Source organism: Lactuca sativa, chromosome 6, assembly GCF_002870075.4.
Source record: "Lactuca sativa cultivar Salinas chromosome 6, Lsat_Salinas_v11, whole genome shotgun sequence".
Taxonomy (NCBI): domain Eukaryota; kingdom Viridiplantae; phylum Streptophyta; class Magnoliopsida; order Asterales; family Asteraceae; genus Lactuca; species Lactuca sativa.
In genome coordinates, this window is record NC_056628.2 from 155595748 (window position 1) to 155653217 (window position 57470).

Below are 57470 nucleotides of genomic sequence, written 5' to 3' on the forward strand. Positions count from 1 at the left end.
AGATGTGATGAGATACAATCGACATGAACTTGAAGTAGCATGTGAAGATTTTAGCAACATTATCGGTTCCTCATCAGATAGTTTGGTTTACAAAGGGACCATGAAAGGTGGGCCCGAAATTGCAGTGATATCACTTTGCATCAAAGAAGAGCATTGGACTGGCTATCTTGAGCTCTATTATCAGAAAGAGGTATAAAGCAGATAACAAGAACTAAAAATCCTTTATAGTTTGTTGCCTGTTTTTTGAAAGTTATAAATGATTAATGTATTAGATATATGATCACAAGAGCTATTAATATTATGGATAAAAAGTATAAGTACTTGCTATTATGGGTAAAAGATAAACTACATTGTTATTGTCAGTAAAAAATCAAGTTTACTTTTGCCCGTTTGATTGTTGGAAATAAAGTAAATCCGAAATTGAATCATTTTTGTGTAAATAGATAAATCTTTTTTATCCTAAATTTTTATCTCATTCTGTTTTGGTTAAATTCTTGAAAATTGTTCAGGTAGCAGATTTAGCAAGACTAAATCATGAGAACACAGGGAAACTGCTGGGCTATTGTATAGAAAGCACTCCATTTACAAGAATGTTAGTCTTTGAATATGCATCAAATGGGACGTTATATGAACACCTCCATTGTAAGTCCCCCCTTCCTCCTCTCTCCTTGGGGCAATATTATCTCATTAGCTAAAGCATTGTGCTGTTATTTACTTTAGATGAAGAAGGATGCCAACTAAGCTGGACTAGAAGAATGAAGATTGTTATAGGCATTGCAAAAGGTCTAAAGTATCTTCACACAGAAATTGAACCACCATTTACTATATCCGAGTTAAATTCTAGTGCAGTATATCTTACAGAAGATTTTTCACCTAAGGTATACACTAAATCTCTTGTGGGGTATTGTGTTTTTCTAGTATCATAAAAGTGCCCTTTTTGATGAATCTTGATACATGATATGTTTCTTTTTTAAGGGGTCGTTTTTCTAGTATCATAAAGTTTCAATCTTTAGAGGGTCTTATGTTTTTCTAGTATCATAGAGTGCCATTTTTTTATAAATCTTGATAAATGATGTGATTCTCTATCAAGAGGTCGGTATTTTCTAGTATCATATAGTTTCAATCTTTAGAGGGTCTTATGTTTTTCTAGTATCATAGAGTGCCATTTTTTTATAAATCTTGATAAATGATGTGATTCTCTATCAAGAGGTCGGTATTTTCTAGTATCATATAGTTTCAATCTTTAGAGGGTCTTATGTTTTTCTAGTATCATAGAGTGCCATTTTTTTATAAATCTTGATAAATGATGTGATTCTCTATCAAGAGGTCGGTATTTTCTAGTATCATAAAGTTTCAATCTTTAAGGGGTCTTATGTTTTTCTAGTATCATAAAGTGCCATTTTTTATAAATCTTGATATATGATGTGATTCTCTATCAAGAGGTCTGTATTTTCTAGTATCATAAAGTTTCAATCTTTAAAGGGTCTTATGTTTTTATATTATCATAAAGTTTATTTTTTACAAATCTTGATATACAATGTGATTCTTTGTTGAGGGGTCGGTTCTTCTAGTATCTTAAAGTTTCAATCTGTAAGGGGTCTTGTGTTTTTCTAGTTCTATAAAATGCCATTTTTATAAATCTTGATATACAATGTGATTCTTTATAAAGTGGTTGGTATTTCTAGTATCATAAAGTTTCAACCTTTAAGGGGTCTTATGTTTTTTTACAGTATCATAAAGTGCCAATTCTTTTTTTTTTTTTTTTATAAATCTTGATATATGATATGATTCTTTATTAAGGGGTCGTTTTTCTAGCATCTTAAAGTTTCAATCTTCAAAGGGTCTTATGTTTTTCTGTCATGTCCTGTGTAACAAATGAAGCCAAAAGGATTTTAAGAAAAGATATTGACTTCTGTTTTTCTTGAACTTTTGTAGCTTGTTGATTTTGAAAGTTGGAAATCGATTCTTACAAGATCTGAAAATAACTCGCGATGTATTAGCAATGAGGGTGCTATTTGTGTTCTTCCAAGTTCTTTGGAAGGAAGACAGTTAGATATCCAAGGAAACATTTATGCTTTTGGTGTTCTTTTGTTGGAAATAATCAGCGGGCGCCCACCACTTTGCAAGGATAAAGGATGCTTAGTAGATTGGGTAACAACACTCTTACTTGAAACTTTGTACTTTGTGCATACAATGTTGTACATATTTCTTGAACTAAAACTTGATAAGATGATAATGGGTAATCTTGTAATTTGGTTGACAGGCTAAAGATTATCTTGAAAGACCAGAAGAAATGGCTTCTGTTGTTGATCCTGCTCTGAAACATTTCAGAGATGAAGATTTAAAGGTGATATGTGAAGTGGTTTCAATTTGCATTCATTTAAGGCCTCGAGATCAAGTCTCAATGCAAGATTTGTGTGCAATCTTGGAAAGCAAAATCGACACTTCGGTTTCTTCAGAGCTCAAGGCATCTTCTTTAGCTTGGGCTGAGCTGGCACTTTCTTCATGATCCAAATTATATAATAAAACCTAACAAAATGTAAATTAAAGATGTATACGTATGTGATTAAAGATTGTTGCTTGATGAGTTTTATGTAAATTTTGGTGTAATGTAAGAGTATAATAGAGTGAGTTTTATTGCTGACAAAACTTCTTGTCTTTGTTGTATAACAGTTTTTAGTTTTGAAGTTCTGAGATGGATGAGGAGTTTATCAAGCTTATTCTTTATTTTAATTCATATTGAAACCTTGAAATCGTTAATTCTTAAAAAGTAATCAAGAATTAATTATTATTTGTTGAAGAAAATAAATGAAAGCGGTATGTTTTATTCCTGATCTTTATTGTTGTCACGAATCTGCCGATAAAAGTATAAATACCATACATGATCCGATATTCACGGGTAGTAAAACACAAGTGTGAATATAGTTGGTAGCGAGTCAAACTGAGTCGACTTGGTGAGTCTTGATGAGTTGACATATTGAAATTAACTTCTTTCAACCACTTTGTCATGCTCCTTTATATTAATAAAAGACTGATAATTCTTTAATATGCCTTGCATCATTCCCCCTTATTTTAGAATAACTCCACCACAAGTTCTCATTATAAACATCATCTTGTTGGTTGTACTTGTTAATATTGTATATGTGAAATGTCTTGAAGATGACCAAAGTGTTGAGAATGTCCATGATATAGACATTATCCTTATCTTTAGCCATGAATTTTGATATTAGGATATAACGTTGTCAAGATTCAAAACGGTATTTTCAAAGAGTTATTTAATATTTAAAGTCGTAAAGAGCACAAAAACATAATTAAAAAAAATGTTACAATTGTATCCGCTTCGTTGGGATGACAACATTAAGATGAATTTAATTTTAACAAATAGTGAAAGAAATATAATCATGAGTTATGCGGTTATCGTATCCACACATAAATATAGAACAATCCCTTTAGCTATGGGGTACAAGGACAAACAATGTAACATCCAAAAATACGACCCAAAATTTTTTGTTTTAATAATAATAAAAATCATATATTGATCGTCATATCATGAAACCATATGTTAAATATCTCAACTCATAATAAAATGTCATGAACATTTGTGCCAAATCAAACTATGAATCAAAACAAACTCCCAGGAATAAGACTGAAGTTGTGGTGTGTGCAATGTCATCATCCCGAGCTCTTCCCTTTACTTGCGGAAGTACCTGAAACCAAAACTAAAACTGTAAGCACAAAGCTTAATGAGCTCCCCCCCCCCCCCAACTACCACATACCATACAATAACATATAACACATATTGGGCCTTGCCCACTGTATCGGACCGAAGTCCGGAAACTGCATCGGACCGAAGTCCGGAACTAACCAGGGTCTTTCCCTCTGTATCGGACCGAAGCTCGGAAACTGCTTCGGACTGAAGTCCGGAACAGACTGGGACCTCGTCCCCTACATCGGACCGAAGTCTGGAACTAACCAGGGCCTTGCCCTCTGCATCGGACCGAAGTCCGGAAGCTGACTGAGCATAACATAGCATAGCATAAACATATCAACTAGCATGAACACATAAGATATAAATCATGTCTGAGCCACGAAGGCATCAAACATACTAACTACTGCATCGGACCGAAGTCCGGAAACTACTGCTAGCTAAACGGACCGGCATTGTGGCCTTAGACCCGTTCCTACTGAAAGGAAACTCACCTCGTAGCCTAGCTGCTGAAAGAACTGCTCCCGAATCTATCTGCTGCGGCTCTGGTTTCACCCAGACTACAATTTCCATAAGTACCCTCAATCAAAATACTGATAATAATACTGAGGGTAAAATGACTATCTTACCCTCGGTCAAAGTCAACATTCAGTTGACCTGACTCGTCGAGTTGGGTCACCAACTCGTCGAGTCCTTACTCCCACCTTCTTACTTCTACTCGCTACTACTAGTCGAGTTTGGCATAAACTCGGCGAGTTCCTCTTCGATACTAACACTCAGTCAATCTGTATCCGACTCGCCGAGTTGTATGAACAACTCGTCGAGTTCTCCTTCATCAGATGAACACTCTGGCTGTGAATCGCCGAGTTGTATGAACAACTCGCCGAGTCTATTCTTGAGGCATGATGTAACGTCCCAAAATTCAAGACTAAATTTTTTTAATAAAACATTACTTAAAGCAAATTCATCAATCCAAAACATAATCAGAGTATTAATTTCCAAAACACATGTTCGTTATCAGAGTAAAACATTCTCAGGCTGTCTAATTTATGGTGTGTGCCATACGATCACCTCGAGCTCTTCCCTCCGCTACCGGAAGTACCTGAAACCAAAACTGAAAACCGTAAGCACGAAGCTTAGTGAGTTCCCCACCCTACCACATACCATGCTTAACCACATATTGCACATACTGGGCCACGCCCGCTAACCTGGGCCTCGCCCGCTACAACGGCCCCGCCGCTCCAGGCCCCGCCTAGCTTCGAGCCCCGCTCGGATACAGATCTGTTTCACTTAGGCCTCGCCTGTCACTGGGCCCCGCCCGCTAACATATAATAGCACATAAACATATCGCAACTCATAAACTAAATTCATGCTAACAGATCCTGTCCTAAGGCCTCACCTATCCTGGGCCTCGCCCTTGTCCTGCTACTGATGAGCCATGGAACCCCGTCCATGCTCCTGCTGATGATGAGATATGGGCCCAGCCCACACTCACTCCTTCCCTAACTTGGGCCTCACCCCTGTTCTGCTGCTAATGAGATGTGGAACACCATCCACACTCTGCTATTGGTGAGGTACGGGGCCTCGCCCACACTCACCTCCCTACCAGGCACATACATGTATCACACAGACAACAAGTATAAACTATCATATAAACCATTCCTTGGGCACCCGCCCGCTATCATTGGACCTCGTCCTGAATATCATACTAGCATACTGTGCCTAGGGCTAACCCCCGGGTCTTCTACTCATAACTACATGGGCCGGCATTGTGGCTTTAGACCCATTCACACAAAGGGAAACTCACCTGCACTTGCTGATCTTGCTGATAACCCCTCTAGTTGCTGCCTGGAAACTCTCTGAACTCCTGCTCCACTAGCTCCCCGAGCTACCAATATCAATGCAACACTTAGTCTAACTGTCCCCCGAAAGTCAATTAAGTCAACTCTGGTCAACGTCAAAGTCCTGGTCAAGTTCAACCCTCCAGGTCAACCCTACTCGCCGAGTAAACCTACTGAATCACCGAGTTCATATGCTCAGAGTCCTTCCATTCGCGACTCGACTCGCCGAGTCAGTCCATGACTCGCCGAGTCTACCGATTTCTGAGTCCTGACCTGCCCAACTCACCGAGTCTCCACTCGACTCACAAATTCGAGTCTCAACTCGAAGGGTTTAGGGTTTAGTGACCTGACTCGCCGAGTCCAAGAATAGACTCGCTGAGTCCAAGGCAATCTTCATCCGACTCGACGAGTTGTTCATCCCACTCGTCGAGTTCCTCCTAATCTTTATGCTACTCGCCGAGTCTACTCAAAGGACCCGCCGAGTCCATTCAGATCTTCATACATGCAAAGGACTTTTGATTCATGCATGGACTCCAAACTGTAGATCTACCCTTCCCAAGCCTATTCCTAACGTAAAGTTGCAAACTTTACATGTAGAGAAGGAGATCTATGCTAAACACACCATAAACTAGGGTTTAAGGCAAGGAGGCTCTATAATCAACTCAAGGGCAGTCACTTTATGCTTCACAAGGCCAACATGTGTTTAAATCCGAAGTAGCAACTTCAGATCTGGATTCTAACTCAAAAGGATATCTAAATATGGCTTAAAAGCCCCAAAACTCATAACTATAATAGATCTAAATGAAGGAAACGACTTAGTACCTTCAATAACTCTGAAAGGTTCCACAAACTCTGGATCTAAGGCCAATCCTTGAAGCTTCAATGATTTCCCTTTTCCTTCTTCCTTCATATCACCCAAAAATGGCTTGGAAGCTTGAATGACCAACAATGGGGATTAGGGTTCGGTGTTATGGGTTAAAGAGGCAGTAAAGGAACCCTAGGGAGAGAATGAGACGTTTAAACAGGCTCCAAGTCCCGAATTTAGGGGTTTCCTCGTTCAGACCAGACTCGCCGAGTCTCCTTGGCCGACTCGCCGAGTCGGTCACTTACTCCTTGACCCGGATCCCGCTCGGACTCGCCGAGTTCCTCCTTGGACTCGACGAGTCATCCCTTAAACTTAGGGTTTCCTTTCCTTTCTTGGCCTTCCTGACTTTGGGTGTTACACATGAAGATTGCCTTAAACTCGTCGAGTCAGGGCATTGACTCGTGGAGCCCTTCCATGAATGATTCTAACCTCCAGCTCATTGAGTCCACTCTCACTCACTAGCTCCACTCGGCATAACTCGAAAAGGGGAAAATAGGGGACTCGTAACTCGACTCGTCGAGTCTGAAGAACGACTCGCCGAGTCGTATACATGCAACCACTATATACTCGATTCTGCTTGAATCCAGTTCATTCCATTCGCAGATCTGGGTTCTAAGGGCTTGTTTAACACGTAAAGTTTCCAACTTTACGTGTAAATAAACACCAAACGAAGGTTTAAGGCTCAAAACACACTATAAGAGTAGATCTAGGGCTTTCATGCAATATGGCCCCATAAAGGTATTAGATCTAGGCTTCTGGAACTCAAACATAGCTAGATCCGAAGGCTATTCATCTCAATGTGTCCTCTATGCTACTACCAAGCCAAGAAATGGTTCAAGAATAGCTTTAATGTTGTTCCAATGGGGATTAAAGCATAGAAACAGAAAAGGGTCGAGTTATACCTTACTATACTCTGAAATGCCACAAGGATCTTGGATCTCCTTCTTTTCCTCTTGATCTACCTTCCTTCTTCTCTCAAGATCATCAAAGAATCACACCAAATCACACAAAATGCTAATAGAGTTCTAGGGTTTCGAAAAGGATGCTCTGGGGGGTGATGGGGGCTGACTTGGGGTCCCAAAAGTTGATTAAATAGGGTGCAAACCCTTGAAATTAGGGTTTCGTCCAGGCTGGCGGACTTACCGAGTCCGGAATATGGACTCGTCGAGTCGCCAACTTACACGTGCTCAATATCCCGACTCAACTCGACGAGTCTGGCTACTAACTCGTCGAGTTCCTCATGAAAACTTGAAAAAAAATTATTTAAATAACATACCAAAATTGGGGTGTTACAACTCTCCCCCACTTTTCTTAGACTTCGTCCTCGAAGTTTGCTGCCGCTGATTCTGGAAACAACTCTGGGTAATGCTCCCGCATCTCCTCCTCGGACTCCCACGTCCACTCTGAACCCTTCCGGTGCTGCCACTGCACCTTCACTAACTGAATCACCTTGTTCCTCAAGGTCTTCACCTTCCGATCTAAGATCGCAACTGGTCTCTCGACATAATTCAGGTTGCTATCAACCTGAATATCCTCCATGGGTACTACTGCCGACTCGTCCACTAAACACTTCCTCAACTGAGAAACATGGAAAGTGTTGTGGATCTGGCTAAGCTCTGCTGGAAGATCTAATCGGTAGGCGACCCGACCCACCCGGGCCATAACCCTAAAAGGACCAATGAACCTGGGGCCCAGCTTGCCCCTCTTTCGGAATCTGATGACACCCTTCCAGGGTGATACCTTCAAGAGAACCATGTCACCCACCTGAAACTCCAAGTCTGAACGCCTCCTGTCGGCGTAACTCTTCTGCTGACTCTGCGCAGTCTGCAGTCTACTACGAACCTACTGGATCAACTCTGTCGTCTTGAGCACCAATTCGGTGCTCCCAATGACACGTTGACCGACCTCGCCCCAACAGATCGGGGTCCGACACTTCCTCCCGTATAGCATCTCAAAAGGAGGGCGGTCAATACTCGCATGGTAGCTGTTTTTATACAAAAACTCAGCTAACGGAAGATACGTATCCCAACTGCCACCGAAATCTAGAACACATGCCCGGAGCAGTGCTGAAATGGAGACGAGTCCCCATCTCGTCGTGAAACCGCTTCCAAAATCTGGAAGTAAAACGGACGTCTCGGTCTGACACCACCGAGACAGGCACTCCATGTCGTGTCACCACCTCTCGCACATAAATATCGGCTAGCTTCTCCGCTGATATACTCTCCTGGATCGGTATAAATGAGCAATCTTCGTCAACGGATCCACAACGACCCAAATCGAATCCACTCCACGTGCAATCCTGGGAAGCTTCGTGATGAAATCCATGGTGATGTCTTCCCACTTCCACACTGGAATGTCTAACGGCTGCATCTTTTCGTGAGGTCTCTGGTGTTCTGCCTTGACCTTCCTGCAGGTCAGGCACCTCTCCTCATACCAGGCGACATCCCACTTCATGCAGGGCCACCAATAATAGGGTCGAAGATCTCTATACATTTTCGTCGCCCATGGATGGATGGAAAATCGAGACTTGTGGGCCTCATCCATCAGTACCTGCCGTACACCTCCCCAGTACGGCACCCAAACTCTCCCATGAAGGGTCAACAATCCTCGACTGTCATAGTCGAAAGAAACTACTCGGCCCACGATCCTCTCACACTTCTACCTCTCCTCCTTGAGGCCCTCGACCTGAGCCTCTCTGATCTGCTCCAGTAATGGAGTAATCACTATCATTCTCAGACATATATCCCTGATCGGGGCTGCTGCCGTCTTGCGGCTCAGGGCGTCGGCCACCACATTGGCCTTCCCTGGGTGATAAAGGATCTCACAATCGTAATCCTTCAATACATCTAACCATCGCCTTTGCCTCATGTTCAGATTTGGCTGATCCATGAGGTACCTCAGACTCTTATGATCCGTGTAAATGGTATAACGGACCCCATAAAGGTAATGTCTCCAAATCTTGAGGGCAAACACAACTGCCCCCAACTCTAAATCATGTGTAGGATAGTTAGCCTCGTGAGGCTTCAACTGTCTCGATGCGTAAGCTATCACACAGCCTCGCTGCATCAACACCGCTCCCATACCTGTGATCGAGGCATCACAATAGACTACGAAATCCTCTACTCCCTCTGGCAGGGTAAGAATTGGTGCCTCGGACAATCTCTGTCTGAGGGTCTCAAATGCTACCTGCTGCTCAGGCCCCCAACGAAACGCTACCGACTTCTTGGTCAGTCGGGTGAGCGGTACTGCTATCTTGGAGAAATCCTGGATGAATCTCCTCTAATACCCTGCCAAACCTAGGAAGCTTCGAATCTCGGATGGAGACTTCGGGACCTCCCACTGCATCACGGCCTCTATCTTGGTCGGATCTACCAAAATACCCTTCTGGTTGACGAGGTGACCAAGGAATTGCACCTCGCGCAACCAGAACTCGCACTTGGAGAACTTTGCGAAAAGTCTCTCCTTCCTCAAAACCTCTAGCACCTCTCTCAGGTGCTCCCCATGCTGCTCCTGAGTCTTGTAATACACCAAGATATCATTTATGAATACTATCACAGACCGATCTAGCATCGGCATGCACACGCGATTCATGAGGTCCATGAACGCGGCTGGAGCGTTGGTGAGCCCAAACGGCATCACCACAAACTCATAATGACCATACCTGGTCCTGAAAGCAGTCTTCTACACATCCTTGCCTCTGACCCACATCTGATGATATCCGGAGCGTAAATCGATCTTGGAGAACCAAGACGCTCCCTGAAGCTGATCAAACAAATCATCTATCCTCGAAAGTGGGTAACGGTTCTTCACCGTTACCTTATTTAGCTCCCGGTAATCTATACACATACGGTGCGACCCCTCCTTTTTCTTTACAAACAAAATCAGTGCACCCCAGGGCGAACTGCTCGGCCTGATAAAGCCCTTGTCTAGCAGCTCTTTCAGTAGTACGGGCCCATACTACCTTCCACATCTATCCGTACTTTCCTCAAGTATTGCCTTGACTCCACCAAGTCACTTCTACTACTACTAATCTCTGCTACTCCCATCCTAGGCTTGCCCTAGGGAAATCTCTGACTCTACCCAATCCAGTCCTCAGCTATTGAAGGTCTCCTTGTAATGCCAATTAGCCATCACCTGAATACCATCACATGTGGCGAGGCTCAGATAATCCTTCAAGTAAAAGGCCCGTCCCTACAACGGTTAGACTCATACAAAAGCTGCGCAATAGGGCCAAATCTAGCACTCTGAGATTATTCAACCCTGTTCACATGTGACGTGACGTATTCACCTAATGGCTAACTCCCATCACTCAGAGCTCCACAAAGCACAAAGCAAGCAGCATTCAGACACATGAAAGTACTCAAGCAATTATATCCTCATAACAAGGAACTGTACTGGCATACAATGCTAAGCTCATACTATCAAGCATAACCTAAACATGATATCCTACTTCTGTCTACTCAACTAGCATGCAATTCTCATAAAGCTGAAACACATATAGCAGGCACATAAGGCATCCTCCTAGATCCTTAGTCCTATTCTAGCATGTTGTTCTACTGAGACTGAAACTCATAATCATAACATAAACTTGTATGGGTAATTTGGGAGTACTTACTTAAGCTCGGCTGACCGCATGCACCACACCCTTTTTCTTTTCTCAAAACTCTTTCTCCTTTTTAAGTTTTCTTTTTTCAAAAATTCTTTTGAAAAATACTTGTGAAAATCCTTCTACCATTTCCTTAGTTTGAGTCCAATCACACCCGAGAGTGTGCCCGAATCTCTCAAACTAAGGCTCTGATACCAACTTGTAACATCCAAAAATACGACCCAAAATTTTTTGTTTTAATAATAATAAAAATCATATACTTATCGTCATATCATGAAACCATATGTCAAATATCTCAACTCATAATAAAATGTCATGAACATTTGTGCCAAATCAAACTATGAATCAAAACAAACTCCCTGGAATAAGACTGAAGTTGTGGTGTGTGCAATGTCATCATCCCGGGCTCTTCCCTTTACTTGCGGAAGTACCTAAAACCAAAACTGAAACTGTAAGCACAAAGCTTAGTGAGCTCCTCCCCCCCCCCCCAAACTACCACATACCATACAATAACATATAACACATACTGGGCCTTGCCCACTACATCGGACCGAAGTCCGGAACTAAGCAGGGCCTTGCCCTTTGCATCGGACCGAAGCCCGTAAACTGCATCGGACCGAAGTCCGGAACTGACTGGGACCTTGTCCCCTGCATCAGATCGATGTCCGGAACTAACTGCATCGGACCGAAGTCCGGAACTAACCAGGGCCTTGCCCTCTGCATCGGACCGAAGTCCGGAAGCTGACTGAGCATAACATAGCATAGCATAAACATATCAACTAGCATGAATACATAACTGCATACTGTATCGGGCCGTAGCCCGGAACACATAACACATAAATCATGTCTGAGCCACGAAGGCATCAAACATACTAACTACTGCATCAGACCGAAGTCCGGAAACTACTGCTAGCTAAACGTACCGGCATTGTGGCCTTAGACCCGTTCCTACTGAAAGGAAACTCACCTCGTAGCCTAGCTGCTGAAAGAACTGCTCCCGAATCTATCTGTTGTGGCTCCGGTTTCACCCCGGCTACAATTTCCATAAAGTACCCTCAATCAAAATACTGATAATAATACTGAGGGTAAAATGACTATCTTACCCTCGGCCAAAGTCAACCTATCGGTCAAAGTCAACATTCAGTTGACCTGACTCGTCGAGTTGGGTCACCAACTCGTTGAGTCCTTACTCTCACCTTCTTACTTCTGCTCGCTACTACTCGTCGAGTTTGGCATAGACTCGGCGAGTTCCTCTTCGATACTAACACTCAGTCAATCTGTATCCGACTCGCCGAGTTGTATGAACAACTCGTCGAGTTCTCCTTCATCAGATGAACACTCTGACTGTGACTCGCCGAGTTGTATTAACTACTCGTCGAGTCTGTTCTTGAGGCATGAAGATTGCCTTGAACTCGCCGAGTCAGGGCATTGACTCGCCGAGCCCTTTTATGAATGAGTCTAACCTCCAGCTCACTGAGTCCACTCTCACTTACTAGCTCCACTCGACATAACTCGAAAAGGGGAAAACAGGGGACTCGCGACTCGACTCGTCGAGTCTGAAGAACGACTCGCCGAGTCGTATACATGCAACCACTATATACTCGATTATGCTTGAATCCAGTTCATTCCATTCGCAGATCTGGGTTCTAAGGGCTTGTTTAACACGTAAAGTTTCCAACTTTACGTGTAAATAAACACCAAACGAAGGTTTAAGGCTCAAAACACACTATAAGAGTAGATCTAGGGCTTTCATGCAATATGGCCCCATAAAGGTATTAGATCTAGGCTTCTGGAACTCAAACATAACTAGATCCGAAGGCTATTCATCTCAATGTGTCCTCTATGCTACTACCAAGCCAAGAAATGGTTCAAGAATAGCTTTAATGGTGTTCCAATGGGGATTAAAGCATAGAAACAGAAAAGGGTCGAGTTATACCTTACTATACTCTGAAATGCCACAAGGATCTTGGATCTCCTTCTTCTCCTCTTGATCTACCTTCCTTCTTCTCTCAAGATCTTCAAAGAATCACACCAAATCACACAAAATGCTAAGAGAGTTCTAAGGTTTTCGAGAAGGATGCTCTGGGGGGTGATGGGGGCTGACTTGGGGTCCCAAAAGTTGATTAAATATGGTGCAAACCCTTGAAATTAAGGTTTCATCCAGGCTGGCGGACTCGCCGAGTCCGGAATATGGACTCGTCGAGTCGCCAACTTACACGTGCTCAATATCCCGACTCAACTCGACGAGTCTGGTTACTGACTCGTCGAGTTCCTCATGAAAACTTGAAAAAATAATTATTTAAATAACATACCAGAATTGGGTGTTACAAACAACTTGTTTACAAATAATTTTTTTATATATATATAAAAAGCAAAAGAAAAGAAATTTTTGGGATACTAAAATACCCCGACAGCCCTTTATAGTTCCGATAGTGCTCCAGTGTTCAAATATTGAGGTATGCATTATGCAATATACTTTGGTGTCTTAACATATCATCAAAATGCTGAACATTCTCATCTATCCTTGCAAAAACAAAAAGTTGCAATACATGACTGAGAACCTATTTTTAAATGGTCTAATTTTGTTGTATTTACCGAAATAACCACCGATTTCGACTTAGCATTTAGGATGTAATATGAAGAAGAATTTCGGATACCAAAATGTATATTTTTTCTCAAATGTTGAATGTATTCATGAAAAATATTTTTTATTTGAAATGTTAAAGCATAAAATTAATACGAAATAATGTTAAAATTTAATCCGCAACAAATTTTTGGATATAATAGTCGTTCTCATAATTTTGTTTTTTAAAAAGTAATTTATTTACTTTAAAATTTTAATCATCCTACGGTCACTATAATGTCTCAAAGTTTAAATTTAAAGTAATCATTAAATTACTTAACAACCTTGCGTAGTGTAATTACATAAATACCCCTGAATTCAAACACCCCTTGGATTTGGATCAACGCACAATTTTTCTACCGACTTTCCCGATCTAAATTCATTCACCTTTCGATTTCACTGTAAAATTAGCAACACAAACCACCGTCAACAGTCGGAAACACCACAAAACTCCTGCGAAATGAGCTCAATTGAGCGCCCGGAGGGGCTTCCTTCCAGCTGGACCATAGAAGTCAAAGGTTCAGAGGAAGAGAAACGTGAGGTAATTGTTCTTACCAGTCTTCGATTTTTCCGGAGTTGGAATTAGGGTTTCCTTTGTCGAATCTTCGGTTTCATATATTCTGTGTGCTCTGATTACATGTTCGCTTTAATTGCACAAATGCGGAGAGCAAAGTAGCTGCATGTGATTGCGAGTGGAATTATGAAAGTAGGTTGATGCTGTTGAGTTAGTGAGAGTATTGCAAGTTGAGATTTCATGTGTCTTTGTAGATTTTCCGTATCAAATATAAGATTATTATATTTCTGGAGAGAATACACTTCAATTTTGATGTCATACCTTGTAATTCTTGCATCTAATTGTGAAATTTATGTGGAATGTAGCTGGCATATTTTTGGAAGTATTCAGGTTAACATATAATTTTGTAAGTTGAAAACTACCTTGTATGACATTCAAAGCCAATAATTCATAATTATTCTGGTGTGAACTTAAGGAGAATATGTTAATATTATGTAGTATTTGTTAATGTATTTGAACTTTGGTCTAGAGATTTGAAGATTCATACCAATTTGAAGTTGAAAAGTTGTCCATTTGATCTCAAGTATCAAAGTATCCTTTCTATAACAGAGCTAGTAGACACAGCATCTAAACATGCATGGAACCTTGATAGGAATCCTGATTAATGAACAAAACTGATAACTTACTGTTAAAACTTAAAACTATTAACCAAAAATATTAAAAACGCCTTATAGACAAACTTTTCAAGATAACTAACTGTTGGAATATATGGAATTTAGTAGAAGAGAAGTTGATATTGCTATCTGCTATTGAAAAGGCCAAAAGAAATATTCGCAAATGAACAACACCAAAGCCTGCATCTAATACCTGTAAATATATAGCCATAGTACATGTCCCAAAAAAATTGGACTCCGAAAAGATTAAATTTTTTTTTTAACTTTAAAGTAACCCAATGATGCCAATCTATTTCTGAAAGTGTTTTAACCTATAATATCATCTTTTGTTATTTTTCTTGAATTCTTTCTGAAATATTATGATCTGTAGTGTTACATTGATCCTGAAACTGGACGCGAGTTTCATTCAATGTCGGAGGTTTCTGACTATCTTAACACCATCAACAGCAGCAAAGCCACTGAGAAAACAGTAATTTTCTTATTTCTGTTCTTCCTTCTAACTCTATTTCTTGAAATTTCTAATAATAATGTATAACTCTTGAAGCTATAATTTATTCATATGTGTGTTGCTTCTTTTTAAGGGAGATAAATCCTCTTCAGAAACAGTTATTCCCGAGAAGTCTGAAGCTGCTGATGTGGCAGCAGAAGACATCTCTGAAAAGAAGCAAGAAACCAGCGAGAAGAGCAATGAGAAGAATGTTTGTTTTGTTTCATCTCCCATTTTTTTTCTTTTATTTTTTTAAATAAAAAATAATATGATATAATGTGTAGGCTGTCTCGGGGACTCAAGTGGATGGATTGCCTCCAGGTTGGATAAAAGAAGTCGTAGTTAGGAGTGCTAAAGGCCGCACCACAAGAAAGGATCCGGTAAGCACATTTCCACCTTCCTTTCCTGTCCCATTGACATCAGTCTCAGTCCCAGTCCTAGTCAAACACAGTACAACCTGTTATGTTATGTGTTGTACTGTTCTGTCTTATCTTGTCTTGTCATGTATAAAAAGTGGGGCCATGGTGTGGATTTATGTTTGTTATCATATTTAATGCTTAATGATTAAAGAAATTGTTTTTTTTTTTTTTTTAAATTATATAAAAAGTCTTATGGAGAGTGTATCTATCTATGTAGTACTACCTAGACCCTTCAAGTGACTACGCCTTTATGTCCAAATTGGATGCTTTACGCTATCTGGAAACTGGAGACATAGAGAAATGTGCAATGAAACCAAGGAAAAAGAGTGATATTATGATGGTAAGTCCTCTACTTTGAACTTTAAAAAAAAAAAAAAATTATAGTAGTTGAAATTACTTTTTTTATAGGGATACCATTTTTACAGCTTGGTCCTTTTTTTTGTCTAAAGCTTAAACCAAACATGAAAAATCGGTTTCTTTAAAAATTACTGTTGTGTGGTTGATGGACAGAAATTAGCGAATACACCAACCAAGACACAAAGTGCAAATAAAAAGTCAACAAAGAGAAGCAACGAGACAAAAAAGTCAAACAAGTCAACATCCACTCCATCTTCTCGTGCATCAAAAAGGCTCAAAACAAGTGAAACTGTCGAACCTCAGTCTGAGGAGCAACCAGAAAAAGAGAAAAATGATGGTGTAGAAGATGATACTGAACAAGTCAAAGGTAAAGAGCCAAATGTTGAAAAGTCAACTAACGATGAAAAGACGGAAATACCCCTGGTCCCGGAACCGGTGAAAACTGTTAATGGTGATGTACCGATTGAAGTTCCGGAAATACACATGACTGCTGAGGAACAAAGTGTTGGAATTGAGGAAAGGAAGAATGAAGGTGGTAATGAGGTAACTAATATTTAAAGCTAATAATGTTTCTATTATGGTAAGTACTTAAGAACATTGGGACACAAGGTAAGGTGTTATGTGTTTCTGACCAATTAGTGTCGATGTACTTTTGTTTCTTTAGGTTTGTTTTGTGGAGTAATATGTGTAAGGAACCTTCACTTTTAACTATGTTGATACCTTTTATTGCTTCTAACTCTTTTTTTGAATGAGAAATTAAGTATACTCCTCCAATTTCTTCTTACCTATCCTCCTATCCGTGTTAAATGGTGACAAGCGGATTGAAATACTATTAATTTCATTAAATGTGATAGATGTCACCATTTGACAAAAGTAAGAGGATGAGTAGGAAGAAATTTTAGGAGCATATTTAATTTCTCTTTCTGAAGTTAAAGAAACGACCACCATATGAATTGAAGGCCGTGAAATTGCAATAACTAGTTTTTTCTGACACAGAACAAACACTTGCAATTAAACGCTCGCAATTAGAAGTATTCTTCGTAATAAAACCTTTTTTTTTTATCATATTCACTTAAGATTGTTTGGTTAATTGGAGGGGTGTGACTGTGGTCGTTGGTTATTTGACTTGGTCAAAAATAAGCTTAAACATCAAATAGCTAGGGCAAGTAATAGTGGAATACACAAACAGCTTATGGTTAACAAGTAGTTCATAAGTGATTAAAAAACTTAGGCTTTGATGTAAACAATATTGAAACTAATGAACCGCCAAATGATTGAATTCAATAATTAAAAGAGGTGATCACTTGTAGTTTTAGTTATTCAATAGTTCTTAGGTGATTAAAAAACTTAGACTTTGATGAAAACAATGTTGAAACTAATGAACCCACAAATGATTGAATGCAATAATTAAAAGAGGTGATCACTTGTAGTTTTAATTATTCAATTAGGCATCCAATTAGGGATTGATAGGTCTTGTCATTGTTCAAGTTACATAAACGTAACCGTAATCAATTATCCGGATATTGTAATTAAAGAAACATTTTAGATCACGAGACTTTATAAAACATTTCATAAATATTAAATAACATTGTGTAACATTCTATTTTTGTCTTACAGTATAAACAACCATTTATGTAAATAGATGTTTTTTACAGAGGACTATTTAGGATAAATAGTCTTAACGACTTTAGTAATCGTAAAATCGAGAGTGTGCATATAGAGAACGTCAATGACTTCATACGAGGAAGTTATGATTTTTAGAAATTTCAACGTAGCAGTGTGTGGTACAAAAATCGAAATAGATATCGGGTGATAGCTGAACTAATTTAAACGAGGGTTGAAGATCTCGTAGATACAATTTTGTCGATATAAAGATAGTCTGTAACATCCCAAAAATTAAGACTAAAAATTTCGTTTTTAAATTAATAAAACCATAATCCAACATCATCATAAAACCAAGATAGCACAAAGTGTATCAAATACATCATGAAACATCAGAGTAATCACAAAAATGCGGAACGAGGTGGTGTGTGCACTACATCATCCCGGTTTCTTCCCTTTCGAACTAGAAGTAACTGAAACATAAACTTAAAACCGTAAGCACAAAGCTTAGTTAGTTTCCCAAAATACCACATACCATACATAATAAACACATAGTGGGCCCCGCCCGTCATCGGGGCAGGGACAGCATCAAGCCCCACTCGGTATACAAATTTGCTCGTCTGGCATCGGGCCCCGCCTGGTATACATATAAACATATAATCATATCAACACATGCGATAATCACAAAGATACTAGCTTATAGGATAGTCATTGGGCCTTGCTTGGTAAGCATACAAGCACATAGCACATGCAAGAGTCACGTAGACATCTAGCTGTTGGATTAGGTGTCTAACCCATAACTATAATTGGTATGTACTTGAATTGATAGTGACATTTTCCTTTTAGGTTGCCTCCACACTTTCAACTAGACATGATGATTTATTAAGGAAGATGAACAATTTATTAATTTGATTAAAAAATTAGAATAAATGATTTATTAATATGTTATGGAAATAATATATTAATTAGTAATCATATTGTTAATTAATATTTAATCAAAAAATAATTTGGAATTAATTTTAGGATTAAAGGAATCAATTAAAATTGTAGAGACTAAAAATGCAATTGTTTAATAGTCGAACAAAAGGGTCTAGAACCTTCCTAGGGGAAGGGTGGACGATTTCAATGTATATATGTAAGATTATTCTATAGTTTCTATAATATCTTATCATATATGGATAATCAAAGGAGCTGGATAATTACTATATTTGAGATTAGGGTTATCCATAGCATCCTTGGTGCACTATAAATAAATTCCTTAACCAGAATTTCAGCCACTCCTTGGAAGAAGCAAGAACCAAGAATTTGATCTCCTCCTCCTCTCTCATATCATTCTATTGCATTGTGTGTTTGAGAGTCATTAGAGGTGTTACACGTGTGACAATAAGCTCTCAAGTTTCAAGATCTACAAGGGAATCATTGTTATTGTAACACTCAAAATCAGGTATTACTTTTGGAACCCTTGAAATTATAAATATTGCATAATGGTCCCTTAAGTACGTTGGGCGTACTTCAGGAGTACGCTTAGCGTACCATGCATGGATGATCGCGGAGGGCCAATACGTATGTTGGGCGTACGTGACGAATGTTCCAACCCTAATTTTCGGACTTAAGACCTATATAATCATCCTTATCTCATTTGAGCCTCACCCTAACTGGCCTCCTTCACCCTCAAACGTCCCTGAAAACTCTACAATCATTAGAGTGTGTGTTCTTGAGCTTGTGAGTGTTTAAATACCATCCTTTTGGTGTGTTAGCTACAAGGAAGGGGAGGAAACATGCTTGAACATGGAAGAGCTCCTGGGTCTTACATTTTGAGCAGCCTGGGAAGCTTGAGGAGGTAAAAAGCTTTCACCTTGGTCATTATTTTCATTTCTAGAGCTAGGGTTTTCTCTTTAGTCCCTTTTTGTGTTCTTGGTCCACCTCTTGAGGGTTTGAGCAACTCCAGAGCTTAGGGAGGATAGATCTGAAGTCCTTTGTTCCATTCATAGCATAAAAATGGAGTCTTGATGGGTGTTTTGACCTCATGAATGGATTAAGACTCTTGGAAAGGTCTTAATGGGTTGTTGGGAGCATATGGAACATGCAAATACATAAAGTTGCCAACTTTACGCCTAAGGACATCTTAATGAACTCAGATTCAAATATTGGACGTTGGAACATCAAGTAATAAGCACTTCATGGAAAAAGTGCTTAATTTGTTTGTACGTTGGGTGTAGATAGTGTACGCAGCGCGTACATCTCAGGGACTCGGTACTCTAAGTGTACAGGAGTGGTACGTAGGGTGTACGCACTCAGATGGACTTGGACTTGTTTTGGGCTTGAAAGCCATTTGGGCCTTAATCAGTCATTGGGCCTGGACATGTTTTGAGTTAGTGGGTCAATTTATCTATTTTGGTCATGGTTGCTAAAGTTGGGCCATAATGGGCTATGAGACCCATTAATGATTTTGGACATGGACTTTAGGCCCATTAGCAAAGGAAGAATTTTGGGCTATTGTGAAGGGACTTGGGGTTTGGGTTCTTTAATTAGATTATGTTCAACCCTATCCTTGGGTTAATGGTATTATTGTTCAACACGAGTGCTCACGGACTGTTAGGAGAGCAACTTTCAGATTCAGCAGATACAGGTGAGTCTCCTCACCATACTAATGGGTCGACGGCACCAAGGGCGACCCATTTTGTGATATGTGGTACACTAGTTGGTTACATGCTAGTTGGTATGTAACATCCCAAAAATACTGTAACATCCCAAAAATACAGTCTGAAAATTTCGTTTTAAATTAGTAATAAAACCATATTCGTCAAACGTCATATAAGAATAATAAAGAATGTATCTCAAAATATCTTAACAACTGTCGAATATATCAGAGTATAAACATCCCAGGCTGAACAAATGGTGTGCGCACTGCAATCTTCCCGAGCTCCTCTTTTAAAAACTGAGTACCTGAAACCAAAACTGAAAACCGTAAGCACAAAGCTTAGTGAGCTCCCCCAAACTACCACATACCATACAATAACATAATAAGCATCTACTGGGCATTGCCCACTGCATCGAACCGAAGTCCGGAAACTAACCAAGGCCATGCCCTCTACATCGGACTGAAGTCCGGAAACTGCATTGGACCGGAGTCCGGAACTAACCAGGGCCTTGCCCTCTGCATCGGACCGAAGTCCGGAACTAACTGCATCGGACCGAAGTCCGGAACTGAATGGGACCTTGTCCCCTACACTAGACCGAAGTCTGGAACTGACTGAACATAACATAGCATAAACATATCAACTAGCATGAATACATATATTGCATACTACATCATAACAGAGTTCAAAACATATAACACAAAACATGCTTGAATCACAAAGACATCGAGCACTCTAACTACTGCATCGGACCGAGGTCCGGAACTAACTGAACATAGCATAACATAATCATAACATATAATATACACACATATACTGCATACTGCATCGGACCATAGTCCGGAACACATAACTCATATGTATCACAAAGACACCAAGCATAATGAACTACTGCATCGGACTGTAGTCCGGAACTACTGCATCGGACTGTAGTCCGGAACTACTGCTAACTAAACGGGTCGGCATTGTGGCTGTAGACTCGTTCCTACTGGAAGGAAACTCACCTCACACTGCTGAAGTCCCGTAGACACAATCCCACACTACTGAAGTCCCACAGACTCCACCCCAGCTGCTGGCTGACAGATTCCCGAATTGTCAACACCAAATAACACCCAATTAATAATTGGGTTCTAACACATAACTAAAAATACATGCTTTGGATAATTACTACATTACCTCTAGCTTGGCTTACCCAAGCCCAAGGCCCAATCCATAGGCCCAAAGTCAACTAGGGATCAAAGCCCAACATATGGCCTAATTTTCCAAATTGGGCCCAAACCTCTACATGGACTTCCCTTAAGGCCCAATTGATAAGTCCAGTCCAACATGTATCATTCTTGGGCCCAACATCATACAACCATCTAAGCCCCAACTATGGCCCAATTTTCCAAATTGGGCCCAATCCTTCATATGGGCCTCACCCTAAAGCCCAACTAATTACTCTAGTCCATTTGATTATTCTCGGATGGCCCAACACAAAGCCCAAGTGAAATTAGGGTTTCACATCAAATGATAACTAGGGTTAAGTGTTTCTTACTTAACCCACTAAGGACTTAATCCGTTAAGGACTTAATCCATTAAGTCCATTATTACTTAGATTAATCCTACCAATGATTATTATTTAATATTTCACTTATTAAATAACTCTCGTGTGCGTCCTGATAATTTCTCAAATATTAGGATTTTCTCAATTAGCCCATTAAGGACTTAGTCAATTAAGTCCTTTACTCTACTAGATAAATGGCCTGTAATAGTTTGGGCTTAATTCACAATCCAATCCCAATGGCCCAAAAGTGGGTCCAAATAAGTCCAAGGCCCAATTACTCATAATTAGGATTTTCCACCCAAACATGGCCCAATAGGCCCAAAACTAATCTCTAAGCCCATTAGGGTTTGCTAGCGGGGCACCACCCACTACCACCTCGGGTAGTGGTGGTCAATGGCGGCTCACGACGGTGGCCACCACCTTACGGTGGTAGCTTTGAGTTTCTTTTTATTATTCATTTTGCTAATTAAAATTACAAGGCTTTTATCCAAAATACACACACTAACTAATACACACACACACAACCACACCATGGTGGTCGACGGTGGCTCGAGGCGGCAGCCACCACCTCACGGTGGTGGCAATGGCTTTTCCTGATTTTCCGGCTAAACAAAACACACACCATAAAATACGTCTCTTGCTCGGGAATGCACACGACCACCCACTTCACGGTGGCGTACGGAGGTCCATTAGTCAACAACAGCGGCACAACGGCGGCAGCCACCATTTTCAACGGTGGCGGCGGTGGTTCCTGCCCAAAATCACACATACTACATCATAATTAATAAGCACACACACACAGCCACCTCCTACGGTGGCTAGTGGCGGCAAATGGGGCAGAAAACGGTGGCAGCCACCACCATAAGGTGGTGGCGGTGGATTTCAAGCCAAATGACATCCGGCTTATGCATACAACTCATGGCAGCAATCCATGCCCAAAGACAACACAAGACTAAGACTCCCTACCACCGACTAGGAGGCTAGGGTCGTCGGAGTGAGCAGAATTGGCGGTTCAAGGGCCGCCGGTGTTCACAACCTTCAAACACGGCGTCAAAACATCAAAACAAATTAGGACATGAGAAAATAAGCGACATAAGACCTTACCAAGAACCTCCCGGTCACGCAAAACCCACACATCAATGACGTAGTTGTAGTCGCTGGTCTCGGTGGCTCTTCCGGCTTCCCTTATGTCACCGGCAACAGCAAGGAAGTGGTGCTCGTCGGCAAGGCAGCAGGCGACTGTCTCATTTGGACGGAAGAAGAAGAAAAGGAGATGGCGGCCGATGAAAGCATTCAATGGGTAGTAGCGGCTGCATCATATTCTCTTAGGGTTGAATATGCGATGTGGGGAAGGGATACGGGTATATCCCATGTCCATTCAAACTTCCATTCATTTATCCAAGATTAGTCCCCATTATTTCAAAATCTTGACAATTTAAATCCTAATAATTACCAAGCATACCCTTACTTCTAAAATCCTTCTCAAATAAACTCTGTAATTTACTAAACAACCCCCAACTATCAAAATTCTTCACACATTAGTCTGGGACTCACATTTATTAAATTATTTAAATAACTAGGGCGTTACAAATACGAGCCAAAAATTTCATTTTTAAAACATATACTTAGCAAAACATTCGAAATAAAACATTCACCGATCATAACATTTCATAAAGATATCGCATGTCTGGAAAAACATTTTCATAAAACATAATAATGTCAGAGTACAAATCCCCAAGAAGATCTCATAGTGTGGAATACAGGGCATGTGTGTGATGGGTCGCTACCGCGCCAGCTCTTTCCCCTTCGAAGAAGAGGTACCTGAAACCAAAACTGAAAACTGTAAGCACGAAGTTTAGTGAGTTCCCCCAACATACTACATATCTTATAATCACATAGCATACATATATTGTCAGCCATATCTGGGTGCCCGACCTACCCCTTCGGTCCTCTCGACCGGATACTGTCTAGTATATCTAGGAGCTTGCCTCCCCTTCGGTCCTCTCGACCGGATACTGACCAGTATATCTGGGAGCTTGCCTCCCCTTCGGTCCTCTCGACCGGATACTGAATAGCATATTTGGGTGCTGGTCTCCCTTTCGGTCCTCTCGACCGGATATTGGGGACTATTTCACCCCCTACTACTACCACATAACACATATATCTCATAATCTATCTAGCATGGATGGGCATGACCGCCCCTTCGGCCCTATCGACCGGTATACTGGGGACTATCTCCCCCTATTGTCACTAGCACATAGCATCATATCATACTAGCACAATAACATATCACAGGTAGTAGCAACCCTAGATGAATATCACAGAGACAAACATCTATCATACAATCCTACTGGTGGGCCGGCATTGTGGCCGTAGACCCACCGCTACTGGAAGGTAACTCACCTTAAAGTAGCTGCTGATCTGCGTGGGAACTAACTATCTTCTGCTGCTGCCGCTCTGGAAATCCTCCGACTATAATTCCCACAAAACCCTTAGTCAAATACTGCTAACCAACCTCAGGGTAAAATGACCATTTACCCCTAACCAACCAAGAGTCAAAGTCAAAGTCAACTGCCAGTTGGCCCGACTCGCCGAGTTGACTTGCCAACTCGCCGAGTCCCATAAACCCGTCTCTACTCGTCGAGTTAAGCATTGACTCGACGATTTCTCCTTCTAAACTAAAGGCCAATAGTCCTTCATCCTACTCGCCGAGTTGTATGAACAACTCGCCGAGTTCATCTTTATCCGAAGAACACTCTATGTTGAGACTCGCCGAGCTGTATAAACAACTCGTCGAGTCTGTTCTTGAGGCAAGAAGATTGCCTTGAACTCGCCGAGTCATGGCATTGACTCGCCGAGTTACTTCATGAGTGAGTCTGGCTTCCGACCCACTGAGTCACACCCCATGACTCACTACTCCAACCCGCAACACGAAAAGGGGGAAAACTCGGGGACTCGCGACTCGACTCGCCGAGTCTGCCACATGAAAATACTATATACTCGATTTTGCTTGAATCCAGCTCATGTCATATGGCTCAAAATGCACCAAAAGAGTAGATCTAGGGCTTTCATGCAATATGGCTCCATAAAGGCAGTATATCCAAGCTCCTGGAGCTCAATCATGCCTAGATCTAGAGGCTAAACAACTTATTACAAACCCTAATACACAAACAAGCTTGGGGAAAGGCTCAAGAAGGACTTTCATGGAGCTACAAGGGACAATAAGCATGAAAACAGAGGGAAACTGAGTTATACCTCAAGGAAATCACTGAGATAACACAAGGATGCCTAGCCTCCTTCTTCTCTTCTTGATCTACTCTCCTTCCCCCTCCAAATCTTCAAGAAAACACACCAAAATGCTTCAATCTCACAAGGAACTGTTGGATTAGTGCCTCACTATATATAGAACCCTTAAGGCTCAAAAACGTGTGGAACTTCTCTTCTAGGGTTAGAACACGTTTTGGGCAGCCTCCATCCTCTCTCCTCTTCATCCTCTTGCTTATGGTGTTTGTGAACCATTAGAGGAGTGACATTTGTGACTCTAAGCTTTCTAAAGTCAATACAAGGAGATTTGGGATTGTTATTGCTACATAACAATCAAGGTAACATCTTAAACCTATTCTCATGTTAATATGATTACTTGAATGCTAGAATTAGGGTTTATAGTCTTGGATAACTTGCATGTACAATAGAGAAACCTAGATCCAAACATTAGGGTTTTTATGAGCACATAGGATGTTCTTAGGACCAAAACCCATCAGGAACAAGGCTTAAATGAAATAGAGAGCTCTGAGGATGAAGGGGGCGAGCTTGGGGGCAGATAAGAGGGTTTAAATAGGGTGCAAACCCTTGAAATTTAGGGTTTCATCAGACAGCTGGGACTCGCCGAGTCCATAATGTTGACTCGCCGAGTCACCAACTTAAACGTGCTCCCAAACTCGTCTCCACTTGGCAAGTCGGGCCTACAACTCACTGAGTCCAAGGCTAAAAATGAAAATACTTAGATAGATTTTATGTACCAGGAACCAGGTGCTACATGGTATGCTGGTTGGTTATATGATATGTGGTATGTTAGTTGTATATGTGGTATACTTGTATTAAAGACCATGGGGGGAGCCCATGACACTTGGATGTAAGACCATGTGGGGAGCCCATGGCTTTCCTATTAAAGACCATGGGGGAGCCCATGACACTTAGGTATAAGACCATGCGGGGAGCCCATGACATCTTGGAGTAAGACCCTGGGGGGAGCCCACGACATCCCTATATGTTGCATGCATGGCTTATGTGGTTTATGTAGCTTTTATAGCTAATATGGTATATGTGATTATGTAGACTGCGTGGGGTATGCTCTGGGGAACTCACTAAGCATTAACTTACAATTTGTTGGTTTGTTTCAGTTACTTCTGAGCCTAAGGGCAAGGCTTGATGGCATGGCATGCACTCTCCGACATTTGATTTGATGGGAAACTCTGATATTTGAAATAATATGTTGATGTTATGGATTTGAAAACAATTGTCATTGATATTTCACATTTTATGGGAACGTTTTGGTTAATTAAAAATGAAAATTTTATTTGAAAACTTGGGTTGTTATAAGTTGGTATCAGAGCCTTGGTTTGAGGGATTCGGGAACACTCTTGGGTGTGTCATGACTCAAACAAAGAAAATGGTAAAATTGTTTTCAAAAATCAAAAGTTAAAACTTCTTAAATTGGAAAAAGGAAGAGTGCAATGTGCGTGATCGTCCAAGCTCAAGTAAGTAGTTCCCCAATATGTTAGCCATGTTATATTGATATCTGGATTATGATAATCTTATGAATCTTGCTATGTGTATGCTTTCAAAATTATATACGGTTAGGGTCTTATAGCCTCAAAATAATTGATTTGGCCTTATTTCCTGCTCCTTGTCTGGTTGTGGTCTTAGGGTAGATCTGTTATTCGAAAGTCTATTTGATCCTGTTTTGTGTATAATTTGCATGCATAAAGGCAACCTGTTATGATTGAGTTATGGTTTGATATTGGATGGAGCAAATCTTAGGATAGCCTAGGATTTGACGTATGCGGTAGCCTATGAAATATGTTTTGTTCTGGGATGAATTAGAGTTATCAGGTAGAGCCTTGGGGAAGGTACAAGTAGGTGTAGAAGGTAGTATTGGGCCCGTACTACTGAAAGCACAAGACTTGTACCTGAACCAATGTTAGATCTAGAAGCTCTAAGGAGAACTGGTGTGGAAGGACCCCTTTTTTGGATAACCTGATCATTATATTTTATGGTATTATAGTACAGTATGGTGGTAAGACGACATGGAGCCGGGGGGTCAGGATCAGGATCCGGAGCTAGGTCGGCGATGGTACCGAGCCCATTGATGAGAGGCTGTGCGAGCTTATCGCGTCTGAGGTTATGAGGGGAATCCTTGACGCTACCCCGGTGATCTTTGAGACGGTCAAGGAAGGGATGATGGAGATAATGGAGGAGAGGCTCAGGTCATCCAAAGCCGAGATTGCTGCGGGCCAGGTCGGGGCCTGAACTCTCTCGTTCCAGGAGTTCAAGGCGTGTGGGGCGCCAGAGTTCTTCAGGGTCAAGGACTCTATAGTTAGCCGATGTTGGGTAACGGACATGGAGAATGCCCAACGCACGAGTTCTTGCCCTGATGCAGCAAAGGCCCGATGAAGGGCGGGGCCGATATGTGATTATTATGTATGGTATATGGTATCGTAGGGAACCCACTAAGCTTTATGCTTACGGTTTTCTGTTTATGTTTCCAGTACTTCTGGTTCGAAAGGGAAGAGCCCAGGATGATTGCAGAGCACACACCACCTTATTCCGTATTTTGTGATTTACTCTGATATTTTATGGTGTCTTGATACACTTGGTTCCATCTTGGTTTCATGATGATGTTTTGGATTACAGTGTTATTAATTTACAAATGAAAATTTTCGTTCTTATTTTTGGGATGCTACAAGTTGGTATTATAGCCTTAGTTTGATGGATTTAGACTTACTCTCGGGTATGTCTGAACTCAAACTGAGGGTTTGGTAAAAAATTTCAAAAAAGAAATGTTTTATAAAAAGAGTTTCTAATAAAAGAAAAGGGTGTAGTGCCTGCAATCGACCGCGCTTAAGTAAGTTTTCCCAAAATACCCATACATGATATGCTTTGACTTATCTGTGAAGCGCATGCAATTAGGGCTAAGGATCTACTCAGGATTTGCATGATAGAATGCTATGAGAGATGCCTTTATATGCATTCTGTATGAGCTTGTAGACTTGCATGCTAGTACTGATTAGTCAGTGATAGGATGGCCTGATTAGGTTATGCGTGATTCCGATTACTTGATGCTCTAATGATGCTTGCTTTTTGCTTTTTAGGAGTTCTCACTATCACCAACTAACTAGTAAACGAATATGTTAAGTTACATATCGCGAAAACTAAATAATTTTAGATGTTTAGGCTTTAACTCTATTGCACGGATCTTGTTTGAGTCTAACCATTGTAGTATGAGACCTTTCATTCGAATAATTATCTGGTGTATGTGATTTGTATATGTATTCATGAGCTAGTTAGAGGGTGCTGGTAGGAGTTCCTTCTGTAGCTGATGGAGGAGAGTGGTGTGGTGGTTGCCCTAGGAAAACCTAGGAAGAGATTTAGTGTTTGGAGACTTATCTTGATGAGGATTTGTTTGTATGAATAAGGAGTGACTTGGATAATTCAAGGCAATCCTTGATGAAAGTACGCATAGATGTGGAAGGTAGTATAGGCATGCACTAGTGGAAGTATAGGATCCGTATGTACAACCTGAGACTCCTCGATATATGTGTATATATATATGCGTATTTTGATGGTTTATATGATCTATTTTCAGTATGGCGACTCTTCAAGGCAGATCAGTTTGTAGTTATGGGGCTGGTGAGGGCTCAGGCTCAGGTTTTGGAGCCGGGCAGTTGGACGATCAGTTGTGGGAGTTCATTTCGTTTGAGATTACCCGCAACATTCTTGAGTAGATTCATGTGATCTTTGGTATGATCAAGGATGGTATCATGGACGTGTTGGAGAAGCGCTTCGACTCTTTCCATTTTGAGATGGTGGACTTGATAAGGCGAATCATTGACCTTCAGGGAGTTCCGGGCATATGGGGCTCTGGGCTACTAGGGGGAGAAGGACCCGATAGTGAGCAGGCGATGGTTAGCAGATGCCGCTAATGCATTCCGCACCGATAGTTTTCCCGAGGGGCCAATGATCAGACTTGCTTCCTATCTTCTGAAAGACAAAGCTCGAGACTGGTGGTAGGAGGTTGGGCGCTCCGTTGGTGATGAGGTTGTTGATTCAATGACATGGGATGATTTTACGACTAGATTCAGGGCTAAGTTTGCACCAGCGATTGAGGTGCAACGGTTGGCGTGAGAGTTTCAGGATCTCCGCTAGACTACTGAGACGATGACTGAGATTATCGCGATTTTTCGTGAGAGGGAACTTTTGGTTCTGCAGTATGTGGCAAATGAGGAGATGAAGAAGGCGAGGTACCAGATGTTGAGGAGTGACATTTGGCAATTTGTGAGTCGAGTTCCATTAGATGTTATTGTAGATATGTATCGTATTCACTTCCTTCCTGCATTTAATATTTATGCTTACGATCATCTGGTTGTGTGCGTGAGATGTTATGTTCGGTATAGTTAATTCTCTACCTAAGGATTATAGTTTCTTTATGACTATGTGGTTATTATATTTCAAAGAATTTTCATATGTCACTTTGCGTACCGAGAGTCATGTTTAGAGGGTATTTATTTGAACCGGTTTCAGGCTTCGACGTGGGAGACGTTGGCCAATGACAAAGTAAGCCTTAAGTGGAAGAAGACTGAGTGTTATGCTTGAAGAATCAACAACAATATTGATTTTAATGGTTTTAACGCAATGGGTCGAATGAAGCTGCAATGTAAATTCATTAGATTTCTGGAATTCAAGATGGTTGTGATCTTTTATGGTCGAAAGGATTAGGGAAATTGGTCGAAACGCGGGTGCAGGTTGAGTTGTTGTCAAATTCATGCTTTCATGGTCATGCGTGTGGTCCTTGCGTCAGAAGATTCTAGGCAAGGATCTCGTTGTAGTCGGTTATCCCTTCAGGGACAACAAAATAAAGTTAAGAGTTGCGTGTGTTGCTCCGATTGGAGGTTGGTTAGCTTGTTGAACCGATTGCTGTCTATAGTGAGGGAATATGTAAAGCCCCGTTTATTTATTAAAGTAATAAATAAAATAATGAGCGAATAGTAGCCCTAAAATAAATAATTATATATCAAAAGATGGTCTCGAAGAGCTAACTGTCACAATTTTAGAAGTTGGGGGTTAAAAGTGTATGTTTCGGAGTGGTTTGTAAATATTCATGATGTCAGGGACTAATTCGTGACTATTAGGACTTAATATGGAAGGAATTATGGAAGCAAGGGCTGAAAGGTAAAATTCGGACTTCAATTGTAAAGGATTCAGGAATCAGGGTTCAAATGGTAAAATTTGGATCATATTTGAAGAGAATTGTATAGAGAGGGGCTGTTTATGCCATTACGAAAATAAGGCTTTATGGCATCAGGTATATAAGCTTAGCATTACCGGTTCTAACCCTAACCCTACTCATGTATGATGCAGCCGCCACTCCTACTTACTCCACCTCCGGCGCCGCTCCTACCTCCGACCACCCAACACTGTCAAACGATCCATGTCACCGATTCGTGGCCTCCAGCCGCCGCCTTTGCCGGGAACAAGAACCGATAGGCGAACCACCGAGATTTGTCGCCTTATTGCGCTGAGATGATGAAGTTATAGCCACCGTTGTCCGCCATCTCATGCCACCTCTCTTCTCCATTTCTTGTTGACGGCGCTGCTTCGTTCATGTTGATCTCCTTTTCTCAGTCACGGCCACTGCCGCTGCACGGCTCGATTCAGTTACTCGAGTCGCTGCTTTAGCTATTGCAGACTGCCGCCGTGGAGCCGCTGTCGTCGCAAATCATCGCCGCCAACCCTTCTTCTTTCGCCGGTGTTTCGTTCCTGCTTTGACCACCATCAGCCGCCGCCGTTGCGTTTGCTGCCGATGAAGCGAGAGTTCGAGCCCTACTGTGGTTGCTAGGGCTATTACTGCCGTCGCCGTACGCCACCGTGAGGTGGGTGGTCATTTTCATTTCCGAGAAAAGGACGTGTATTATGTGCGTGTTTTGGTGTGTGTTCCAGTATTCAAGTTGTGCCTTGCATCCATGGGTTGTATGAGTGACTTTGGCCGGAAAACCCACCGCCACCATGTGCCGCCGGGTGTGTGTATTTTAGTGTGTGTGTGTGTGATTAGTTTGTTTAGTGTGTTTATTTTGGGATCAGAGTTGTAAAATGTAACAAAAGGAAGAGTAATGAAAAGAAAATGGAAAACCACCACCTTAGGGTGGTGGCTGCCGCCTCCCGCCGCCACCGGCCGCCGTGTCGGGTGGCGGTGTGCCTTGTCTCAATTGTGTTGATTCGTTTGGAGGGTTTGAAACCCTAATGGGCCCAAGGAAGCCCTAATGGTCCCAATAAGACTTAATGGACCCTAATAAAACCCTAATGGGCTTAACGACATTCTAGTGGGCCTAGTAGGCCCAATAAAGCCCTAATTGATCTAGAAGCCCAACAAGTTAATAAATGGGTTAGTCTTTGGGTTGGAAAACACTAATGCCAATTAAACTCTAATTTTAATTAATCGGGACATACAAGAATTATTTAATAAATTGAGATATTAAATAATAAACTTTGGCAAAGATTAATCTAAGCGATAATGGACTTAATAGATTAAGTCCTTAATGGATTAAGTCCTTAATGGGTTAAGTAGGAAACTTAACCCTAATCATCATTTTATGTGAAACCCTAACTTCACTTGGGTTTATTGTTGGGCCTTTCTATTGGGCCTCGATGTTTGGGCTATTAAAAGGACTACCCAAGATCAAGCAAATGGTCTAAAATAATTTAATGGGCCTAAGGTAAGGCCCATGTAAGGGGCTTGGGCCTAATTTGGAAAATTGGGCCATAGATGGGCCTTAGTTTGGGCCTTAATGAGTATATGATGTTGGGCCTTAGAATGAGACCATGTATAGGCCTAGGCCCAATTTGGAAAATTGGGCCATGTGTTGGGCTTTGATTCCTAGTTGACTTTGGGCCTACGGATTGGGCCTTGGGCTTGAATAAGCCAAGCTTGGGGTAATGTAATTATCCAAAATGAGTGCTTATGGTTATATATTGGGACCCAATTATTAATTGGGTGTTATTTTGGTGTTGACAGTTCGGGAATCTGTCAGCCGGCAGTTGAGGTCGAGTCTGTGGGACTTCAGCAAGTATGGGATTTTGTCTTCGGGACTTCAGCAGTGTGAGGTGAGTTACCTTCCAGTAGCGGTGGGTCTACGGCCACAATGCCGACCCACCAGTAGGAGTTGTATGTTAGATGATTGTCTTTGTGATATCATCTAGGTTTGCTACTACTTGTTATGTTATATGCTGGCATGATATGTTATATGTGATAGTAGTAGAGTTCGGTTGTTAGGACCGAAGGGTAGGTCAGACACCCCGGATATGTCTGACAGTATGTGATGATATGTTTATATGCTGACATGATATATTGTATGTGATAATGGTAGTAGGAGGGGAATAGTCCCCAAGTTCGGTTGTTAGGACCGAAGGGTAGTTCGGACACCCCAGGTATGTCTGATAGTATGTTTGTGTTATGATATATGTGATAGCAGCTGAGTGTGGGCGAGGCCCGTATCTCAGAGATATTGGAGTGTGGGTGAGGCTCGTATCTCCTAGCTGTTCAGTATATGATTGTATATAATTGTATGTTATGGTTTAGTAGCTGAGTGTGGGCAAGGCCCGTATCTCAGAGATAGTGGAGTGTGGGCGAGGTCCGTATCTCCCAGCTAGCGGAGTGTGGGCGAGGCCCGTATCTCCATGAGTGTGGGCGAGGCCCGTATCTCATAGTTGTTCATTATATGATTGTATGGTATGTGGTATGATGGGGGAACTCACTAAGCTTCGTGCTTACGGTTTTCAGTTTTGGTTTCAGGTACTTCGTGTTTAAAGGAAAGGAGCCGGCTTGATCGCAGCGCATCACACTATGGTTTTCCGCACAAGAGATCTTTGGGATTACACTCTGATATTGTTTTATGATAACATGTTTGATTATTTATACTTTGGTTTTGACATGACATAATATTACAGATGTTTTATTACACTGTTGGTTTTAAAATGATGTAATTAAAAATGAAATTTTTGGCCTGTATTTTTGGGATGTTACAGAAGAGTTGTCGTTGAATTATCAACCAACTTCTAGGAGTGGGTGGTACCTTTTTGCATGGATTTGTTCAGTTGTCAAGATTGTTTGAGGGTGCTCAAGTTGTATCAGTCGTCGATGCTTTGGGCATGTTGATCTTTCGGCAGGTATGGAGCGATGGACATTTGGACTTCTGGTTAGGGTGTCAGAGCAGCGTTACTCATTTTTCAGGAAGTATTGCTTGATAGGTTGTGCTTATGAAGAATTTGTTCAGTTATTTAAGATTGGGATATTGTTTTGGGTTGAGAAAGTTTATGGTTGGGTTGCTCATTGAAATGGGTTGTGATCACAAGTTGAAAATCTTGGGGTTTTGTCACTATGGATTGTAGTCATATAGTAGAACTTATGGAATTGTTTGAGGAATTCAGATTCTCTTATGACCAAGTTAAGGGAAGGCATGGGTGGCAAGAACTCACCTTACAGTCTAGAAGATAACAATATTGCTCACAGATGCAATAACCGACACTACATATCACCTATACAACAAATAAATACCAAATCTCAAACTACAACCAGAAATCCTCAAATTGACATAAAGTCAAACCAGGTCAACAAGTCAACAGTCAAAGTCAATAGTCAAAGGTTACTCAGCCGAGTGCTACGTTGTGACCACCATTTGGTCACGTCATGGCAGTGTGAGGCCAAAATAATCACGAAGTTGACCGTCGTCATGTCGTGACAAGTAACTCGTCACGTCGTGAGGATTGTTCTGGACAACTTAATGCTTTAAACTCTTAATCCTTTAAGCCAAACAACCAAACTTTCCAGAAGGCTTTCTCCATCTAAAAATACCATAAAAATAATTGTTTTTTAGACATTTATGTCCAATGCATGACAAACAATGAGATGCACGTTCCTCTCCAGGTACCGTCTCATTGTGATACACATATCCTCACATTGTGAGCAAGGTTTTCATCCTTTAAGACTTAATTGATAACTCAGAAGTCATGCTTACATGGAACTGGGTGTTACAATTCATAAATAAATACATTATAAAAAAATCGAAACATACCCACAAAAACTGAATATTTTCATTGCTAGAAGAAGACATTGTTTGAGTTTCATGTTCTCCAAATAAAAATGAGTTTGAAATAGTATATGTGAGACCACATTACCGGGCCTGATCACTTTACCCATTAACCGATTTCAAAATTCGGATCCAAAAGACCGAGTGGTATTTTCGAAAAAAAAAAAGTTCTATGGTTATTTTTCTCAAAAGCCACTCGGTAAATTACTCAATTTTTCTTTTTCTTTTTCTTTTACTTTATAAATAACATGTCCCCAATGTGACAACAAAATTAGGGATGTTATTCGGGTCGGAACCGAACCGAACCGACCCGAACCCGAATAAACCAAAAACCGAATAAGGGTAATTGTATGAACCAAAAACCGAACCAAATAAGCAATACGGGTTCGGTTCGGTTCGGGTATTATTCGGTTCGGTTCGGTTATGACCCGAATAACCCAAATAACATGTACAAGATGATTAAAGAGCCAAATAACCCGAATAACCCAAAATACATTTACAAATAACACATTGAAAAATTGAGTAGTAGATTAAGATACAAATACTTACTTGAGTTTCTTGATTTGGAACCCAATTTTCCATGACTTGAATGGAGTTTGATCATAATAGAAACTAGAAAACGAGGATGAGGAGACGATTTTTTTTCCAAACGCAAGGGCTGATTTTTTTTCTTATCGTTAATGGACTTTGAACTTTGAACTAGTGATGATTGATCAAAGATTCCAGGTTATCGCAACTCGCAAGGGCAGCAGATGTAACTCGCAAGGATGAGAAAAACCTCAATCGATCAAAGAGTAATGTCGTCGATTTGGTGTAATATGCTACTGTCGATTTGGTGTAATACGCTATCGGATGATCGAATATCGATTTCGTTGATTTTTTATGGTGTATTACGTGGGTATTTTGGGTAACGATCGATAGACACACAAGACCGAATAAGCAATCGTGCAAAGGAAAAAATGTGAATTTTTATATTCGGTTCGGTCCTTTTGGACCGAATAAGCCCTTATTCGGGTAACCCGGACCGAATAACTCGAAAACCGAATAAGCCTTATATAGATACCCGAAAACCGAATCGAATTGCTTATTCGAGTCTAATTCGGTTCGGTTTTCGGTTCGGTTCGAATTTTCGGGCCAAATTCTCTCCCTAAACAAAATATTCCGTAAACATCTTTGACCGTACGGAACGAAACATTGGGAAACCAACAAACAAAACCAAGCCCAAGAAACACATGAACGGGCCGTTACAGCCCAAAACCAAAGTCTACAAGTGGCAAAGTGACACGTCTAGTTCCTCGCATATCTGTACATGATGAACACGTGGCATCTGTACTTTGTCCGTTTCCACCAACTAAAATCCGTCTTAGATAAACGAAAGCATTTTGCTTTAATTACTTTTAACCCCCCTCTCTCTCTTCGATACTCTCTCTACAACACAGAAAACCTTACTTGTCAGAGACACCGGAAATGACTGTCGATGAGTGGCCGGAGTGGCTTCCAGCTGACTGGATGATACAAATCAGAAAGATCGATGACCGGAAAGTCAAGGTACTTAAAAATTCTCACTCTTCCACTCGACTTCCCTCTACTTAGGGTTTTTTTTTCTCGCTCTTCAGTTTCTACAGATTTTGCGTTTTTTGTGTAGATTTTTGGTTTAATTTTGAATGTAGAGCTACAAACGTACCTGCATGTGAATTGTGATAATTAATTTTTGCGTTACTAAATTTCGTTACTCGGAGGTCGATCGTTTTTATTTCGACCAGATGTTGCTCTCACCTTAGACGCAGTTTGATTTTTTTTTTATGCTAAATCTAGCTATTGTTGCTGTTGCAGTGTTACATTGATCCTGCAGGACGCAAATTCTATTCGAAGCCCCAAGTGGATCGGCATTTTAGGACCCTCGAAAACAGGGTAGACAACGAGAAGACTGTAATGATTCCTTCTATCAGGCTTCGCTTTGATTTTATTTTTCCCTCTTAACTCCTTGTATTCTTACAGTCCTGTTTTCTTTTAGAACAATGTCGATGGCCAAACTTTAGACTTATCTCTAGAACCAGATGAAGATGTTCCCCATACAAATGAAGATCCTGAACCTGAACCTGAATCAACACCCAAAGGACAGTCTACTAGACAGAGGAGACCTGGAAGTAGCAGCAAGAATTACAAGGTACTAAAACAAAGTCTTTAGTCTTTACCTATTCATATCACTGCTTGAAATAACACCTGGTGATACAGGATACTGAAGAGCTTTTCCCTCGATATGGATCTTCCTCTGTGTCTGATTCACGTGGAAGAAAACATGGAGATACTGATTGGCTACCTGATGGATGGGATGTGGAAGTGAAGAGTAAAAAGTCTGGACAAAAATATAAGGTAAATGAAATAGATTTGAGTAGAATAACTATGACAATGCTTACTATGTTATATTCTTATCTAATATCTATCAGTTTCCTGACCACATGTTGTTTAACAATCTTTTTGTTGTTCTGCTATTGTAGATTTACATTAATCCCAAGGGAAAAAAATTCTTTTCAAAGCCTCAGGTTTTGAGTTATCTTAGCGGTACACTCAGCAGTCCAGCTGGACAGAAAAAAGTCTGCATCAACCCAACCCAACTTTGATATTCTTTTTGTCATTTATTCTTGAAATTATAACATTTTAACTTTTTAGGGATATAAAACCCCTACTCAACCTGAGAAGTCCCAGATTTCTGAAGCCAAGAACAATGAAACCAGAGAGATTACAGAAAGCGCCCGAATGGCCCCTGATTATGAAGTTTGTTCCACTTTAACCCCCCAAGATTTCAGATACTACATTTATCGAATTTATATTAGACATCTGACTTTTTGACGAATATTTAGGTTATCTCAAGTACTCCAGCAGATGGGTTACCCCCAGGATGGATAAAAGAAATCAGAGTGAGAAATGGATCATCTGGGAAGAAAAGAGATCCGGTATTCAAATTTTCTTATTTTTTTTCCTTATCCAAGAACTCATTAAACTTTTATAATTAATTAATTAATTTATTAATTATCCATGCAGTACTACCTAGACCCTTTGAGTGGCTACGTATTTTTCTCAAAATTGGATGCTTTGCGTTATCTGGATACTGGAGATGTAAAGAAATGTGCCATTAAACCACTGAGAAGGGATATGAATCATGAACTCCTTGTAAGTTATTTTCAGTTAATGACAATTCTTGACATAATGCTACTAATTTTTTTTTTTCAGCAAGCTGCTGCTGATGAGCCTGAAGGAGAATTGGCTTCAGCACCTGAACCAACCAAAGAAACCGAAACTCCCAAAGAGGTAGAAAATGGTGGTGTTACAGAGTCAAAACCAGAAGGAACTGTTACAGAAAAGGTAAATTACAAGTTAATTGTATCATTTGATCTTAAATCAATGGATTAACTGCAGGAAATGACAACCTATTTTATTCTTTTTACCAATATACTTATTATTTTACCTATAATAGCAATGCACTTATGGTGAAAAAAACTACAAGTATGTTGCTATTATGGATAAAAAACAAAGTACATTGCTTTTATAAAGAATGTAAAGTATCATTGCCCATATTGGTAAAGAGAGTACAGTATGTTGCTATTCCTTGTGATTTACACTAAATTAATCATGGGGGTTGTTTAGATTTAGTTTTCTTTATAAAATTTAATAAAAAAAAACGTGATTTCAGAGAAAAGTTCGGTCTATAACCGGAGATGGATATGTTCCCATGCCTAAATCTATAACTGGAGATGGACATCTTCCCATGCCTAAACCAGCCCAAAAAGGTGAAGCTTGGCTACCTGAAGGATGGGTTGTTGAAATGAAGTCCCGTAATGATAAGAAAATTAAGGTAATTACAAACCATATATATATATATATATATATATATATATATATATATATATATTTTTTTTTTTCTCATTAATAGCAATTTAGTTTGATAGTTTCATTTCCATCTTGATTAACTAACTAGGTGAATGTCTGCTTGTTGCCTAGAATAAATTTATGTGGTTTAAAGTTTTGGCAAATACATGTTGAAAATAATTATTTTAATGACATTAGTTATGAAATAATGATTTTTATATTAACTTGATATATACAGTTTATTTTGAAGGGTATTATAAGATAAACATCTATTAGAGTCATATCATACAATGGCCTCTACCTGTGGCTTGTGTGAATAAAACTAAATATGGTTCTCCATCTAGTATAACTTCTGTTGGAAGTTGAAATTTTAGAGGGTTTCAAATCAATATAATGGAAAGAAAATGTTTTTTTTTTTATATTTATTTTTATAGTATAGATATAGATTTGAATTAATTTATCCTATATGGTTTACAGTGTTACAAGGAAATTGCAACTGGGAAAAACTTCTACTCAAGACCACAAGTGATGACCTATCTTGGTAATACCAGTGGCATTAGTCCCAACACCAACACCAACAGCAACTCCCAAAAGAGAAAAGTATGCACCAAAACTTTTCTTTTTTTCTTTTCTTATAATAGCAACATACTTTCACTTTGTTTATCTGACGTGTCACGTTTTATAAAATTGTAACTCTAGAAGGTACGAAAATCCTACGTGGAGCGTGACTCGTCACCGGATTCAGGCTCTGAGGAATTTACACGCCCGAAAAGATCCAAAAAAGATGTATCCGATTACAAAGAAGTCTGTTCCTTTTTCTTTTTCTTTTAGCATATAATGTTAAATATCTTATTTTTCTATTTAATACAATATATATTATATTATTAACCCCCTACTTTTTTAAATAATTTCTAGACTATCGTAACGACTCCGGCGGAAGGGTTACCGCCAGGTTGGATAAAAGAAATCAGATCTCGGCTATGCGGGACCACCTTAAGAAAAGATCCGGTATTATTATTATTATTTTTTTCTTTTTACCTTTTTATCGTCTCTAAACTCTTTTCTCAGCTAGGGCAAATTACAAGAAAATAACCACCAATAATATATATATATATGCTTTACAAACTACAATTAGATCATAAAAGTTTCAGACATTTTTACAATTGAGCAAAAGGACCAATGGGGGATATATCAAAATGTGAAAAAGTGTGTTTATGTCAATATTCAAATAAATGCACTTGTACTTTATGCTATAAAAGTTGTAATGATTATTGGATGTATGCAGTATTACACGGATCCTGTGAGTGGCTACATCTTTCGTTCAAAATTGGATGCTTTGAGGTATTTGGACACCGGGGATATAAATTTATGTGCTATTAGACCAAGGAAAAAGGATGCTGATGGAAATGAAGTTGTAAGCCCTTCAACTATTGCCAAAATACAAGTTTCACCCTTCAACACTTTGTTTTACCATGTTTTGTTTTTAACTTTTTATTCAACAGGCCATCCCTGATACTACACCAAAACCACCCAAACTTCAGAAACAACTCTCTGAAGGTGAGCCATGGATGAACATTGTTTCAATACTGTGTTTGGTTGGTGAAGGGTAAAATGGTCATTTACTCCTATGAAGACAGTTTATTCAGTCTAAAAACGAAACAGTCTTTATGTATAAAATATTTACTCCAGGTCCAGGCAGACATAATCTATCCATTTCAACACTACTTTGTATATTGTTTTGTCATTTGTGAAAAAGACGAGAATTCCCCTCTTGTCCTAATTTCCGAAAATAAATAAACATGGATGCTAATGTTGGTGTTTATATTGTCTTATAGGGGGATCTGATGTGGAAGGTATTGACATGGACAAAGAAGCTGACATTGACAACTCGGAGACTGATCGCAAGAATACCGAAAATACCCCTGGGTCTACTCCAATAAGGAGAGGCACACGTGAGAGGGCTACAAAGGTGAAGCCCTCAGCTGCCCCTTTGCCTGCCCGATCTTCAACACGGCTAAAAGGGGTGAAGCCACATACTAAAACCGACACGTCATTGGATGGAAACGATAACGGGGCAGGGGTAGATGTGGAAAAACAAGGTAATGAAGAGCAACTTGACTACCAACTTGAGGACGATTCTAGTTGGACCGATCAGTTTGACTTTGCAGTGAAGACACTTGTGGGTGAATTTCCACCCGATGAAAATGGCGGTGTGGGGAATGGAAGTGCTGCAAAGGTCAACTGAGGAGTGGTGGGTTTCACTTTGTCAGGGTCGAAAAGGTAATTTGACCTTTTTAAATTATTATCCATATTTGAACTTCGACTTATGGATGGATCATGGATGTGTAGTTTAAGTTTAACTTAAGTAGTAGTTTGTTGTTGGGTTTGTGAAAATTGGTATCTCTTGTGAAAAATAATAAACTAGACTTGAAAGAAACTTAGCTGTGAATTTATAAGCTTTTTAAGATAAGGAGAGGGAGGGTATCTACGTCCTTTTGCATAGACAGAGAGATTGAAAAGCCCAAGACAAAAAGTTGCAATTTTTGTCAGTTTTAGTTTTAGGCGGAGTCACAATAAATGAAGGCTTAAAAGTAGTGTTTTTTTTTTGAGCCATGATTACTATTTATAGATTAGTGTAGTAATTTTTAGGGTTTTATACGTTTATAGCAATACTTTAGATGAAGTCTCGCTTTGCTTTGTATATTGATATTGATCAAATCTGAAGTATATGTCATTTTTTATTCTGGATAAAATCATCAAAGTGCATTCCCTAAATAAAGGACAACAGGCGGAGCATCTGATTTATAAATAACCTTCGGGTTTGTGGTTATTGACCAAAATTTATCCTTTGGTAAATCTTATAATTTTTTGTATGTAATTTTGCATTTAACTACTAGGCTTTCCTGTTATATAAATACAATCATCACTATAGAATATTTATTAATTTCAATTCCTATTTTACTAATATAAATAAACTCGGTGATTCTAAATTCTAATATTGATTTATTATGATAAATGTCAATTACATACCAAAATTTTCTTATTTTTAATATCATATACAATATTAAATTATGATTTTGAAATTATATGTATCAATAATAAAGGTATAGGCATTATAAAATTATAAATGGTTTGGAGTTGGATAATGAAATCTGATTATGTAGGGGTGGAAGCGAGCCGAGTCGAGTTGAAAACTGCCGAGGTCGGCTCGACTAAAATACTCGAGCTTGAAACTCACCTCGAGCTAAAATTTGAAATTCAGGCTTGATTCGTGAAATATTCAATACTATTGGGCTCGGCTCGACTAAAATTAAAAAAAGAATCATCAAGTTTGTGAATAAAAATAAAAAAAAATCCCACAATGCAAAAGCATTGTTAAAATTAGAAGAAAATCCACAATAAACCATTTAAAAAATCGAACCGGCGTCTAAAATGTTAAAAGTATTAAGATGTTATATATATATATATATATATATATATATATATATATATATATATATATATATATATATATATATATATATATATATATATATATATATATATATATATATAGAGAGAGAGAGAGAGAGAGAGAGAGAGAGAGAGAGAGAGGGTAAGAATGTAATTTTATAAGTACTCAATTAAATTCACGAGTTTTAGGAACCGAGTATTTTACAATTCAAACTCGGGCTCGGCTCGATTAGGTACTCAAGTAGCTTGAACTCGAGCTTGATTCGATTAAGTCGAGTCGATCTCGAGTTTCTTGCGAGTTGGCTCGTCTCATTTACACTTCTAATGGTATGGGTATAACTTCAGTACCATAACAACCCATATACAAAGTGAAATTCTAAATGTAAATCTAACATGAGGTTCTATAATTATTTACCCGGCCTAAGTTCCTCCCTAAAAAATTTTGGATTTAGATATTTTTCCATTTCTAGTTGTTTTTTTTGTTTATGTTGGAAACTTTGGGTTTTAATCTAAACTTAATGGACACAATCTTTTCAGAAAGTTACATCTATCGTTTCGTAAGATACGAATAATTTCGCAACATATCAGTTTCATGTTTCACAAATTTAAGAGTGTTTTTTTTCGTCAAGATTCATTAACAAACCGTTTTGGTATTCACAATCGCCCCAAAACAAAATTAATGGTCATTTTATCTAAAAGGCTAAACAAGTAGCCATTTTATTAAAATGTACAATACCATTTTGGTTATTTTATGAGTATTCCTCTAACATCCTTCGTATCATGTAATTAAAAAGACAATAAACAAAAAACGATACGAGTAAAATTTATTGGAAAGTAATGATTTTCTTTAATTAGAAAATATTTTTTAACGACTTTAGACACATGTGAAATAAGATATTAATTATCCATTTGTGTAATATTTAACTGGTTCAAGCACATTTTGCAGTAGTAGTGCGTTCATTTATAGCTACCTCCCTGAGTTGCAATTGCAATATACACATGCACGCATAAGAACACATACGTTTTACATGTTAATCAATCATAATAAAGATCAGTTCCATAGTAGATAGAGACTCAAAAATGCATGACATATTGCTTCGACTTTTGTATATATCATGTGAAATAGGGGCATAGATGCAAAATGGAATCATGTCATCCGACACTAACTTTAGCTATTTGGCTTAGATTTTATTTATTTATAATTGTATTTCCGTTTCTAGTGCGACTATTTTCTATTTTTGCGTTCTAATAGAAGTGCATTATTTTGAATAAATTCCCAACAAAATTGAATTAGCAACCCCACATGTTGGATTTGGGATAGATGGTTAAGCGTCCAACTCAATACTCATCAAGACCTTTTTATAAGATGGGTAGATCCCATAATATATGGACTTATTTGATCTAAAGTTATGTTTATTAGAAGTTGACGTGTTTTTCATATGTTTCTTGATTTTTATTATTTTGTGTATTTGTAAACTAAATGAGTTACTATTTCTTATAAAAAACGTTTTTCATCATATAAATTAGATAACTTTTAAACCTTCCCACTCGATGTAAACCCATTGTTAATTGGTAATGATGATATTGCCATTATAAAATGACGAAGAGCAACACAATTCAACATTATTTGGGCCAATGTTGATCAGATTGGAGAAAATTGGTCTAAAGTTGGATATTTGTTTAAGAAATAAATAAGCTTTGAAACTAGTATTTAATTGGACAGATAGTGATTTGGAGAAAATTGGTCTAAAGTTGATATTTATTTAAGAAATAAATAACTTTCTACCAATCCTATTTGATTTATTGCTATAAATAATTGATATCATATTATATCATACTATATTATAAAAAAACATTTTTTCTTTACCACCACATTCATTTGAAATTCTCATGTATTTTTCCTTTCACCACATTCATTTGAAACTCCCATGATTTTTCAATTTATTACTAATAATAATTGGTTAATAAGGTTAAATAAATATCAAACCTAATGTGTAATAACATATAAACTAAATTTCAATATTAAAATAATATATTGACTTCTACATATTAAGTGTTTTTTTAACTTTTAACATATTATACTTAATTTATTAGTTTTAATATATTGTTGGATGCAAACTATTATAATTTTAAAGATACAATATTGGAACAATTTGTGTAAAATACTTAAATTATTAATTTGAATATAATGTTACAGAGTTAACTTAAATATATATTTTAGTTTAACTTAAACAACCCAACAAATATATTGTAAATAGTTAAAAGTGATTAATTGTAGTGTTTTTTCTAATAATGATTATAAGCTGGTTAATAAGGTTAAATAAATATCAAACGTAAAGTGTAATCATAAATATACTAAATTTCAATTTTAAAATAATATATTTACTTCTACTTATTAAGTTATCTTTTTAACTTTTAACATATTATACTTAATTTATTAGATTTAATATGTTGTATGTAAACCATTATCAGTTTAAAGCTACAACTTTTAAACAGTTTGAACAAAATACTTAAATTGTTATTTTAAATATAACATTACAATGTCAACTTAAATTTAAATTTCAGTTCCACTTAAAAAACTAAAGAATATTTTGTAAATAGTTAAAAATGATAAATTTTAGTGATAAATGCAAAAACTAAATTGTAATCTCAATTTGACTAAAATATTTCCTAAAGATATTTTTATAATTATTAAAAATTTTCAAATAAATAGCTTAAAATAACTTACAATAACAATAGTTAAAAGTAACTCTATATAAATGATTATATTGTTACCTTTAAAATCAAAAAACAATGTTTGATGTCTTAAATAATTATAATGATAAAAATTAAAACATTAAGCAAATAAATTTTAAAAAATTAATTAACAATAAAAACAACTATAAATCACATTAAACCATATATTATATTTAATTTATTTATGTATAACTTGCGGGTAGAAATCATTTAAACGATTGAGATTATGTAGTTATAATAGATGTATATATTATCATATAATTCAAAATAATCAATACATTATATCAATTTAGTGTACGAAATATTATATCAGATTTAACAATAACGTTATTGTTATATTAAAAAAAACATATATTTGTAAAGGTTTATTTAAGTTTATAACTAATTTAAGTGGTGTAATCTTTAGTTAATTTATTTGCTTTTTTATTTTAAATGGGTTAACTCGGGTTTCACCAATTTATTTAATAGGTTAGATTGAGAATTACATAAACGAGTCAACCCAGTGACAACCCATTTATCTAAAAGGTTGGGTTGGTTTAAAAACTTCAACTCAATTAATAAATGGGTTGAACCCGGACCCAACTCAGGTCAACCAATTTCCAGCTCTACATAAAAGTATCAAAATAAAATTTCGATCGAAAAAATTATGCATGGAGGAGACCGACGAAAATAAATCTTAAAAATATATATTAAGGAAATTAATAAAAACGAAAACTAAAAAAAAACATGCAAGGGACAGAAAATGTAATTTTAAAATATAAGAAGAGACTAAATCGGAACTTATAAAATACCAATAATTTAACTTAAAATTATGAAAAAACTATTAGATCAAAATTTCCCAAAAGGAAAAAAGATATAAATACAAAAATATGTTATGATCAGAGTAAAAATCTTTATTTTCAAATAAATTCTTCTTTAACATCTTGTATTATAATGTTCTTTAAACATTGTAATTTGTTTTGCTTTAAATGTTTTTTGGCTCTGAAAATAGAAGAAACAAATGATCAGCGGCTTTGAGCCATATCGCCGAGAACTCATTTAGTAACCACCAAGGTTCTAAATAACATAAGGCGTAAGACGTGACTTAATGCAGCAGTTTTGTATATAATTCACACACACACACACACACACACACACATATATATATATATATATATATATATATATATATATATATATATATATATATATTCTACTATTATTGACAAGTACAAGCATTGGAGCCATGGCACGCCATGACGAACTTTTTAGAATCTTGGTTACCACTACCTTTCAGATTAATATATACTAGTATTTGGTTACCATGTACGTTGCAGAGAAGAACTCATTTGCAAAGTGGAATATAAAAATATAAAAATAAAGTTTTGATCGAAATAATTATATATGGAAGGAACTGATATAAAATAAAGTTTAAAAATGTATTTTGTTTGGTATAATACAATAAATGACAATTAATTAAGAATTTATTTTATATATATATATATATATATATATATATATATATATATATATATATATATATATATATATATATATATATATATATATATATATATCAAAAAGCAATCTACGTATTAATCATAAGCTTTTGGTTTTTAGACTTTAGCAACAATAGTTTTGTATGTTGGTAAGTGTGGTCCATAGGTAGAAAATAAATTCTAAACGTTATCCTTGTAATCTATATAAAAGGTACATATGATTTTATTTATTTATTTTTTTTATGTTTGAGTTTTAGACTTTAACCACAATAATTTAGTATGTTGGTAGGTTTAATCATCGTAAAGAAAACAAATTATAAAAGTTGTCCCTGTAATTAACAAACGGTCTATGTGTATTTTTTTTACAAAAATAGTCCATGTGTTAAAATAGTATATTCTTTGGTTTGAGGCTTTGGCCACAATACTTTTGTATGGTGGCATGTTTGGTCATTGTGTAGAAATAAATTACAAAAGACTTGTATTTAATATTTTAGATGTTGTAATCGTGTGCTTTTAGTTGTTTTTATTCTGAAAATAAAAATATCAAATGAATAGTAACTTATATTTCTACGACCAACTTTTCAAATTAATAGTTATATAATAAGTAGGACATAAAATATCCCACCAAATACCAATAAGCTTCCAAATCAGTATCTCTTTCGTCAAGTTTAGCCCGTGTAAATTTAATGTAGTTCTCCAAACCAAGATATTCAACTTTATTGAAACACAATTATTCCGTCTCGCGTTTCCACTAGTTACCAAAGTGTCACAGTGCCACTATCTAAGAAACTCCTCCCAGAAGATACTCTCTCTAAAGAGTAAAGACACTAGAAGGGTCTAAGGACCAACCCAAACAATCCAAAGCAATACCAAACAAAACTTTGAATCAAAGACAAAATAGGTGTATTTTTATGTATCCATTTTTCATGTTTATTTCCGTCTTTTCATAACATTCTACTTAATAATTCATGCATTTAGTTAATTATTTGGGCAATTGCATATTTTATTAAGAATGTCTAGTACTCCACTATTTTTGATTTATTTTGTAGGCATCATGGAACATGGAGCTTGAAACATGGATCATGGAGCATGAAGCTTGGAACATGGAACATGGAGCATTAAACATTGGACTATGAAGAGAAGATGGACCGGTCGTGCCATAGAAGAAAACATGAAGACATAACTCGAGTTGTTGCATATTATCATAGCAAATGACTATGTTTGAAACACGACTCGTGTCACACCGACACAGGTTGTGTTTGTCATTTTTCGTCTTATTTTTGAGCAACATGACTCGAAGTGAAGCTATACTGAAGAAGGATCCAACTTGGAAGACTTATTGGACTTTTAATAAAAAGCACGAGCCATTCCAAAAATATATGGTCAACACATATGACCATGTTAAAAACACATGGGCAAAAGACATGGCCATGCCAAAAACGCATGACCTTGAGTTGGGAATCGTGAGCAATTACTAAAAAAAGGGGAAGACTTCATTTTTCAGAACAAACGGTTTTTAAGAGCAACTTCTGGCGATTTTGGGGAATTATTGAAGGCTACTAATCATTGCAAACACTTTTAATTTCCTTTTGTAAGCATTAAATATTTCAATTCCATCTTTATTCCTGTTTGATTTGTTCTTAGCCATGTGTGGCTAAGAAACCATAGTTTCTAGTTCATGTTCAAAATACGTTGATTATTTGACTTGAAGCATATGATTTGATGTTTGAGTTGTGATTCTATTCTAGTGATCATGTCTTTGTTTAAACTAGAACCCTTGAATTTGATTTGTGTTTGATTGGCCACTTTCATGAATTGAATTTTTTATGTAATTAATTAATTTTTAGGGCACTTAATCGTTCTATTAAGTTAATAATTGGTAATAAACAATAAATTTTCTTATTGTAAAACATATATCACATGTTTTCACACTTCTGAGTGTATGAGAAGAAATGAACATTGTTGGGAAGCTTGTACAAAACTTAATGCAATTTTTCAATACAATCTAAGAGTGTGGTTAGGTTGAATTAGTAAAGCTAGCTATAGTCAAAGAGCGTGTTTTGGTTAGACAATTTGGCAAACAAGATGTATTAGAGCGTGTTAATATCTTTCAGTACCAACTCAGAATAACAAACATGAATTACATCAAGTCATAATCAAGTTAAAAAACAACATTGAGAACTAGAACTAGAACCATTCCAACAATTGTTTACAGATTTAATTCATTTTTTTATCTGTTCTTAAAGTAGATTGTTATTTTTATTATTTAATTTTTGCAAAACAACACCCCTTTTTTGTGTGACTAAAGTACATTGTGCAAAAATATATACTCTTTTGTCCCATGTTTCTGAGGATCGACCATGCTTACCTTGTGCTACTTTTTAGTGCATTAAAACAGTGTATTTGGAGTTCCTTGTACCCCTATCATTTGTTGAGTTTAACACACCTAACACCCAACCCACTGCTTGTCGAACTTCAAAGCTAACACTCGAAGAAATTGAGTATGGAGCAGAGAACTATCAATTCAATTGTTAGACCAAAACTTGGTATGAACTCCATTCCTAAATAAATTCGAGCTACATTCCAATATGTAAATTCTTAGGCTCAATTTGCCCAATAAGCCCCTCTAAATCATTCAATTATTTTATGACAACACATCCACAGAGCATCTTTCAATTTAAAAAATCGTCACCTTCATTTGAACAGAGGTGCCATGTTATAAGAAAAAAGACTGGAAACTCCTAGACCACCACATACTTTCCTCAACGTGACTTTCTTCTAGTTAACCCAATAGACTTTATGCTCTTCTAGATCCGCACCCCAAAAGAAACGAGTTTGAACAGACTCTGGCAACTTTAAAACCATGTTGGGGACCTTAAAAATGGCTTATAATAGATTCTCAAGCTCCTTAAAAAAACGTTTAGAAGAGTGAGATGACCTCCAATAGAAATAGATTTAGCTTTCCAAAGTGAGAGCTTCCAAGCCCGGCCCAATAGGGTGCGCAAGCTGGGCGACGGCCCTAAGCCTCGTTATGCTTGGGGCCCAAAATTAATTCTATTTCATACTATATATATAGTTTTTGTTAAAGAAATTGCAAAACATTTATTAGCTGAGTTGGTTGGAGGCTTTGTAAGTAGGTGCGTTTCATTTTAATGATAGACGTAAGTTCGATTCTTGTTATATAATGCTTTTTGACGTCCGTTTTTCTTTTATTCTTTTTTCATTATAAACAAACAGACTAATAAAAACTTACATTTGAATCATGTCGAGTACTTTATTGAATTGGAATTCAAATGACAAAAAGGCCCCTATATTTTTTTTTTCTTATTCATAAATCATCCTAATTATAAAAATTATCATTTATAATTTTTTGTTTTTTAACACATCATCCAAACATTTATTTCATTTGACATTTTAGTGTTTTTACGCTCAAATACAATATATATATATATATATATATATATATATATATATATATATATATATATATATATATATATATATATATATATATATATATATAGGAATGAGTTCTATGAAAAACAAATAATTAGGACAACATCTACCGAAACCAATAATCAAATGACACGTGTTCATTTCTTTCTTCACAAGTAATATATTGTGGAAGTTATTGTGGAAGTGATGTGTTGTCATGTTTTTATTGGTTCAAATATGTATTGCCCTAATCATTCATTTTTCATATAACTCTTCCCTATATATATATATATATATATATATATATATATATATATATATATATATATATATATATATATATATATATATATATATATATATATATATATATATATATATATATATATTTTCTGTTTAGTTATGGGAATTTCACCTTCTTTTAATATATAATAACTAATCTTTGTAGATTTGTTAACAAAAATCATATTAATCTACCACTTAGACACAACATTTTTAAGTTTAATTTTTATTTTACAATTTTCACAAACATATGATTTTTTTTACAAACATTTTTTTTTTATTCCAAACACCATCCCAACCACGATTTTTCAAAAAGGTTTGGTTGTTCGATTGTTTGGTTTTTTAATTTTGTTTTGTCATTGGGTTAATTGACATCTTTTAAACACATTTTTTAAATACCCTCTAATTTATTTTCGTTGTATTATCGTTTGCGATTACTAAATTTTGAAGAGCCTTATTTATTGTTTTTGCCGTGGACCCCAAATCGACTTGGACCGACCCTGAGAGCTTCTACCCAAACCTATCAACAACCACCCTCCAAGGATCTATATGGTTAATGTTCTCCCCCACCAGTAAACCAAGGTACACAAATAAAGGTAATGGAGGATCAAGGGCTTCGCCGTGGTCCCGGATCATTACTCGATTTCAACTTATAAGCGTAATTTTTATTTATTTATCACTTTTTTTGTATTAAGGTGCAACTACTAAAAATTATGTGCAACTGATAGTATATATTGAGTGAAAAACTGTTATCACTACTGCTCTAAAATCTCACGTCTGCCCCTGAATGAAGACAGTTGAACACTCAATAACATCCGTGAACTACTCAATGTGAAAAAATTACATCCTAACACCAATCACTATCTACCATGGTGCCACAAATTGCAATTTTGCACCTTTTATGAAGGCATGAAAATATTTCTGAGATCTCATCACCTTTGATTCTTCACTTGAAATCTTTAATGATTTTAATGTTTTTGGGTAGCTACAAAGAGGATTGAAGTTTTTTTTTTTGTCACAATATAGCCAACTTTTGTTATGACTACTTGATACTCATATGAGACATCAGAATTTTACTCGTATCAACAACCACAGTAAGAAAAGAAGTAAATTTGTCTTTATTGTGTATATGTTTTCATATTTGATCTCAGGATATTTAATTTGTTTTTTTTCATATTTTTGATCTAAACTTTACCCAGATGAAAAATTGTAACACCATGAATTCAGAAGACCTAGAAAGGAAAGAAAACCTCAAGATGAGGAAGTGACTCTTCGAGTAGATGCGTGACTCGACGAGTAGGAGCGCGAATTTGGTCGCGGGATAAGTGACTTACTCGACGAGTCAGAAGACTGACTCGGCGAGTTGGCCAGGTTTTGGGAAAACCCTAAATGCGGGACTTGTACCCTATTTAAAGAACATTACAACCCTTCTTCAGCCCCCTTGATACTTTCTCAAGTTCAGAACGAAACCCTAGAGCCTCCCTTGAGTTTGTGAACCAATTTGTGAGTCTTGAATCATTTTGAAGCTTGGAAGAACAAGAAGAAGGTTGGAGGGTCATGGAGGAAGGAGTAGATCCAGAAGATTCACTCCATTTGCTGCTCATTTTGGTAATCAAGTTCCTTCCTTGACTTCTAGTTTGATAGATCTCTTTATGTCCCTTTTTATGGAGTTTATGGACCAAGAATGATGCCTTGTGGGATTTGGACGTCCCCAAGCTAGATCCTTTCAGATCTAGGGGTGTTTAGTGAAGTAAAGGCATAAAGATGGGAGCTTTATTCCATCAAACCTCCCCATTCATAGATGAAGTGGTTATTATGGCATTTTGAGCAAAAAGGGCCATGTATGGGTGCAAAGGTAACAACTTTGTGTGATATCCTGACCCTAGGAGGCCAGATCCAGGTCTTGGATGGCTTGAGCTTGTCTGAAATAGTCTGGATAGTGTTGGACATAGAGAGACTCGGTGAGTCAGTTGTGGGACTCGGTGAGTCAGGCCAGTTCTTGCCCCAAAACCCTTCTGTTAGGGTATGAATTGAGTTTGGAAAGGGACTCATTCTCCCCGAGTCCATAATGGTCATGAAGTTCATCGTACTTGACAAGTTCAAGGTAGAACTCGATGAGTCTAAAGCAATCTCCTTAGTTATGAAGATGGACTCGACGAGTTGTTCATACAACTCGACGAGTAACAGGCTAGACACATTTATATGTGGATGATGAACTCGGCGAGTCGGTTGGAAGTGGTCCCGATAGTATGGTTGAAGGAGAACTCGTCGAGTTCTTGTCAAACTCGGCGAGTTGAGTCGAGGGTTGTTTTGGGATTGGAGGAGTATGGACTCGACGAGTTGGTAGGCCAACTCGGCGAGTCAGGTCAACTGGATGTTGACTTTGACCGTTGACTTTGACCAAGTTTGACCAGGGTTGACTTCTGGATTATTGATCTAAATGTTATTTTGGGTATTGATAGTTTGGGAAGCCGAAGGGTCAGCAGTTCAGAAGTTGCCGGTTAGCAGTTAGAGGTGTTCAACGAGTTTTCGGCAGTGCGAGGTGAGTCTCCTCACTGTTTGTATGGGTCTACGACCACAATGTCGGCCCATTTAGTTTATGCATGGTAGGAAGACCCGGGGGTTAGCCCTAGGCATTATGCATGGAAGACCAGGAGGAGGCCCCTGACACTCGGTATGTTATTATATATGGTAGGAATACCCGGGGGTTAGCCCTAGGCATTATGCATGGAAGACCAAGAGGAGGCCCCTGGCACTCGGTATGTTATTATGTATGGTAGGAAGACCCGGGGGTTAGCCCTAGGCATTATGCATGAAAGACGGCTCCCTGGCACTCGATATGTTATTATGTCTGGTAGGAAGACACGGGGGTTAGCCCTAGGCAACATGAATGAAAGACCGGGAGGTGGCTCCTGGCGCAGTGTATGCTATTATGTATGAAAGACCAGGAGGTGGCTCCTGACACCCTATATGCTGAGTAGCCTAGTAGAGTGGTATGTATAGTTGTCTTTGTGATGCTTGCATGAAAGACCAGGGGGTGGCCCTTGGCAATTGTCTATAAGACCCAGGGAGTGGCCCAGGCTTGATCAGGAAGACCACGTGCGGCTCGTGGCATAATACAAAGACTATGTTTGGCACATAGCACCTTACTTGATTATGGATATGTTGGTTATGTATGACTCTTGGTTATGTATGGCATGTATGGATTAGTTGGTATGTATGGTATGTGGTATCTGGGGAACTCACTAAGATTCGTGTTTACGGTTTTCAATTTTGGTTTCAGATACCTTGTTCTCAAGGAAAGGAGTCGGCTCGATCGCAGCGCATCAAACTATGTTGTCCGCACATGAGATCTTTGAGATTACACTCTGATATGGTTTTGTGATAAAATGTTTTGGTTATTGACACTTGGGTTTGATATGAGATATTAATATGAATGTTTTTATACTGTTGGTGTTATATAATAACTTAATTAAAACGACATTTTCGGTCTTAAATTTTGAGATGTTAAAAAAAAATTATATAAGTGAAATAACCAAACAAAAATGGTTATTCGATTCTCGATCATCTTTTTTTTTTCAAAAATCTAATTTTTAGTTTAATTAGCCTTATGATTATTCCAAATTAGGTTATCGGTTTGGTTTGGTTGATTTGTTTAAATTTGTCTTCAGATTATTTCAAATAAGGTTATTATTATTATTATTATTATTATTTTGTTTATCATGCACGAGACTTTATTTACTCCTATTACAATATATCTTCATTTTTTTAAAGGTTTGTATACTTCAAAAATCCAATCTTTAACTTTTATTACAAATAATTTTACCAAACGTACTTCTATTCTAAGTTGAGTATGCGATGATGCATATTTCTTACTTATACAACAATTATCCTAAAATTTAATAAAAAAAAGTCTCTTTAACATAGAAAAAAAGATTAATGTATACATATCACAAACACAATTTTCGTTCAACTTAAAGTCAAATAATTCCCAATAAAATCAAACGAAAACAATCAAGCACAAACAAAGCTCGCACTAAAACAATGAGGAAAGTCGAAAAAGTTTCACTTTTGTTTTTTTGTTTTTTTTTCCAGAAAAAAGTTAAAAAGAAATTTAAAATAAAATAACTAAAAAAACAACTGATACCGATCAATAAATATAAAATTATGATCCATAGTTTTAATACGAAGATTCTTTCCATCCTCCAAAGTTTCCCTCTTCACCATGTTGATGATACCCGTCTTCATTTGTATCCTTTAACATAATGATTAGATTATTGTTAGTGACGAGTTGTTAATTATTATTATTATTATTATTATTATTATTATTATTATTATTATTATTATTATTATTATGTCTGTTTTAGTAAAAGTGTAAACAAGTTAAGCTTCACCTAGCAAATGCTTAAGATTGATTGTTGAGTTTGGATATTATATATATATATATATATATATATATATATATATATATATATATATATATATATATATATATATATATATATATATCGATTTAACTATTTAATTATTTTATATTAATTTAGTCAGTTATAAAAAATAAAGAGCTTAAAGTGATAAAAATAATGATGGCCGTCTATCTTGATCTTTTTCAAAAAAAAAGGGGAAAAAATTAAACGATAAAAAGTAGTATAATAAATGCTTTTCTACATTTGGCCTTTAATTTATTGCTAAAATACCGATTAAATATTTATTTATTTATTTGTTTTAAAGGAAATACTAACAAGAAAACGGGTCAACATAGCATATTCAAATGTTGAATTCATCCCGAGTTGTTATTTATAATAATTTTTTGAGAAATTTAATGACACTTGTTACCATTTAAAATAAATAGGAGGATAGTTAGAAACAAAAAATAGAAGGATATTTAGTAATAATTAATATATAGTTTACTCATGAAAACTTAAATGAATTACCAAAAAAAAAAAAAGTTTACAAATCAACTTACCTCTTGAATGAATTGAAGGCCAACTTTAATCTCCCCACAGAATTCATCATTAATAACCACATTGTATGGTGTTGGTGGGATATTTCCTTCCACGAACAAAGTCGCAAGTGGAATTCTGCGTTCATAACAAGAAAAAATCACAAGTGTCAATTTGCTAATCAACTCTGTTTTTATTTGCTAAATCATATGACTTCTGAAGAAATTGTATGTACTTAGCCTCTCCCACAAGATCATCTTCAGAACCAACGTCACTGTCCTTTATCTTGATCACAAGTTCTTCCACTTCACCAGAAACAGAAAATACAAATGTCTCATTCCATTCAGGTGAAGATCCTTGTCCTGTTTGAATACCCATTAGATTATAAGTCTATAATCATAAATGGAAGATTGTTATTATTATTATTTTTTTTGAGATGTAGTAAGTAACCTGATGCGACATTGCTCTTTTGCTCCTGAGTTCTACATGTGATTGTCACATAAGGATCCATTTTTGCTGTAGAGAAATGTTTAAGATTCATTGGACAATTGAAACGAAGAACATTAGTATAAGAACATTATGAATATGAATAATCAGTCATATGGTGGATGCAATATCACTGGAAGATCATTAATGAACTGTAATCGGGTCAACGGGAGCTATGAAGCTCCGACTTTCTCTCCTACACCGGAATTCCCTCCAAAACTCCTCATATGATTTATGATTTGTTATTCTATAATCTGATCGTTGATCAAAGCGTTAATCGATCAAAATTCAGTACAAAAACAAGTATAATCGGATCATAATCATCGGAACAGAGGCCATAGTTCATCGCTATTTTTCTCTCGTACAAATTTCGATAAAAATACACTCGATTCTACCTGATCACCATTACATCAAGCTCTGATTCACATTTTCGCTTCATTATTCCCTCCAAAATTCCTCATAAGATTTTTTAATCATGTCAAAATTTTTTAATTCTACTTATTCATCATAACATCAACTTCCGATTCTTATTTCTACCTAATCGTTCTTCATAAAATCAATGATTTATAATTTTTAGTAGACAATCAAACACTATATGGTTAGAATCATCAGATCCGAATCATGAAGTACTACTTAAGCTCATTTCCATTTTCTTTTAACAAACATGATCAAATCTAACAATAAAAAGTCACGATCGGGATAAATCGGAAAACTTACTGAAGAAATCGGAGTCTTGGAGGCCTTTAGCACTAACAAGGAGGACTTGAAGCTTTCCTGTAGGCATTTTGTCGGAAAAAATGAAGGAATAAACGGCACAGATCCCACCGGAGAGAATATCGGATACCTTTTTCGATTCTCGTGTGCACAATCAGCTGAATCCGGAAGAGAGTGATGGGTATTTATATTCGAAAATTGCTAAATGATCCATTATTAATTTAACTTTTTAGATCATAAATTTCCTTCAAAACAAATTAATAAAATTTGTTGTAAATTACAATTAAAAAATGTTAATATGTTATTGTGCGTGAGTAATGCAATAAATGTTGCTTAGAAAAGTGTACATGAATTAGAGCAGTAACTTAATTTAAGGATGGTTTCGATTTCGTGATTATGATGACGTGTAAAATGAAATATGTGAAAAAGGTTTATATTTTTTATTTGTTTCCATTAACGTTATTAGCCTAAAATCTAAAATGGTATGTACAAATGGTTTGTTACTATAAAGATCGAATGGATCTAATACATTGATTTTCTTTCCTATTGAGATAGGAATGAACACTAGATGTTGGTTATTTTTAGGGTCATAGGCATATTGGGTAGTTGGAATTCACACAAGTGGAACTACTACCTAAGAGATTTTTATTTGTGTCCAAGTATAAGTCAGATGAGATTGAGTGCACACTTATATGTGTGAGTTTGATGCTCGATATGATTATATGAAGAATCTAATAGGTCAATTGGCAGCGCTCCTATGATTAAATTGTTGATTGTTTTTGTTGATGGTACTAGAAAAACATTGGAAGTAGCAGTGTCTTGTGGGTTTCTTTCACATGAGAGATATCGAGCTTGAACTTGATATCTTAGTTAATGAAAGTGGGCATGGGTCGAAATATGAATCAATAAATATTTTATCGGTTAATATGGTCATGCAATAATAGTGAAAGGAAATTAAGTTAAGTCATTATGTCGTGATCATAAAATACCATTTTCGAGATTGCATATGTCCTTGGATGATCAGATCAATGGTATATGTCCTCGGTTTTCGACTTTACTTGTAGTAGTGCTTGAGGCTAACTGTGTGTGTGTGTGGGGGGGGGGGGGGGTAATAACCTAATAGGTTGACCCCAAAGGTCTATTGTAATATTATAAATGCTTATAAACCACAACAATTAACTAAGAAACAAGAATTATGGACAAAGCATATTAAGTCTCATGCATATTGATTCTCATGAGTATTGTGGGGTTTGGAAAACTGATAGAGGCTTGGTGAAAAGTTCTTTCTAACTTTTTTCATCTAAGTTTACTAAAAAGTTGTATAGACGATCGGAGGTTGTTAAAAAATTATCTGATCAGGAGGTTGGGCTTTTGGATGGTGCAATTACTGATGTTGAAGTAAAGGAAGCAATATGGGATTGTAGAGTAGAGAAATTACCTCTTCCATATGGATGCTCTTTCAATTTTATTATTGGTGTTAAATATGACTCAGGCATTTGGAGCATTCTCATGGAGCATTTGAAGCATTCTCATGGAGCATTTGAAAAATTCTCATGGAGCACTTGGAGCAACATGGGCACTTGGAGCAAGTTGGAGCACTTGGAGCAACATAGAGCAACATGGAACATCATGTTGCGCCATGTAGAAGGAAGTTGCACCAAATGATAGCATGATGTGCCATCATGTCTGAAGTTGCGCCAAGGTGATGTTGAGCCATGAAGATGATGTTGCTCCATCAAGAAGGGAAGTTGCGCCATGGAGGAGATATTGCGACATCATGGACCATCTTGGTATATGATGCGCCATATTGATTCCTTTGTTGTGCCATGATTATCCAC

General features: G+C 37.5%; 4 protein-coding genes across 5 annotated transcripts in view; 3 read left to right on the plus strand and 1 right to left on the minus strand.

Annotated features, from left to right (window-relative positions):
- Positions 1-2715, plus strand: part of LOC111901148 (probable LRR receptor-like serine/threonine-protein kinase At1g63430) — a 6155-nt gene extending 3440 nt beyond the window's left edge. The window contains exons 9-13 of the mRNA XM_023897025.3: positions 1-190; positions 510-642; positions 721-878; positions 1936-2151; positions 2264-2715. The exon at positions 1-190 is cut by the window's left edge and continues 16 nt beyond it. Coding sequence (XP_023752793.1) covers positions 1-190; positions 510-642; positions 721-878; positions 1936-2151; positions 2264-2509 — 943 coding nt within the window. The 3' untranslated portion in view covers positions 2510-2715. The remainder of the gene's footprint in view (positions 191-509; positions 643-720; positions 879-1935; positions 2152-2263) is intronic.
- Positions 2716-13990: 11275 nt separating this feature from the next.
- LOC111901149 (methyl-CpG-binding domain-containing protein 13) lies at positions 13991-16828 on the plus strand. Its single transcript, XM_023897026.3, has 6 exons — positions 13991-14182; positions 15200-15298; positions 15411-15527; positions 15601-15696; positions 15953-16075; positions 16246-16828. The coding sequence occupies exons 1-6, from the start codon at positions 14102-14104 to the stop codon at positions 16648-16650; spliced, it is 921 nt and encodes a 306-aa protein (XP_023752794.1). The 5' UTR covers positions 13991-14101; the 3' UTR covers positions 16651-16828.
- Positions 16829-35622: 18794 nt separating this feature from the next.
- On the plus strand, positions 35623-40542 carry LOC111901150 (uncharacterized). 2 transcript variants are annotated; one of them, XM_023897028.3, is made up of 16 exons: positions 35623-35786; positions 36072-36167; positions 36253-36405; positions 36474-36611; positions 36737-36832; positions 36909-37013; positions 37100-37192; positions 37281-37409; positions 37470-37601; positions 37930-38091; positions 38583-38705; positions 38805-38909; positions 39021-39113; positions 39391-39519; positions 39608-39662; positions 39941-40542. In XM_023897028.3, the coding sequence occupies exons 1-16, from the start codon at positions 35706-35708 to the stop codon at positions 40348-40350; spliced, it is 2100 nt and encodes a 699-aa protein (XP_023752796.1). In that variant the 5' UTR covers positions 35623-35705; the 3' UTR covers positions 40351-40542. The 2 variants fall into 2 exon arrangements, with proteins under 2 accessions (XP_023752796.1, XP_042751850.1); XM_042895916.2 differs by having other exon boundaries at positions 38808-38909.
- Positions 40543-53406: 12864 nt separating this feature from the next.
- Positions 53407-55805, minus strand: LOC111901152 (elicitor-responsive protein 3). Its single transcript, XM_023897029.3, has 5 exons — positions 55636-55805; positions 54883-54948; positions 54668-54794; positions 54456-54570; positions 53407-53744 (listed from the first exon to the last, which is right to left on the minus strand). Exons 1-5 carry the CDS (start codon positions 55700-55702, stop codon positions 53670-53672), a joined length of 450 nt encoding a protein of 149 aa, XP_023752797.1. The 5' UTR covers positions 55703-55805; the 3' UTR covers positions 53407-53669.
- Between the last annotated feature and the right edge of the window lie 1665 nt (positions 55806-57470).

What these genes read in the sequence shown, in the direction of transcription:
- LOC111901150 (XM_023897028.3), top strand. Translation starts at nt 35,706, where the DNA reads ATGACTGTCGATGAGTGGCCGGAGTGGCTTCCAGCTGACTGGATGATA. An exon ending in GGGTAGACAACGAGAAGACT is followed by an intron (nt 36,168 to 36,252) that starts GTAATGATTCCT and finishes GTTTTCTTTTAG; the next exon opens with AACAATGTCGATGGCCAAAC. An exon ending in ATATGAATCATGAACTCCTT is followed by an intron (nt 37,410 to 37,469) that starts GTAAGTTATTTT and finishes TTTTTTTTTCAG; the next exon opens with CAAGCTGCTGCTGATGAGCC.
- LOC111901152 (XM_023897029.3), bottom strand. Translation starts at nt 55,702, where the DNA reads ATGCCTACAGGAAAGCTTCAAGTCCTCCTTGTTAGTGCTAAAGGCCTC. An exon ending in CCAAGACTCCGATTTCTTCA is followed by an intron (nt 54,949 to 55,635) that starts GTAAGTTTTCCG and finishes ATTTCTCTACAG; the next exon opens with CAAAAATGGATCCTTATGTG. An exon ending in GCCTTCAATTCATTCAAGAG is followed by an intron (nt 53,745 to 54,455) that starts GTAAGTTGATTT and finishes ATTATGTTAAAG; the next exon opens with GATACAAATGAAGACGGGTA.
- LOC111901149 (XM_023897026.3), top strand. Translation starts at nt 14,102, where the DNA reads ATGAGCTCAATTGAGCGCCCGGAGGGGCTTCCTTCCAGCTGGACCATA. An exon ending in GCACCACAAGAAAGGATCCG is followed by an intron (nt 15,697 to 15,952) that starts GTAAGCACATTT and finishes CTATCTATGTAG; the next exon opens with TACTACCTAGACCCTTCAAG. An exon ending in AAAAGAGTGATATTATGATG is followed by an intron (nt 16,076 to 16,245) that starts GTAAGTCCTCTA and finishes GTTGATGGACAG; the next exon opens with AAATTAGCGAATACACCAAC.